The 72,089-nt window shown below is 44.4% G+C and overlaps 1 protein-coding gene and 2 long non-coding RNA genes across 3 annotated transcripts; 1 reads left to right on the forward strand and 2 right to left on the reverse strand.

The window, feature by feature from the left end:
• Positions 1-29,142: 29,142 nt before the first annotated feature.
• Positions 29,143-29,733, reverse strand: TNP1 (transition protein 1). Its single transcript, NM_174199.2, is given in 2 exon segments — positions 29,143-29,373; positions 29,594-29,733. Coding segments are annotated over 2 exon segments (168 nt in total). The 5' UTR covers position 29,733; the 3' UTR covers positions 29,143-29,344.
• An 8,714-nt stretch (positions 29,734-38,447) lies between these two features.
• Positions 38,448-40,118, reverse strand: LOC112443119 (uncharacterized). The gene is made up of 2 exons (XR_003031358.2): positions 40,030-40,118; positions 38,448-38,626 (listed from the first exon to the last, which is right to left on the reverse strand). It is a non-coding gene; the product is annotated as an uncharacterized lncRNA (long non-coding RNA).
• Positions 40,119-40,200: 82 nt separating this feature from the next.
• Positions 40,201-41,455, forward strand: LOC112443118 (uncharacterized). The gene is made up of 2 exons (XR_003031357.1): positions 40,201-40,544; positions 41,265-41,455. It is a non-coding gene; the product is annotated as an uncharacterized lncRNA (long non-coding RNA).
• The last annotated feature ends 30,634 nt before the right edge of the window (positions 41,456-72,089 follow it).

The raw sequence follows: 72,089 nt of genomic DNA on the forward strand, positions 1-72,089 counted from the left end.
TTAGTTAGGGTGGGAAAGGAAGACCTTGACATGGGCTGGGGCCTGAAGTTTGATAGTGATCAACCAGGTGGGACACGATGGTAGGTAAACATGGAGGAGAAAGAAGAGGGCCAGAGAAAGATGATAAGTCCTTCAGTTATCTATTACCATATAACAAACTACACCCAAACCTAATGATTTAAAACAAGAATGGACTGTCATCTTGAGCTCTGTGGATTGACTGGGCTTTGCTACATGTTTGTTCCTAATGCCTTTCCATTATCCCATCTGCCAAAATCCTACCATTCTTTTAAAATGACCCTTCAACACTTCTTAAAATTGGTGTGATTCTTTACTTCTGGAAATCTCCTGCTGCTGCTAAGTCGCTTCAGTCCTGTCCGACTCTGTGCGACCCCATGGACTGCAGCCCACCAAGCTTCTCCGTCCATGGGATTCTCCAGGCAAGAACACTGGAGTGGGTTGCCATTTCCTTCTCCAATGTGTGAAAGTGAAGTCGCTCGGTCGTGTCTGACTCTTAGTGACTCCATGGACTGCAGCCTACCAGGCTCCTCTGTCCATGGGATTTTCTGGGCAACAGTACTGGAGTGGGGTGCCATTGCCTTCTCCCTGGAAACCTCCTAGTGCTTGGTAATTGAAAGGTGCAGCTGCATCTCTATTTGTCTAACCTGGCTCCCCTTGTCGCTCAGTGGTAAAAAGTCTGCCTGCAATGCCGGAACAACAGGAGACTAGGATTCCATCCCAGGGGAAGATTCCCTGGAAGAGGGCGTGGCAACCCACTCCAGTATTCTTGCCTGGAGAATCCCAGTGAAGAGAGGAGCCTGGTAGGCTACAGCCCATGGGGTTGTGAGAGTCAGACATGACTGAAGCAACTTAGCACACACACACATTCTCAGGCCCACTTCCATTGACTCTAGGTCTTCAAGGACAGAAACATGACTCTCTTGCTTCTTCTGCCCTACAATCCCATGCCTGGGGCACAATGATTATTCAGCTGATGCCTGTTGAACTAAACAGTGCTTTCTCTGGGACCCCAGCCTAAAATTCTCTTCCCTTCCCATGGCAGATTCAGCTTTGTGCTCCCAGAAATCCTAGGTCCATGGCCTCAAGCTTCCTGGCAGGCTTTTCCTACAGGACTATGGCGCCGCTGTTCCCAGTTGTCCAGGCCTGCACAGCCCAGAGCCAGCTCCCGAGGAGATGGTGAGCTTCTGATTCTGCAGGGCCCCTGGCTCCTTTCTTCCAGCTGCCTTGCACTTGTTTTCCTTGGCAGAAGGACTCCCTCAGTCACCACTTCATCTTCCATTTATAGGCATATATGCATCTTTGTTATTCTTTTCACAAAATGACAGTGTTCTCAGTTTAGAAAAGGAGAGGAAGAGTTGAAGCCAGTACAAAGCAAAGAGAGGCGTTTGAGATAAAACCTCCAGGACTCCAGGGCGAACAGTATTGCTGTTCGTTTTGGAGAGAGGAAAACCCTCTTCCTGCTTCTCCTGCTCTCTCATCTCCATCTCAACCTGCACCATTAGCTCCTCAAGCTTCATTGATGGGTAAAAGGAAGGCCAAGGCATAAGGAGTAAATGGGGCAAAGACTCTTATTAACTAAACAAGAAAGTGGGCACGACTCTCTGGCTTGAGTCCATGCTTACAGAGTCTCTGAGTTCTTCTCACACCAAAGTATTCTGTGGTCAGGAGTCAGGCTCTGTGGGTTCTGGGTTTGCCCATTAGTCAAGCTACACCTGTATGCAAAAAGGAATAACAATGGCAAACATTTGCATAATGCTTCTTCTAGGCTAGCTACTATGATATTTTAAGCAGTTTTTTGAATAAGAACTCCCATAAACCTCTCTATCACCCTGTGAAGTAATACTACTTTACAGATGCAGGAACAGAGGTTAAGTCATTTAACCCAAGATTATATACCAGTGGTCCATAGCACAGGAGATCTGAGTCCAAGAAGGCTGGCTCCAGACCATGTCTTTACTCACTCACTCTACTGCTTTAATTGCTCATCAAATTAAGATGTTTAAATTACCTAACAGGCTCACTTAGCCCTTTGTACATACCCAAGTACACTGGCAACAACAGTGTGTCCGAAGGTTGTGGGTAGGAGCCTAGACAGGTATGAACCTGTTCCCAGCACCGGTAATTCAATTTGGATGAAATTCTGACTTTCCCACAGATTTATGATTTTTAGTCTAGTGTTTTGTGCCTTTTTGGATGGGTAGATTAGCACAGTGATTTTCTAATGTATCCAAGAGCAACTTACTTCTCTTGACTGAAACTCCTGGCCTGGGAGCTCACTAATAGCCAATTAACTCATTTCTTCTTCCCTTCATTTATTCATCAGACTTTGGTCCCATGTCTTGTGTGTGTAAGACATCATATGAGTTCAAGAAGGATGAGTGGAAAAAAAGGAAAACTAAATGAAATGGACTTTGTCTCTGCCTTCTAGCTGTGAATTTGTGGGCACATGTACACATCTACAAGTAAACCTGAGAACTCAACTGTATCTCTCTACACACTCTTTTGGGTCACTGAGTACTCTATTGTTGTTCAGTTGCTAAGTCATATCCAACTCTTTGTGACCCCCCAGACTGCAGTGCGCCAGACTTCCCTGTCCTTCACTATCTCCTGGAGTTTTCTCAAACTCATGTCCATTGAGTTGATGATATGTTGATGATGAGTTGATGATGTCCATCCAACCGTCTCATCCTCTATTGCCCCCTTCTCCTGCTGCCTTCAGTCTTTCCCAGCATCAGGGTCTTTTCCAATGAGTTGGCTCTTCGCATCAGGTGGCCAAAGTATTGGAGCTTCAGCTTCAGCATCAGTCCTTCCAATAAATATTCAGGGTTGATCTCCTTTAGAACTGATAGGTCTGAATAAAGACTCTATGAGGGATTAAATGTGGTTTATCTCACTGGTTTCTTGGAGTCTAAAATTCTTTGATAAACATGTTTTTATAAGGAAGCCCACTGGGGCATAGATGCTTTTACAGGCCAATGGATCTCCAAGTAATCCAAACTGGATAGCAGAGTGATGGTAGATTCCTGGCCAGGCTGTACATGATACTATGTGGTTGAGTTAGAACGCAGACTATATTAGTTTCCTAGGAATGCCATACAAATTACCAAAAATTGGATGGTTGAAGACAACAGAAATGTATTCTACAGTTCTGGAGGTCAGTAGTCTGAAATCAAGATGTCAGCAGTACTATCTCCTCTGTAGACTCTGAAGGAATCTGTTCTATGACTCTCTCCCAGCTGCCAGTGGCTGCCAGTAACCCTTGGTATTTATTGGCTTGTAGATACATCACTCCAATCTCTGCTTTTTTTCATCTTCACATGATCTTCTTCTTTCTGTGCTCAATTATAAGTACATCATCACTGACTTTAGAGTGTACAATAAATCTAATATGACTTCATTCTGAGAACCTTAATTATATCTACAAAGACCCTATCTGACCAAACCCACCTAGAGCCAGTTAACAAGGGTGCCTGTGCATAGAGTTCTAGGGATGGGGTGAGACGTGGGGGGGAAGGTTTAAGAGGGAGGGAACAAACATATTCTTCCTACGGCTGATTCATGTTGATGTATGGGAGAAAATGCCACAATATTGTAAAGCAGTTATCCTCCAACTAAAATAAAAAAACTTCCTGGGCCAAGAAGAGCAGAGATGAGTTTGCAGTAAAGACTAATCAGCACAAATTTTGATGTGGATTGACACCCAATTAGTGCATCTGTTATACATAAAGAGTCATGGAATCTTGGAAGTACACTAGCACTTAGAGATGATCTATTCTAACTTTTCATTTTACAGATGAGGAGTTGGGTTTCAAACAGGTTAGGGCCAACACTTTAACAAATATCCTATCAAAGAAGATATGCAGACAGCAAATCAACATATAAAAAGATGCTCCAAATTACATGTTATCAGGGAAATGCCAATCAGAACAACTGGTGAGATTAAACCCCATACCTATTACCACAGAAGGCCTAAAATCTAAAACATAGACAATACCAAACACTGGTGAGATATAGAGCAACAGGAACTCTCATTCCTTGCTGGTAGGAATGAAAAATGATACAGCCACTTTTGAAGACAGTTGGGCGGTTTCTTACAAAACTAAATATACTCTTACCATATGATTCAGCAATTGGGCACTTAGGTATAGTATTTACCCTAAAAAATGGAAAGCTTATATCCACACAAAATGTGGAAATTTATAGCAGCTTTATTCAAGTGCAAAATTTGAAAGTAATCAAGATGTCCTTCAGTTGGTGAGTAGATAAACTGTGGTACATTCAGACAGTGGAATACTATTCAGTGCTAAAAAGAAATGAGTTATCAAGCCATGACAAGGCTAGAAGAATCTTAAATGCATATCACTAAGTGAAAGAAGTCAATCTGAAAAGGCTACACACTTGATTCCAATTATATGATATTCTGGAAAAGACAAAATTATGGAGACAGTAAGAAGATTAGAGGTTGCCAGAGGCTGAGAAATGGATGAATAGACTGAACACAGAGGCCCTTAAGGGCAGTGAAAATACTCTTATGATGTTATAATGATGGATACATGTTATTTCGTACTTGTCCAAACTCACAGAATGCACAAGACCAAGAGTGAACCATAATGTAAACTGTGGACTTTGGGTGATTATCAGGTGCCAATGAAAGTTCATCAATCATAACAAGTGTACTGGCAGGGAATGTTGATAATGAAAATGCTTGTGGGAACAGAGATTACATAGGAAATCTCTGTACCATATTCTTAATTTTTTGGTAAACCTAAAACTTCTATAAAAGCAAGGCCTTAAAAAAAATGAAGGAAACCAACCAACCCACCCTAGGGCTCTGAACTTGAAGAACCACTTAGTATCTACACCAGATATGAACTTCTTGTCTTCCTGGCTTCCATTTCCCCTTTTCCCCAAAGACCTCCAATTTTATTTGAAAATTCAAGTGATTCAGGGGAAGCTACCTTTGCTGTTGGTTCAGCGGGAGCTTAGTCAAATAAGGTATCCCATCCCCTGCCGATAATGATCTCTTGTAGAGTGGCAAGTGGTTTAAGTCCATCAAGTCTGAGTGAATAGCAGGACTTCTGTTGTGAATACTGGGACATAGAGTGCCTGCACTCTTTATAGATGCCGAGGACAAAGTTCATGGTTTTAGGGGCTGCTAGAAGCCATCTTAATAGGAGGGGAATCAATGTTAAGGTGAAATTAAGTTAGGACAGAGAGCTAGAAAGAGAACAGGTTCTAAGTGAAGCTGGTGTACTTTCATTTTTTTTAATTAAATGAGCCAATAAATTCCTTTTAAGAGTCAAGCTATTTGAGTCAGATTTTTTTTTTTTTTTAACACAGAGTCAAAAGAGACAACAGGGAGGTATATTGCCTCCTCTGGCATGTACTCTTCTGAACGTGAATGAATCACTTAACCTCCTTGATTACTTTAATGGATGCAGGTGGAGTAAAAAAGAAGCAAAATACATTTGAAAAAAGTGAATTCTTTTCTATATTTCATTTTTCCCTTCTAGGCAACACAAATGTCACCACTATATTTGCCAGGGCCTGTTGGTTATTATATTGGATTGTGTGGGCAAGTGTTGCCAAAGACCAGAACAGGAGACAGCAGAGGAAGAGATTCTGTACTTCAACGACACCAGCAGCTCTTCTTTTCATGCTTAGTGACTTTAAGGAAGCAACTCTCAGTCCCTCATGCTTTCTCTTGGAGATGCAGAGCCCTCTAGGTTCTGGGGGGAGGTTTGAAGAAGAGGGTGTGAGGAGAAAGCTGTAGGGTGTGGGTAGGAGGAAGGACTTTAGTACCAGAGACATGTTAGGAGAGGTAGAAATCTCTGAGACTTCTTTCTATTTTGGGGGAAGATAAACTGAGGCTTAGAGGCAGATCCTGTCCCGCATCACCCAGACAATCCAGCAGCATTACTAAGACTTGAGCTCCAGAGTCTGAGGTCCCCAACCAGGCTTTTCCCTCCAGATGATCGCTTTGCCTCCTCCCAAGTCCTGAGAATTGCTTTCCCTGGAACCAAACCAGATGTTCTGGAGAAAGCACCATGTCAGCGTTCTAGGCAGATGGGCTGGGTCCTCTGAAATGCTATTTGCTGAATGCATTGTGCTAGGCTGATTAGGAGCCCAGGTGTTCTCTAAAGTCAGGTGACAGGTTTCTAGGGGCTCCTGGAGCTCCTTTCAGGAAGCATGGAAGCATATGTGATAGGTGGCTCATAAGAGTTGAAAAGGGGACTGAGGGCTGAGGTGTGGCTGTCAGCCGCAGTCAGTTAAGGGTCTAAAAAAATGATAGCCATAAGTGGTGCGTAGTGGCATTGTCCCCTCTGGCCTTCAGCTCCTGGAATTCCAGTGAGGGTCTTGGATAGCTACAGTGACTGGACCTCTTTGCCCCAGTAATATCTTTTCTCTTTCACTGCAGGACTGAAAAAGAGCAGAGAAGGCAGAGCCCTAAGGAAGATCTGGGGACCTGGAAAAAGATGGGGAATGACGGGGTGTAGAGTGATGGAGGTGGGGCATCGGGAAAGGTTTGGGAGATTGCACCAGGAATAGTCATAGACTCATAAGGTTGGAGAGGTGGAAAGGATTTACAGAGCTCTTCTTTCCCACACACCTCATTTCATGGGTGAGGAGCTGATTGTTTCTCAGAGAAGATACAGTATTTGACCGTGGTTTCACTGTGCATGTGGTGAGCCATGCAGTCCTGTCTGACTCTTTGTGACCCTTTGGACTGTAGCCCACCAGTTTCCTCTGTCCATGGGATTTTTCAGGCAAGAATACTGATGTTTACCGTAAGCTACTGGTAGAGCTGAGACTAGGACTCAGACCTATTTATTTCCAGAATGTATTAGTTATCTATTGTTGTATAAGCAATTACCCCAAAACTTACTGGCTTAGAGTCATTAATAAATATTATTTCATAGTTTCTATGGGTCAGGAAAATGAATGTCTTAACTGAGTCCTCAGGTTCAGAGTCCTTCATAATGCTTCAATCAAGGTATTAGTGAGGGTTGCATTCTCATCTCAGGTCTCAGTTGGGAGGATCTGCTTCCAAACTCACTGAATAAGTTCACTTGTTATGATGCTGTTTTTCATAAGCTGTTGAACTAAGAACTTCAGTTCTCCATTAACTATTGGCCAGAGGCCTCCCTAAATTCCTTGTCATATATCATTCTCCATATAGCAGCTCACAACAAAGCTGCTGTATTCTTTCATCAGTGTCAATAAGTAAGAGAGCAAGAGAGGGTAAGCAACACCCTGGCCAAAGTCTTTTTCCAATCTAATCTTGGAGATGTCAGATCATCATTTTTGCTGCACCCAGTCATTGAAGTGAGTTACTGTGTATGGCCCACACTCCTGAATATCAAGGGGCAGAAATCCTTAAGACACATCTTAGAAGTTATCTATTCCATACTGAATACTTTTCACTATTATTTACTGTTTCCTTCAGCAATCTGGCAGAAATCTCTGTGAAGGGAGAAACTTAGGAGACTAGGGTTCTATTCCATAGCTATTCTACTCTGCTTTTGAGTTGGATAAAATACCTCTCTCCTCTAGGAAGGGGGAAGAGCTGGAGGCAGAAAAAAGACAATTTAAACACCAGAAAGAAGGTATCATGGTAATAGCTACTAAATTCTTACTTATTTATTCCTAATACAAAATTTTCTTTCTTCAATTGTTTGGTGGAGATAATATGACAGAAAAAACAAGAGATTTAATTTAAATCTGAAAACCTGAGACTGATTATGACTTATAACCCCAGACAAGTCACATTCCCTCGTGGATCTTCAATCTACTCACCTAATCAGCAGGATAACAGTACCAACTGTACAGAATTAATGAATATAAATGTAATACCCTTCAAAGTCAACAAGTTGCTTTTTTATAGAGTTACTAACAAAAAAAATGGGCTTATTAAAAAGTAGGGAAGGTTTGGAAGGGAAAAGTTTGTGGATCTCTTCTCCTGGTATAACCTAAAATATGAAAGAATGTGTATAGATAGCCAGTGTGAAAATTCCAGAAACAGAAGTTAAGTGTAGATCTATCGGGGGGAAGAGCAGCCAGTGAGGGTGTATTAGCTTGCTAAGGCTGACATAACAAAATGCCACAGACTGTGTAGCTTTAACAATACAAATTTATTTTCTCACAGTTCTAGAGGCTGCTTCTGCTGGTGCTAAGTCGCTTCAGTTGTGTCCAACTCTGTGCGACCCCATAGATGGCAGCCCACCAGGCTTCCCTGTCCCTGGGATTCTCCAGGCAAGAACACTGGAGTGGGTTGCCATTTCCTTCTCCAATGTGTGAAAGTAAAAAGTGAAAGTGAAGTAATTCAGTCGTGTCAGTTCTAGAGGCTGGAAGTCCAAAAGTAAGGTGGCAACCAGTTTAGGTTCTTTTGAGGCATCTCTGGTTTGCAGCTGGCTACCCTCTTACAGGCACTTCACATGCTTGTCCTTCTGTGTGTTCACATCTTAAGTGATCAAATTTCCTCTTCTTATAAGGATACTAGTCAAACTGGATTGAGGCCCACCCTAAAGGCCTCATTTAAACTTAATTATGTCTTTAAAGACCTCATCTCCAAATACAGTCACATTCTAAAATACTGGGGGTTAGTGCTTCAACATATGAATTTGGGGTGGGGCACAATTCAACCCATAATAGAAGGAATGCCTAAAAATATTGAGACAATGAATTTATAAGAACTAGGACGAGATCAGCAGGGTAGTCAGATACAAAATAAATATATGAAAATCTAGAGCTTTATTAAATATCAATGATGGCCTATTGAAAAAGTACAGTGGAAAAAGACACCACTCAAAACAGTTGTTTATCTTCAGTCCAAGCGTGCTTTTGTACAAAACAGAAAGGAAGGGTGTCTCATGACCCAAGGCTTCATTTGGTCACCTGGGCATGGAAAGAGCACAGCTTACAGCCAGAGTCTCATGAAAGATCTTATAAAAATATTCCAAGCCTCTTGTCTTTAGACTTCCAACCACAGGAGCTCAACTCCAGAGCATACTGCTGCTGGGTGAGAAATAAGAGCTGTTCCTCTGGTCCTCATTCCTTTGTCAACTAAGCCACATGTTCTCAAAAATCTCCTAGTTCAATCAACTCTGCTCCAACCCAGGGATATGTTAACACAGGAAATATTACCCACCTTTTGCAAAAAAAAAACAAACCTCTTTTTCTCCTGGCAACCACATCTTGAGATCAGAAGCCAGTCCTAATTTTCCATTTATATCATTAAAATCCTTATTCAGGTGATTTCCTTAGAACAAAGAAACTCTCTATACTAAAGGACTGTTGATGTTTCCATTTTGTGCCAGATAGAAATTGCTTGCAGCTTGAAGGAATTTTTTTTAAAGAAAGTTAATTACAGAAGTAATATGTAATAAAATTCAAACAATATAGATAAATCAAGAGTCTTTTTTGTTCACCAATTAACTTCATTCTTCTTTCCAGGGATGATCACTGTCAACAGCTTGCTGCAAATATTTAAAAAAACATACAAAATTGTGTGTGTATGTGTGTGTACATATGTGTATTTGTAAACATATATATATGTGTTGACATACATACAGCCCTTAATTTTTACACAGAAAAAATTTCTATCCTTTTACATTTAAAAGGCATCTTATATGCATTCTTTTGCTACTTGCTTTTTTCTTCACCTAATAATATGCCTAGAAGATTGCTCCATATCAGTATATATATGTATGTGTAGATTTATACACATATACTTAAGTACCTACCTTTTAATTGCTATAGAATATATCATGGTGTAGACATGATTTACTTTATTTGGCTAGTCCCCTAGGGTGTGATGTAAGAGGAGAGACTCATATTAGACTTCACAGCAAGCCCACTTTTATGAGTTAAGTCACTGTAACAAGACTGTGAGTCTTGTTAATTTTAAATGCTGCTGTGACTATTATGGAAATACTCTTGTGTAGAGATGTAAAGATTTCTCTAGAACAGAGGCCTAACATTAAAATTTCTGGGTCCAAGAATTTGTCCATTTGCATTTTTAATAAATCAGCTCTTAAATTTTTTGTTTCCATTTCTACACTCTGGGGTTCAAAAATCTTCAGGCCTGAATGTCTGCATGGGCAGTTCAGAGACAGCCCCTTGTTCCTCTCACAGTGTATGGGTGCCTACACGAATTCTAGATTGCATTGTTAATTTTTTATTTTTTTAAAACTTTTAATTTTGTATTGGAATATAGCTGATTAACAACACTATGATAATAAAGAAACTCAGCTATACATATACATGTATCCATTCTTCCCCAAACTCCCCTCTCACCCAGACTGCCACATAACATTAAGCAGAGTTCCTTGTGCTATACAGTAGGTCCTTTTTGGTTATTCATTTTAAATATGGTAGTGTGTAGATATCAATTTTGAACTCCTTAGCTGGCATCATTTAGTTTGTCACAATTTTCTTCTTCAGACTAGACCTTAGAACCAAGACCTGGGTGCTCACTCATGCTTTCAGTCTAAAGTCTTCCTTAGAGATGCACTGGCCTCATGATACTGCCCTCTGTTTTCTGATTAGAGCTCAGAGCTCAGTTTAGTTCAGTTCAGTTCAGTTGTTCAGTTGTTGAGCCCAAAGAGCTGCTCAGCCCAACTCTTTGCAACCCCGTGACTGCAGCACTCCAGGTCTCCCTGTCCATCACCAATTCCTGGCGTTTACCCAAACTCATGTCCATTGAGTCGGTGATGCCATCCAACCATCTCATCCTCTGTCATCCCCCTTTCCTCCCACCTTCAATCTTTCCCAGCATCAGGGTCTTTTCAAATAAATAAGTTCTTCACATCAGGTGGCCAAAGGATTGGAGTTTCAGCTTCAGCATCAGTTCTTCCAATGAATATTCAGGACTGATCTCCTTTAGGATGGACAGGTTGGATCTCCTTGCAGGCCAAGGGACTCTCAAGAGTCTTCTCCAACATCACAGTTCAAAAGCATCGATTCTTTGGCGCTCAGCTTTCTTCACAGTCCAACTCTCACATCCATACATGACTACTGGAAAAACCATAGCCTTGACTAGACAGACCTTTGTTGGCAAAGTAATGTCTCTGCTTTTGAATATGCTACCTAGGTTGGTCATAACTTTCCTTCCAAGGAGTAAGTGTTTTTTAATTTCATGGCTGCAATCACCATCTGCAGAGATTTTGGAGCCCCCCAAAATAAAGTCTGACACTGTTTCCCCATCTATTTCCTATGAAGCGATGGGACCGGAGGCCATGACCTTAGTGTTCTGAATGTTGAGCTTTAAGCCAACTTTTTCACTCTCCTCTTTCACTTTCATCAAGAGGCTCTTTAGTTCCTCTTCACTTTCTGCCATAAGGGTGGTGTCATCTGCATATCTGAGGTTATTGATATTTCTCCCTGCAATCTTGATTCCAGCTGGTGCTTCTTCCAGCCCAGTGTTTCTCCTGATGTACTCTGCATGTAAGTTAAATAAGCAGGGTGACAATATACAGCCTTGACGTACTCCTTTTCCTATTTGGAACCAGTCTGTTGTTCCATGTCCAGGTCTAACTGTTGCTTCCTGACCTGCATACAGATTTCTCAAGAGGCAGGTCAGGTGGTCTGATATTCCCATCTCTTTCAGAATTTTCCACAGTTTGTTGTCAAAGGCTTTGGCATAGTCAATAAAGTAGAAATATATGTTTTTCTGGAACTCTCTTGCTTTTTCAATGATCCAATGCATGTTGGCAATTTGATGCCAGTTCCTCTACCTTTTCTAAATCCAGCTTGAACATCTGGAAGTTCACAGTTCACATGCTGTTGAAGCCTAGCTCAGAGAATTTTGAGCATGACTTTACTAGCGTGTGAGATGAGTGCAATTATGCAGTAGTTTGAGCATTCTTTGGCATTGCCTTTCTTAGGGATTGGAATGAAAACTGACCTTTTCCAGTCCTGTGGCCACTGCTGCATTTTCCAAATTTGTTGGCGTATTGAGTGCAGCACTTTAACAGCATCATCTTTTAGAATTTGAAATAGCTCAACTGGAATTCCATCACCTCCACTAGCTTTGTTCATAGTGATGCTTCCTAAGGCCCACTTGACTTCGAATTCCAGGATGTCTGGCTCTAGGTGAGTTATTCTATCATGATTATCTGGGTCATGAAGATCTTTTTTTTATAGTTCTTCTGTGTATTTTTGCCCCCTCTTCTTAATATCTTCTGCTTCTATTAGGTCCATACAATTTTTGTCCTTTATTGAGCCCATCTTTGCATGAAATGTTCCCTTGGTATCTCTAATAATCTTGAAGAGATCTCTAGTCTTTCCCATTCTATTGTTTTCCTCTATTTCTTTGCACTGATCGCTGAGGAAGGTTTCTTATCTCCTCTTGCTATTCTTTGGAACTCTGCATTCAAATGGGTATATCTTTCCTTTCTCTGTTTTTCACTTCTCTTCTTTTCATAGCTATTGGTAAGGCTTCCTCGGACAGCCATTTTGCTTTTTTGCATTTTTTTTTTTTTCTTGGGGATGGTCTTGATCTTGTCTCTTGTACAATGTCTGAACCTCCGTCCATAGTTCATCAGGCACTGTCTATCATTCAGTTCAGTTCAGTTCAGCTCAGTCACTCAGTCGTGTCTGACTCTTTGCAACCCCATGAATCACAGCACACTAGGCCTCCCTGTCCCTCACCAACTCCCAGAGTTCACTCAGACTCATGTCCATCGAGTCAGTGATGCCATCCAGCCATCTCATCCTCTGGCGTCCCCTTCTCCTCCTGCCCCCAATCCCTCCCAGCATCAGAGTCTTTTCCAATGAGTCAACTCTTCCCATGAGGTGGCCAAAGTACTGGAGTTTCAGCTTTAGCATCATTCCTTCCAAAGAAATCCCAGGGCTGATCTCCTTCAGAATGGACTGGTTGGATCTCCTTGCAGTCCAAGGGACTCTCAAGAGTCTTGTCCAACACCAGAGTTCAAAAGCATCAATTCTTGGGTGCTCAGCTTTCTTCACAGTCCAACTCTCATATCCGTACATGACCATTGGAAAAACCATAGCCTTGACTAGACGGACCTTTGTTGGCAAATTAATGTCTCTGCATTTCAATATGCTATCTAGGTCTAATCCCAAATCTAAGCAGAGTTGGGTATGGCATTATCTCTCTTTGAGGAGATTTCCATTAACCCCACCACTGAGTGCCAGAACTTACACAGGACTGGGGAATAGAGTCTTGGAGGGCACAAACAGAGCCTTGTGCACCAGGACCAAGGAGAAAGGAGCAGTGATCCCACAAGAGACTGACCCAGACTTGCCCGGAAGTGTCCAGGATTCTCTGGTGGAGGCATGGAATGTTGGTGGCCTGCTGCAGGGTTGGGGGCACTGAGTGTAGCAGTACATGCATGGGATGTTTTGAAGGAGGTCGCCATTATCTTCATTACCTCCACCATAGTTTGACTTCCCTGGTGGCTCAGACGGTAAAGCATCTGTCTACAATGTGGGAGACCCGGATTCAATCGCTGGGTGGGAAGATCCCCTGGAGAAGGAAATGGCAATCCACTCCAGTACTATTGCCCCGGGTAAATAGCAGGGAGGGAACACAGCTCTACCCATCAACAGAAAATTGGATTAAAGATTTACTGAGCATGGCCCCAACCCATCAGAACAAGAGGCAGTTTTCCCCTCAATCAGTCTCTCCCATCAGGAAGCTGCCATAAGCTTCTTATCCTTCTTCATCAGAGGGAAGACAGAGTGAAAACCACAATCACAGAAAACTAACCAATCTGATCACATGGACCACAGCTTGTCTAACTCAATGAAACTATGAGCCACGCCTTGTAGAGCCACACAAGACAGATGGGTCATGGTGGAGAGATCTGACAGAATGTGGTCCACTGGAGAAGGGAATGGAAACCACTTCAGTATTCTTGCCTAGAGAACCCCATGAACAATATGAAAAGGCAAAAAGATAGGACACTGAAAGATGAACTCCCCCGGTAGGTAGGTGCCCAATATGCTACTGGAGATCAGTGGAGAAATAACTCCAGAAAGAATGAAAAGATGGAGCCAAAGCAAAAACAATATCCAGTTGTGGATGTTACTGGTGATAGAAGCAAAGTCTGATGCTGTAAAAAGCAATATTGCATAGGAACCTGGAATGTCAGGTCCATGAATCAAAGCAAATTAGAAGTGGTCAAACAGGAGATGGCAAGTGTGAATGTCGACATTTTAGGAATCAGTGAACTAAAATTGACTGGAATGGGTGAATTTAACTCAGATGACCTTTATATCTACTAATGTGGGCAAGAATCCCTCAGAAGAAATGGAGTAGCCATCATAGTCAACAAAAGAGTCCAAAATGCAGTACTTGGATGCAACCTCAAAAACGACAGAATGATCTCTGTTCATTTCCAAGGCAAACCATTCAATATCACAGTAATCCAAGTCTATGCCCTGACCAGGAATGCTGAAGAAGCTGAAGTTGAGTGGTTTTGTGAAGACTTACAAGACCTTCTAGAATTAACACCCCCAAAAGGTGTCCTTTTCATTAAAGGGGGCTGGAATGCAAAAGTAGGAAGTCAAGAAACACCTGGAGTAAGAGGCAAATTTGGCCTTGGAGTACAGAATGAAGCAGGGCAAAGGCTAATAGAGTTCTGCCAAGAGAACGCACTGGTCATAGCAAACACTCTCTTCCAACAACACAAGAGAAGACTCTACACATGGACATCACCACATGGTCAACACTGAAATCAGATTGATTACATTCTTTGCAGCCAAAGATGGAGAAGCTCTATACAGTCAGCAAAAACAAGACCAGGAGCTGATTGTGGCTCAGATCATGAACTCCTTACTGCAACATTCAGACTTAAATTGAAGAAAGTAGGGAAAAACACTAGATCATTCAGGTATGACCTAAATCAAAGTTCAGTACACTGTCTATATTTTGAAGTTGATTTATAGGCACATAGCTTGGTACAACTGAAACAAATCAGAATGAATGTAAGCTTTATATTTCATTTCTAGCTCTGCCACCTCTGTTAGACCTGAGCCTCAAGGATGCCAAGTTCTTCCCAGTGGTGATGTAGGTGTGACTCATCCCAAACGCAGGTCCAAGCTTTTCTCCTGCCTGCCACTTGGCCACTGAAGGCTGGTAGCTGTAGTTGACTCTTTCAGTTCCACTAGCAAAATCTTCTACATTTAGGTCTTCCCCAGATCTATGTTCTAGAGCAAGTACCTTAAGTTTGCTTCCTGCTTGGATTAGTGTTATTCCGAAATTTGAAAGACATTGCTTCCCTGACTCCATCCTTTTCTGAGAATCTGCTTATTTTGCTCTAATAGTGTCACCTTACCAGAAGTAATCCCTCTTCTGGTCTGATCAGTTTTCTCAAATATGAATCAACAGTTACAAGGTGTCTGCATTTATAATAAGAGCTTCTCTAGCTTCCATGAAAAATTTAGCATATAATTGAGAAAGAATGTATAACTAATAAATGTACGTATTTAATGGACATGAATTTGAGCAAACTCTGGGGGATAGCAAAGGTCAGGGAAGCCTGGTGTGCTGTGGCCCATGAGGTCACAAAGAGTAGGACACAACTAAGCGAATAAGCAACAACAACAAAAGCTATTTATTGAAAAGTACAGATATCACTTTGCTGACAAAGGTCCATATAGTCAAAGCTATGGTATTTCCAATAGTCACATACGGTTGTGAGAGTTGGACTGTAAAGCAGGCTGAGCACTGAAGAACTGATGCTTTTGAATTATGGTGCTAGATAAGACTCTTGAGAGTCCCTTGGACTGCAAAGAGGTCAAATCATTCAGTCCTAAAGGAGATCAACCCTGAATATTCATTGGAAGGGTTGATGCTAAAGCTGAAGCTCCAATACTTTGGCCACTTGATGTGAAAAACTGACTCATTGGAAAAGACCCTGATGCTGGGAAAGATTGAGGACAAGAGAAAAAGGGGGCGACAGTGGATTAGATGATTGGATGGCACCACTGACTCAATGGACATGAGCTTGAGCGAACTCAGGGAGCTAGTGAAAGACAGGGAAGCCTGGCACGCTGCAGTCCATGGGGTCACAAAGAGTCAGACATGGCTTAGAGACTGAACAGTAAAATTTACCAAACATTTCTTATGTAATTCAGATAGATGTTGAGGATACTATGGTTGGTGAGAAAGAAATAAGCAAACCAAAACCATGATCTCCAACCTCGTGAAGCTTGCAATCAGAGAATCATACAAGAATTGAATCACAAGGGAATTCCCTGGTAGTCCAATAGTTAAGACTCTGCACTTCCACTGGCTTCAATCCCTGGTTGGGGAACTAAGATCCCATAAGCTGCATAGTGTAGTCAAAAAAAAAAAAAAAAAAACCCAAAAAACCCAGAATCACAAATTTGAACAGTGATGTTAAAGAGCACACATGTGTGTTAAGAGCATGAAAGTGGATCTGACTAATCCAGGGGTGGGAAAGTAGTGGTAAGGCCAGCTGCCCTAACAGCATCCCTTCCTCATAGTTCTTTTTCTGAGTTTAGTTGGAACCAGGGAGTCTAGAGTTTTCAAACTCTGGTTCAGTGCCATTTTCTACTCCATCATGTCAACCTCACCCTCATTTTTTTATCTAAATGTAAGAGGCTGGTCTAGAAGAACTCTGAAGTTCCCTCTAACTGCCATGTCCTTAATGGTCCTCTTTCTTACGGAGACATATGTGGTCACTTGTTATCAGCATTACCTCCATCCACCTCCATCCATTCAATACAGACTTGTTGAGCAACTATTATGTGCCAGGCACTGTACCAGGGCTAGAAACACAGCAGAGTACAAACATTATACTGTCTGCCCTTGTGGGAGTGGCCAGACCTGGAATACCAGTTTGGGTTAATATAGTCCTCCTCTTGTTTCTTTGGCCAAATGGATACATTTAGAATTTAATACTGTGAACTAAACAAAATTGGGAACTCCTGATGTTTCCTGAAGGGCCCAGGGCACTAGTTTATATTTTTCCAATACGTACCATGGTCTTGGTGATTCCCTACCTCTTTGGTGTTGATGCCCTGTGTACTTAAAGGCTTGTAAGCTGAAGGGCACAAATGGTACTAGAAATACTCATTCAATAAAAGGATGTCCATAGGGCAATGGCCTTGTACTCCCAAGACCTTTGTAGAACTTTGGTTGCTGTCCTGGATGGATGTGGGAATCATACAGTTTTGGGTGCAGAGTAGACATTCAATAACCTCCCACTGATGTAGTGTGAAGAATATTGTCCCAATCTGAGAGGTCTTGTAGTGAGCAACACAGTGAGACAGACCTGATGATGGGTCTGTCTTTGGGGAAATTGCATTCTGTTAGGACCATGAGGCCATATCCCAGTAATTATAACATTATTGTATTCAGGGAGGACTTCTTTTTATTTTAAATTAATAAAATAAAATTTTAATTTATTAATCTTTTAATTTAAATAAATATATTTATTTTTAATTGAAGATAATTGCTTCTCAATACTGTGTTTTTTCTGCCAAACATTAACATGAATCAGCCATAGATAAGCCTTTTCCCTTCCCTCTTAAACCTCCCTCCCAACTCCCTCCCCATCCCACCCCTCTGGGTTTTTACAGAGCCCCTGTTTGAGTTTCCCGAGTCATACAGCAAATTCCCACTGGGTATCTGTTTTACTTATGGCAGTGTAAATATTTCCATGGTGCTCTCTCCATACCTCACTCTCTCCTTCCAGCCTCAGTGTCCACCGCCTGTCCTCTGTGCCTGCGTCTCCATTGTTGCCCTGCAAGTAGGTTCATCAGTACTGTCTTTCTAGATTCCATATATATGCATTAATATACGATATTTGCTTTTTTTCTTTCTGACTTACTTCACTCTGTATAATAGGTTCTAGGATTATCCACTTCATTAGGACTAACTGAAATGTGTTCCTTTATATGGCTGAGTAATATTTCATTGTATATATGTACCACAGCTTCTTTATCCATTCATCTGTCAATGGATAGATAGATTGCATCCATAGATTGCTTCCAATCTAGATAGATTGCTTTCATGTCCTAGCTATTGTAAACAGTGCTGCAAAGAACACTGGCCTACATGTATCTTTTTCAATTTTGGTTTCCTCAGGGTATATGCCTAACAGTGGGATTGCTGGCTCATATGGTGTTAGGGAGGACTTCTTGATGGGCAAACACACTGAGCTGGAAACTCAGAGCTAATATAGCCCATTCATTTCTGGCTGGATGATTAGGAAAGATTCTTGGGACCATGTGTTAAAATATAAGAGGAATATTAGAAAATGTTATAGAAACAAAAGAGGTCTCTTTCCAGAGGGGAGTTTCCTCCGGGTCTCTGACCTCATTATCTTGCAGTTGAAACCATGAAAAGTCAAGTTAACTCAGGAGGAGGAGGAGCTCTGTCATCTCTGGAGTCTTGGGGTCTTATTTTCTATCTGTTCTGCAGGATGAGGGCAGTCTGTGCCATGGGCAGCAAAATGAAGAAGAGGGCCCCAGGGTGGTCCTGTGAGGGTGTTTTGACATTTTGAGAGTCTTTTAGTTGGAGAAACTGAGGCATGGAAGATGAGACTTCATTAAGCCCAAATAGCTTTAAAAATGAATTTTTAATTAAACGTTAAGCTAACAGAAATAAGAAAAAACATCTTTCTTTTTCCAAGTCTCTGCTCTTTGTCCACACCTGTCCCCTCTCCCAGGGTGCCTCCACCAGCCCTTGCAACACACCAGGCTGGGCACCAGGCCAGTCTTTCTTAGATGAAATCCAGGCTGCCAGGTCACCCCGCCCACCACTGTCCCCCCAGCCGGAGGCCCCACCCTGGCCTCTCCGGGGAGATACAAAGGGCTTCTGTGACTCAGGCTGGAGTTCACAATCCTCTTCTTTCTTTCTAACAACGCAGACTGAGGCCGTGGGGCGCATCTCGTGGTGGTAACCCTGCCTCACTCACTCTGTCACGAACAGCACGGAGCCGTTCACTCCTCGGTCCCTGGGGCCACCCCTCTAGATCTCCATGCTTATTCACTCCTGTATAGACACTTTTGCAGGAATTTCAGGGATCCCTGTTTGTTTACAGCTGAAGATGAGGGAAGCTGGGTCAGGGCTGGTTTGGAGGGGAACCAGTATGTATAAAATATTTATGAAACACCTGCACTGGGTATGGTGTGAGCTGTCTATTTTTATTTTTTATTTTTAATTTAAATTTATTTATTTTAATTGGAGGCTAATTACTTTATGATATTGTATTGGTTTTGCCATACATCAACATGAATCCACCATGGGTGTACACGTGTTCCCCATCCTCACGGAGGTCTTTGAAGGAGGTGTTCTTACTCTAGTTTTTATGAATGACAGAGGCTCAGAGAAGTCAGGAAACTTGTTCAGGATCATGCTATTGTTCAGTAGTTGTTTCAAGATTTGCGTCTAAAACTGGCTGATGCCAAAAGCCTTTGGTTTTTCTAATTCTTTGCTTAGGATTTGAATTAACTGGCCTTGCTTTTACTGGATCAAAAGAGTTGAGAAATGTTGCCTCCTGCTCCTTCCCATCTCCCATCCCCAAGCACCCTAGTGTGCTCATATCAAAATCCCCCTTCACCTTGGACACTGGTGTGGTCTGGTTTTGGAGACACGGGCATTGTGGGGGCATCAGAGGACAGAGTTCTGGTCCAGCCTCTGTCACTAGTTGGGCCACTTTTTCCAGTCTCTAGACCTTAATTCCTCTACTTATAAAAGGCCACAGTTTAGTGGTTAAGCACACAGACACAGAACAGACATCTGGTTTGAATTTCAGCTCTGCTGCTCATCAGCTGCGTGACTTTGAACAAATAGCTTGATTTTTCTGTGTTTCACTTTCTCACACCTGAAACAAAGGTCATAATAGTATCTATTGTATGGGATTGGGCTGAGAGTGAAAGAAGCTCTTAAAGAGTATCCAGCATAAACATTTTACAAGTACTGCTACGACTATTATTATTCTTAGATGTACAAATTTCCAGAACAACACAGAATTTAAAGCTGAGTGCCGCCACCTTGAAATTTTCTTCTCTCCTTTTTGACTTGTGTGTGTGTGATGTGTGTGTGTGTGTGTGTGTGTGTGTGTGATAGAAAACTGGAAAAGCTGAAGATAGAGGGTGGGCTTTATTCATCTCTCTGCAGTGCTGGCTTAGCACAGGGCCTGGCTTAGTAGGTATGGCTCTAAAGGAACAGAGCAGGAAGTATAGGGAATGAAGAGTTCCTGAGCTGTGAAAATCCAGCGGAGCCTTGGCCAGCTCTGTCCAATAGAAATATAATGCAAATCACATTTGTGGTTTTCAATTTTCCAGTAACTACACTTAAGCAAATAAGAAACGTGCAGAATCAATTTTAGTTGTTTTTTAAAATCTAATATGTCTAAGGAACTATTTCAACAACCAATGTGAAAAAATATTAGTGAGATGTCTTATATTCCTTTTTTGTTTTTAAAAATAATTTTATTTATTTTTGGCTGTGCTGAGTCTTCATTGCTGCTCTGGTTTTCTCTAGTTGCTGCAAGCAGGGGCTAGTTGCGATGTGCAGGCTTCTCATTGCGGTGGCTTCTCTTGTGGAGCACAGGCCCTAGGGCACTCAGGCTTCAGTAGCTGGGGCACATGGACTCATTATCTGTGGTTCCTGGGCTGTAGAGCACAGGCTCAGTAGTTGAGGTGCATGGGCTTAATTGCTGTGCGGCATGTGGGATCTTCTTGGATCAACCCGTGTCTCCTGCCCACTGAGCCACCAGGGAAGCCCCTTACATTCTTCTTTTGTTCATATTAAGTCTTTGAATCCAAATATGTATGTTACAATGAGAACACATCTCAATTCGAATTAGCCATATCTCGAGTGCTCAGTAGCTTCATGTGGCCAGTAAGTAGCTCCTATAGTGAACAGCCTAGACCCCAGTCCTGGAGAGCTTCTCTCTGCTAAACCAGCCAGAACATATTTTTGCTTCCTAGATGTCTGGAGTGGAAGGAGGGTAAGAGGAAAGTCATTCTTCCTAGGTGCCAGGCAGGGGATGAGAGTCCTCCTGAGGCCAGGGCCTCCTCTTCGCATCCCAAATCAGCATCATTGTACTCTTTCATGGAGATCACAGTCTCCCTCTGGTCCTTTCCCTAGAATCTACGACTCCCGGGCATGTTTATTTCTCCTGAGCCATGAGTATAAAATCTGCACACCAGAGAATGGGTCTGGCCATCCCCTCTGTGGCAGCCCTGCATATGGCCCTGTGACTCTGTCCTTGCCCTCCCTTTTGCTGTTAATTCTTTCAATGTGATGAAAATATTCTATGTGGGGAAAAAAATGGGGTGCTGAATGATGCCAATTTATGGTTCTGGCAGTGAAAGTAAAATGTATGTGATGGGTTCAAAGCAAATTCTTCATACTAAGATGGCAATTTTACAGGAAAAACTGCATCACTTAAGGGTGTTCACACATTTCAGGATTCAAGAGAGTGGCTGTTGTGTGTGCAGGATGCTGAGCTTTTACCCTGTGAGTGAGTTTCCTAGAACTGCCAGCATCACAGGGAAGTTGTTTCTTGCCTTCTATAGTGGACACTGCTGTGCCTGGCTGCTTGGCATACCTCTTTCTTTGGTAACGGTCCCTCAGTTTTCCTTCTAGGATCAACCGTGCCCCACTGTAACACAAGCTTGACCATCATTTTCTCTCTCCTGGCATGCTGACTTTTTAGGGCAGTGATGCAAGAATGGAAAACAATTGGAGCCGTTTCAAAGTAGAACAGGCGCCTTTGAGTTGTGCCTCCTTCCAGTATGGCTCTCATCTTGGGGTCTACTTGTCCGCTTTTTCCTTTTATTCTCCGAGCAATTTCACAGCCTTCCAATAGATTCCATTTCCCTCTCTTTTAAGTTGCTGGTATCTGTTTCTGTTGTTGGTTGCCAAATGTACACCTTGAGCCACAGGTGGGCTAAAATCTGGCCCAAGATCTGCAGCCAAGGGGAGCAAACAGAAAAGGAAAAAGGGAGAGGAGAGATTGAGTGGTCAGACCAGAGATTTTGTTTCGAGCCTCCAGGGATGGCAGTGGTGGGATCACTGTTCACAGAACATTTTCTCACCTCTTATTCCTTTCTTTTCATATCCTGGGCAAGTATAGTTCCCATGTTCTGAAGTGGTGCAGACTAACCGCAGTTCAGAGGGGCAGAGAAAGCCCTCTATTCACATCCTATGGTGCTGCTGCCTTCTGTTCCTAAAAGAGAAGTCAGAGAGATGGGCACTGTTGGGCTACATTTCTTTAATCTAGTCCTTTAGAATCTGAGGACTTTTTCTTTTCTCTTTTTAAAAAAAGATTGTAAGGCATCTTCACACAACCCAATCAAAAAGTGGGTAGAAGACCTAAGCAAATATATCTCAAAGGAGACATACAGATGGCTCATAAACACTTGAAAAGGTGCTCCATTTTGCTCTTTAATAGAGAAATGCAAATTAAAACTACAATGGGATCACCTCACACCAGTCAGAATGGCCATCATCAAAAAAAAATCTACAAACAATAAATGCTGGAGGCGGTGTGGAGAGAACGGAACTCTCTAGTATTGTTGGTAGGAATGTAAATTGATACAGCCACAATGGAAGGCAATATGGAGATTCCTTTAAAATGTAGGAATAAAACTACCATATGGCCCAACAATCCCACTATTGGGCATACACCCTGAGAAAAACATAATTGAAAGAGACACGTGTACCCCAATGTTCATTTCAGCACTATTTACAATAGCTAGAACATGGAAGCAACCTAGATGTCCACTGACGGATAAATGGATAAAGAAGTTGTGGTGCATGTATACAAAGGAATATTACTCAGTCATAAGAAGGAACATATCTGAGTCAGTTCTAATGAGTTGGATGAACCTAGAGCCTATTATACAGAGTGAAGTAAGTCAAAAAGAGAAAAACAAATCTTGTGTATTAATGCATGTGTATGGAATCTAGAAAGATGGCACTGATGAACCTATTTGCAGGGCAGAAATGGAAACACAGAACAGACTTATGGACATGGATGGGTGCGGGGAGGAAGGAGAGGGTGAGACTAATGAAGAGAGTAGCATGGAAGCATACGTTACCAAATGTAGAATAGATAGCCGGTAGGAGTTTGCTATATGACTCAGGTAGCTTGGCAGTCCATGACAACCTAGAAGGGTGGGATGGGCTGGGAGGCGGGAGGGAGGCTCAAGAAGGAGGGGACATACGTATACCTATGGCTGATTCACGCTGATGTATGACAGAAGCCAACAAATATTGTAAAGCAATTATCCTTCAATTAAAAACAAGGAATTAAAAAGAAAAAAGAATTGCAAGACATCTTAGAGAGAACTCCAGAGAGGGACAATGAATTACTGTGGAAGCTTGGGCATAGCTGACCTGGATCTACTCTTTGAGCTATTTAATGGAAGGTTCTAGATCTCTTCATTACTCTCAGTGTGGTCCCTGGACCATCAGTGTTAGAGCTACCTTGGAGCATCTTAGAAATGCAGAATTTCAGGCCCACCCTGGACCTACTGAATTGGAATCTACATTTCATCAGATTGATTCCAGGTGTTTCTGTGCATGTGAAAGTTTCAGAAGCATTTCATATCCCTCATGTGATATTGTTCGTCCGTGTTGCTGAAGGAAACAGGAAGTTGATAAATCAAGGTCCAGATTCTAGTCCTGCTGAGATGCTCTCCCTCCTTCAGAGCTCCTATGGTTTCCCTTGTGGCTCAGCTCATAAAGAATCCACCTGCAGTGCAGGAGACCCTGGTTTGATTCCTGGGTCAGGAAGATCTGCTGAAGGGATAGGCTACCCACTCTAGTATTATTGGGTTTCCCTTATATCTCAGCTGGTAGAGAATTTGCTTGCAATGTGGGAGACCTGGGTTTGATCTCTGGGTTGGGAAGATCCCCTGGAGAAGGGAAAGGCTACCCACTCCAGTATTCTGGCCTGGAGAATTCCATGGACTTTATAGTCCATGGAGTCACAAAAAGCCAGACACGACTAAGTAACTTTCACTTTCACTTTTGGGAATGGTCCCTGTAAATTGTGAAATTCAAGCTCTTTATATGTCTTTTCGATAAAAACCACTGCATGTTAGACCTAAGACTTTATAACTGGTTAATTACAGAGATACTTGCTTGCTGCTAATGGAAAAAATAAACACGATCCTAATCAGTGAATTTATTAATCCATCCTCAGTCCCTTTCATTGACATCCATGCTCAGATTTTAGTTTTCACAACATATTGTATTAGGAGTTGGATTCATTGATTTATTTCCCAAGAAACGAGGGCTGGTGTATTCTGATGGGATCCTTCTGCCCCTGACTTGGGGATGTCTTGGCTCCTGCTCGCAGGAGTTCACAGTCTCACTGGAGAGATAAGATCATCCTCAATGCCTTTATTTTATGGGAGAGCAAAATAAGCCACAGGGAGATGTAGCACTTCCTGATCTCAAGGCCTGACCTGTGCAAAGGGATGGGAGAGATTGGAGGCTCTAGGTCATGATGGGAACCCAGAGCTCTCTGGAGAGTGAGGGATACCTGGGAATCCACAGGTGTGCCAGGAAGCAGGGTCATGAGTTGGGCCAGATGACACAATGAAAGGGAGAGAGGTGTGGGTGGCCAACTCAGTTCAGGGTCTATAGCTTACAGTATTTTATATTCTGACAAGCCCCCTCTATGGTTAATATTATGTCTGATGTTTTATAAATGGGGTAGATGGAAAATCTACCTAAGATCACCTAGCTGGTAGAATTATTGTCCATTTGCTTTAGCCTACCCTCTAGCTGCCCAGAGAGGCCCGGGCAGGCTTGGTCCCTGAGATCAGGCTTGGTTTCAGCATGGTAAAGCTGGGCCTGAGGAAGAAATGAGATGGCCCCAGCAGCAGGAGCAGAAGGGTGCAAAAGCTTGAAATAAGGCAGGATTGAGAGATGGATCAAGATCACAATGTGGGACGTGTTAGTGCTGACAGAACCCAGACTGTCGGGGTTTAGTCCTGAACTTTCCCCCAGGGCTGTGCTTCACGGAGAGAATTGTTACTTTACCACTTCTGGGACCCTGAGCTGAGGGCCGGCATGGTTGCTGGGCTCAAGTCAGGGAGAAGCCTCATGCTGGGACTGATGGATGGTTGGAGAGGGAGGGCAGCTTGGGGGCCCGGAAGTGAAGAGAGGTTCTCTTGAAGCTCAATAACCAGCTTCCTCACACATCAGCCTGTGAGGTGGACAGGCTTGGTGACCAGGACCTGGTGCTCCTAGAGGTTTGGTTCTTTCCCTGGGAGGGCCTGGTGCGTGAAGGCTCAGATTGTAGAGCCAGGCTGTGCTGTCCTCTGGTCTCAAAAGATAGACCTCTGGATGACCCTGACAGCTGAGCCCCAGGCCTTGTTGTCTGACTTGCACCGACTACCCCCGGGGCGCACAGAGTCCCCTTCCAGCTGCAGCTGCTGGGCCTTCATTTCCTCACACAGCCCTGAGCAGTTCTCCAGAACTTCCTGTTTGCCTGCAGTGCACAGACCCAGCCGGCCCCAGCTGGGGTGATGCGGCCAGGCCCGAGGTGAGAGGTGGGAGTCAGCCTTGTTCTCCCCTAGCTGCTTTGGGCTCTCTCCACCCACACATACATCCTCAGGGACCACTCCCACAAGACCCCGACACCAGTGGAGCTGAGGCCCCAAATCCAAGTTAGCTCACCAGAAGGTCAGGTGACCCACAGGGCTTGTGGTCAAAATCTTTAATTAAAAAAAAATTTTTTTTTTAATTTTTGACTTTCCAAAAAGGCCGAGTTAAGTGATGAGCTAAGGACGTGGCGTTCCAGAGAAAACTGGAGAGAGGAACAAATTCCCGTTGGTGAGGGAGATGGAGAAAAAGCACACAGAGGGTGAGGTCTTGGAGTGTCACAAGCCCCTGTGCCCTTCCCCTCTGGGCACCTGCCTAGTGGGGGCTGGGCCAGCAAGAGCTGTCAACAGGGAGCCAGAATGAACGTTCCTGGAGGGCAGCGACTAAGTCAACACCAGAGCTGGAAAATGTCCAGCCTGTGGGCCTGGAAAATGTTCTTACTGCAAAACAGAGTTTTCCGGGTGACTGCCAATCCTTCCACACCTGTCTAAGAGGGCAAAAAGAAGTCACCAGGCAAGGGTCTAGCTGCCCTAACCAGCCTCGAGCTGTTGAGTTCTGCGTGCCTGTCCTAATCACCAGTTAACGTTGTCTTAGAACATTTTGTGTGGGAATAATACTGTCCTGCCAATGACATGAGCACATGCTTTAAAAAAAAAAAAAAATTTTTTTTTAATCTGTTTTTTGGCTAGGCTGGTCTTCGTTGTTGCTTGCAGGCTTTCTCTAGTTGTGGCAAGCGGGGACTACTCTCTACTTGGGGGGTGTGGACTTTGCGCTGTGGTGGCTTCTCTTGTGAACTCTAGAGCTGAACTCATGGACTCTAGAGCACTTGAGCTTCAGGCTTCAGTAGATGCGGCTCATGGGCTCAGTGGTTGACGTACGTGGGTCTTGTTGCCCTGTGGCATGTGGAATCTTCCCAGACCAGGGGTCGAACCTGTGTCCCCTGCATTGGCAGGCAGATTCTTAACCACTGAACCACAAGGGAAATCCTGAACACATGTTTTTTGAGTCGAGGGCACAAGATACTTGAGCAACTTGGTTTGAGGATATCTCTACTGGTCACTTCTAAAGGGCCTTTATGACAAGAAATGAGAGAAGACAGATGGGATGTTAAGGTGACAGGCTATTAGAAGTCTAATGAAGAGATTTTGCGTCCCAGGCTGTGCCAGCTCTCATTGTTGGTTTTTCAGAGCTATTCCTCAGCATCCTCTGCCCCTTGATGGCCTGCATCACATGGGGTCCTTAACCTGCTTCCTTTTGGTTGAGAAAGAGAAACATTATGGTACTGCTGAGATCAGCAGTGGCTGTGCCCTCCCCAGTACTGTCTTTACCCAGAGGCCCATCCGCCACCTCCTTGACCAAATACACAGCTTTGAATCTCACAGGGCTCCTGCAACACTGTTCCATCCCTTTGCCTCTGCAGAGCCATCATTGCCAGGCTCTAGAGGTCTCGTCTCTGTGAATCCTCTTCATTTGAGTTCCTTCCAGGATCTGCTTTCCTGGTGGGATCCTGATGGACCTGGGAATAATATTTCCATGGGTAACATGTGAAATAATATTCCTGTATAAGAAATAATAAGTTTCCTGAGGGAAGCACATTTCACACTGCTTTGTTGTTCTATTGACTCTTCCCTAGGTTGTCTTTGCATCAGAAAGATGGCAGAGAAAAGGCAAAGCAGGGATCACGGAGCGAGGGCTGAGCTGTGCATGAAAGCATTTGAAGGCTCCCAGGACACAGTCTGAGCAGGGAGTGGCAGGGGCAAAAGGTGGGGAGAAGAAGGTGGGAAGGCATACAGGTTATCAGAAAGCCAGCGGAAGAGACAAAGACGTGCAGTCCAGACCGTGTTACATGAGGTCCCACAAACAGCCTCCTGACTTCAGGGTCTGCCTCGGCACAGAGGAATTCCTGGCCTGAGGTCACCCTTTCCTGAGCAGCCTGCTAGGCAGGCGGGGATATAAAGGCTTCGCTATTTCGGCCCCATGTGGGAATTCTAACTGGCTGCACTCCCTGATGGCTGATGAATGAGAAGAATTTATTGCCAGAGCAGCAAAAGCTTGACATTAAAATAACTGGATTTTGTGTGTTTGCAAGGAGCTTTTGGCTTTCTTTACATGGAGGCAGAGGAGCTCCCAAAGGACCCAAGAGAATGTGAGAACTGCTCGTTTCTGATCAGGGATTTCAGTTGAGCTTTGTGGGGTCACGCTGTGGACAAACATCTATTTGGGAATCATCTGAGTCTGAGTCTGGTTCGAAAAACAGGGACAAAGGAATATTTAAGAGGTAAAACTGTAGAAGAGGAGGGTTGTGAAGGGAGTATTTTTTCTACTCCCTCTTTATAAAAATGGAAACTGAAAACATTTGGAGGGAAACACAAGTTTAATGAGTTTTGACGAGTCTGGGTGCCTGATGCTGACTTAGCTCAGGAGCAGTGTGAGCATTCTCTAGGGAGAGGAGGACAGGCAGGGCAACCTGGAGCAGCTTTACTCTAGCCCTGACCTGCGTTTTTCTCATCCTTTCCTGCTACACGGCTAGAATCTGGCCCACAGGTGCAGCACTTATTCCCACCCCACATCCCAGTACCTACACCTCCTTGTGACTCTAACTCAATGGCCTCATTGAAAATGTGTGGAGTTCTGCAGAGAAAGAGGCTCCGTTTTCTCTCCTTTGTCCCCTGGCCTGGTCCCTCATCTCACAACGCCCCGCCCCTCGCCCCTATCCACGTAGGAAACTTCATGAATGACCTCATGCTCCTCTCATTCCTTCCGGCTTACATCCTTTCCTGGTTGCTTCCCCAGAATCCAAGTGGGTGGCTTGGTTCTGTGGGTGGCTTGGTTTAATGAGTCTCAGTTCCTCTCTGTGCTGCCCTGGTACTGCCTCTGAGGCAACAGGAAGCACTCATTAAGAAAAATATTGCCCCCTCCTGAGTGGTGGATGCTGAGAGGAGGTGTCAGATCCCTGCCCGGGGACAAACCCAAAGTCAAGATAAAGTGAGGGTGACAGCAAAGGACAGTTCTTCCTTGCGAGTAAGGTCCACCCAGACTGAGTTTCATTTATGACATCAGAGTCACACCATCTGTCTTGAATTTAATCTTCCTTGCCATACTGCCTCTGATCTTATCCATCTGAAATCCAACCTAGCCCATCTCAGACCCACGTTGTCAACTCTGCCTAGAAGGTGTCCCCATCTTTAAATACCTGCTGATCATGCCCACACAATCAGATTAGAAGCACTGAGGGAGATATGGTTTGAGTTTAGGAGATCACGGTTTTAAGCCTCTTGACAAAACCAGCTTGCCAGCTTTGGCTCATAACTGGCACTCTGATGAGGAAGACAGTTCATTGAGACCACTAATCACCTATATAGTAATGGTGCATGGTCAGAGTGCACACAGATGAGAGAGTTGTTAAATAAAACTTACACTGATATTATCCAAATCACATTTAATGGTTTATTTAATAGTTTCATAGGTTTCATACCTGCTAATTATTCCCCCTAAGCCTGCCCAGCTCAGGAACCCAGTTTCCAACCAAAAGATCAAACGACACTGAAATTCAGCTTTCAAAATTTTTATTGAGATGTTAGGGAGAAACAGCCAACATATACATGCCTCATTTCGTCATGATTGGCATTTTATCCACATGATAAGTTCTTCTCTGGCTTTGGTCTAACTTCAGGTCTCCTTGGCAGTCCCCCTTCTGTTTGGTTGCTGCCTGGTGTCGTTCAAAGTCCACCAGGGCAGAGCCCGCTGCTGGAGTCACAAGTGGGAGCGCAAATTGCGATTGGCTGTAGGGAAGGGACAAGTATGCAACAGGAACACCAGTTAGAATATTCACTGAAGATTCATGAACCCCATTCATCCTCTTCCTGCCCAGATGGGAACCTGGTTGAGAACGAAATTCTCAGGCTGAGGTTTCAGGGTCCTATGAGAGCTAACTTCAAGAAGAAAGGCCCTCAGGACAACAAGGTCCCTGTTTAACTCCTCTCCCACTCATCCCTAACTCACCATCGTCACAGCGTTTTCTACTCTTCAGGCTGCTCTTCCGATATTTTCTTTTGCTGCCACTTCTTTTGACTCCCTTGTGAGGAGTTCTGTTCTTGCCCCTCCTCATGCCCTGACTCTTTAATTTGCGGCTGGTCGACATTGTACTTTCTGCCAAGATGAGGGGCTTTGCAGGACCCAGGGGCCAGAGTCTGGCTATTTAAGGCCTTAGCCATTATGACTGTGAAGAGGGCGGGGCTTAGCAGATGGGCAGGGCTCCATTGTGATGTCACTAGGCTTTGTTACAGTTGGGTAATATATATGAAATTAGGTGATCCCTCCAATGCAGCTCAAGGCTACCCTCAATGTTGTAGTCTTTTTTTTTTTTTTTAATGATAAATGAGGTTTTCCAGATAGGTGTTACTGAGTACCTAAATTCCAATCCTATGTTGGGCACCTGGAGAGTACAAGAGGCATCAAAAAAGCTATCTCCTGCCTGTAGGGAATTTAATAGTTGGTGTGTATATGCATCATATTTAAGTCTCTCTTATGGCATTGGGAATTGACAATGTCTATAAGGACTTGACTCTAGCAAATCCAATTCAATATGACTAAAACATAAATATTCTTTCTCTTTCATCTAAATCAAATTTTCTCAACCCAAGCACTGCTGACACTGTTGGCTAAATACGTGGGACTATCATTGCTAAAAAAACAAAATTTCACTGAGTAAATTTGAAGATCTAATTAGCTTTGTTAAATGATTCATGAATCAGGCAGCCATCTCACCTGGTGGACAGAGAGATGCTCCAAGGGCTACACCACGTGGAAGGCTTTTATAGTAGGGGGAGGTGGACAAGGAAAGGAAGTCATCAGTAAGGCAATAATGAGGGTTCATTGGAGGAAAGTGAAAGTTCAGGTGATGAAGTCTTCTCATTGGCTAAGCTGAGGCCCTTTTCATTGGCCGGGCTTGTTGCTGGGCGATGGAAGTCTTCCATCCTCCTGCTGGGGTAGTAGAGTAGTTGCACTTCCTGATGGGGTTAGTACCTGATGTCTTCCTGTTGGGGTCAGTAACTAATATCTTCCTTTTGGGGGTATTTGACCATAAGTGATAGGGGGTGAGAGCTCCCTCTATGGGCCTTTCAACTCCAATCTTAGTTGAGGTTTTCTTTTACTAATTTTCACATTGTCTTGTGTGCTGTATAACCTTTGGCAGCATTCCCAGCCTGTACCAATTAGATGCCAGTAGAGCCCCTATAGCTGTGACAACCAAAAATGTTTCCAAACTGCCTGGGGTAGAGGGCCAAAAATCACTGCTGATTGAGAACTGTTGACTTAACCATTAAACAAAATTCAATGCACAAATACGAGCATGGGCAGCAATGGAGAAACAGACATAGAGAATAGACTTATGGACATGGGGAGAGGGGAGGAGAGGGTGAGATATATGGAAAGAGTAACATGGAAACTTATATTACCATATGTAAACTAGATAGCCAATGGGAATTTGCTGTATGGCTCACGAAACTCAAACAGGAGCTCTGTATCAACCTAGAGGGGTGGGATGGGGAGGGAGATAGGAGGGAGGTCCAAAAGGGAGGGGATATATATATACCTATGGCTTATTCATGTTGAGGTTTGACAGAAAACAACAAAATTCTGTAAAGCAATTATCCTTCAATTAAAAATAATTAAAAAAGAAGAAACATTCAATGCACAAATATTTATTGATCATGTTGTATGTGCCATGCACTTCAGTTCAGTTCAGTCGCTCAGTCGTGTCTGACTCTTTGTGATCCCATGAACTGCAGCATGCCAGGCCTCCCTGTCCATCACCAACTCCCAGAATTCACTCAAACTCACGTCCATCGAGTTGGTGATGCCATCCAGCCATCTCATCCTCTGTCGTCCCCTTCTCCTCCTGCCCCCAATCCCTCCCAGCATCAGAGTCTTTTCCAATGAGTCAACTCTTCGCATGAGGTGGCCAAAGTACTGGAGTTTCAGCTTTAGCATCATTCCTTCCAAAGAAATCCCAGGGCTGATCTCCTTCAGAATAGACTGGTTGGATCTCCTTGCAGTCCAAGGGACTCTCAAGAGTCTTCTCCAACACCACAGTTCAAAAGCATCAAGTCTTTGGCGCTCAGCTTCTGTGAAAATAGTAGTGGGTAAAAACAGACCTAGACTCCATGTTCACAGAACTTTCAGCCTAGTGGGAGAGAAAGCTATTCATCAGACATCTACACTAATCAGTGAATGACTGCTTCTCAACATGGTGTAAACTGAGGTTGGAGAGAGGAGCAGATACCAGACAAGCTCAAGTACTTTGGGAAGCCATGGAAAAATGTTTAAGAGAATGATGTGATAAGATTAGATTGGGGGATGGATTGATGGGGAAGTGAATAAAAGGAAGGGCCATTACCAACAGTGGGAATTCAGGACAGAAATATTTGAAAATGAAAAGCTATTTTAAGCCTGGCCCAGTGAGTATTGATTGGAGACAAAGACTTGGTGATGGATTGGATTTGGTTGGTGACAGCAGGGGGTGTCAAAGGTGTGGATTTTTTTTTTTTTCTTCTTCTATGTGATGCAGCTGTCCAGATGTTAGAGTTACACCCTGGGATAAAGGCCAAGCAAGAGGGCAGTGAAGATCATGATTTTGGTCTAAGACATTTTGGGTTTGAGGTGTCTTTGAGAGTTCCAGATAGAGATACTGAATGATTGTTGGGTATATGGGTCTAGAGCTCAGAGTAAAATCTGAGCAGCAGATATCCACTATCCCCAACTTCCCTGATAATGGACTCATCATTCAACCTTTTCTTTTTTCTCTTTATACTTTATATTAAGTCCTTTTGAAAAAACTCTCAGTAGAGCTTGATAACCATACATTCTGTCCCTCCTTCTCTCTCCCTTGCTATCAGCTTCATTTAAGAACCAAGCACTTTTGCACGTAGGAGGTTTTTAGCAAATGCTGATTGAATGGAAGATAAAATGAAGTTCAAGGGCCACTCTTTGTATTTCTAATGTCTGTAGATAAGATGGCAAGTAATGTTTTAAAACACAGCTTCCTTGAACAGCCATTATAAGTGACATCTTCCGCTTTTGCTGTTTCTAGACAGTTCTCTCTGGAGACCTTCTGTTGGACACTTTTATTCACTCAAAGGAGTGAATAGAGCTCTACGAAACAGGCTGTTACCTTGCCTCCTTGTATCTTGGGAACCTTTCTGTCTACTCCAGCTTAGCTGATCTTCCTACAAACAAGCTCCATGAAAGTAGGAATCTGAAAATTATGTTCAATGCTATATATTTCCAGGGCATTGAACAGTCCAGCCACAGGGTTGGAGCCCAATAAGGATTTGTGGAATCTTGGCTGAATTAAAAATCTTATTGTCCTGACTGTCTGATTCCCCCCTCCCGTCCCCATTTTGTCCCATGTTCTCCAAGGAAGACTTCCCTGACTCCAAATTTTCATTGTCTTTTGAAATTTGTTCATAGTCTATGGTCCTATCATGTCCTCAGTCTAGAAAACCAACTCTAATTGTTTGAAACCTTGTTTTGTGCCCACATTGTTGCATCATGTATGAGAGTATGACCTCAACAGAAGCCAATGTGTCTTGTTTCTAGTCGGGACTGTGCCACAGACATCACTTCTCCGGACTTCAGCTATTTTGTATATCAGCTGGTTGGATTAAATGGCCTCTGAGCTGAGCTGATTTTTGTGGTAGGCTCCTAGTAGTTTGTTGTTATTGTTGTTCAGTTGCTAGGTCATGTCTGACTCTGTGACCCAATGGACTGCACATGCCAGTCTCATCTCCTCTGTCCTCCACTATCTCCCAGAGTTTGCTCTAATTCATGTCCATTGGGTCAGTGATGCTGTCTAAACATCTCATCCTCTGCCGCCCCCTTCTCCTTTTGCCTTCCATCTTCCAGCATCAGGGTCTTTTCCAATGAGTCGGCTCTTCTCATCAGGTGGCCAAAATATTGGAGTTTCAACTTCAGCATCAGTCCTTCCAATGAATAGTCAGGGTTGACTTCCTTTAGCATTGACTGGTTTGATCTCCTTGTGGTCCAAAGGACTCCCCAGAGTCTTCTCCAGCACCACAGGTAGTTAGGAACTACATTTTTTATTTGACTGCATTTGCCACAGGGACTGACATGGTCCATAGTTTGTAGTCAAAAACACTTGTTCATTCCAGCAATTTTTGTATTATGAGCATGGACAGTGAAACATTAAGTGACTTTGTATGCCAAGTGGAAACATTTCTAGAGAAGGAAGGGAAAAAGGACTCTGTCCTGTTAACAGGTGCTCAGGTGCTCCGTGCTGGCCTCTCAGGCCTGGCTCTGCTGGTGAACATGTTTGCAGAAGAACCTGGCCTCTTTAGTTTAGGAAGCAGTTTCTGGATGGTCCTGGAGACTGGATAATATTTCTCTCCTCCAATCTTTCTCATCCCCTAAAGATCCAGTCTGCCAAAGAGAAGCTGAGATCACAGAGAAGAAAGCAGCCAGACTTAAGAATGGATGAAAAAAACAGAGAAGTCCCCTTTGCATACAGCTAAGGACACATTCTGGTTTCAGACACCCATGCTGAGAAACTCAGCAGCAGAAAGTCCAGTGTCAGCGGAGACAATAAACAAGCCAGAGAGTGGTGTGGCTTTGGGGTGTTTGGGTTGGCCTCTGTGTCAGATCTCCAAGCAGGGGTGAGCTCTGGGTCCTGCTATCTATCTCTGCTTCTCTTTCTGTTTCTTCCCCAGTGTTGTGTGGGCCAATGCAATTGAGGTAGAGCACAGTGAGTTTGCCCCTGACTCTTAGTGGACCCGGAGATGGCCTTTATTGAGAGCCATTTATTAATCCAGTCTGCTGTCTTCTCATCTCCTGCTCTTTACTTTTCATTTCTCCTTCTGTATGAAGAAACTGAGGCACCGAATGACTACATGTTGTTGTTCTTGCTCAGTTGCCCAGTTGTGTCTGATTCTTTGTGACCCCATGGACTGAAGCATGCCAGGCCTCCCTGTCCCTCATCATCTCTCAGAGTTTGCCCAAGTTCATGTTCTTTGCATTGGTGATGCCATCTAGCCATCTCATCCTCTGATGCCCTCTTTTCCTTTTGCCCTCGATCTTTCTCAGCATCAGGGACTTTTCCAATGAGTCGTCTGTGCACATCACATGACCAAAGTACTACATGAGCTACTTCAAATAACCTAGCACAGGAGCAGCAGAGATACCCTCAATAAACCTATTTCCTCCATATCTCAGTTTCCTACTGGGTCTTAGTTTTTGTTTCTCTTGATAGAAGGAAACAGATATTTCCTGATAGCTATAGGAATGTGGAGAGAGAACTGAATTCCTTGCCTTTTTAGAGGAGCTATCAGTTCCTCCTATTTTGGACCTGAGTGTTATCTTGCCCAGAACAGGTGGATAGGCAAATGGTGTCTTTATCTCCTAGAACATAGAACAGGGAAGCCTGGCGTGCTGCAGTCCACCAGGTCACAAAGTCAGACATGACTGAGCGACTGAACTGACTGATCTCCTAGAAAGATGGCAAATTGGCCCTGCGGGGAGGGTCTTAGAGGCTGGCACTCCTGCTGGCCCCTTTCTCAGGTTAGGAAGGGGCAGGCTTTGGTTATCACTGTTTTGGAAATCAGACTTCTACTTGGCTCCCTTCTCATCTCTTCAATTCAAACTCACTCCATTATTTTTCCTGGGAGTTCAATGGATGCCTTCCCAGGGCTGGAACTTCTTAGCAGCCCAGGAACTGGGGCTCATTAGAGGGAACACGAAAAAGTTGTGACAATCCTTACACATGTTGATGACTCAGTCTGAACTCCTATCTGAAACTTAATCTCTGCAGATGTTGACCTCAGCTGGGAAGTAAGGACCTTCTACCCTGTTTGCAAGCACTCCCTGTCTTCTCTGTTTTTGCTGCTCTTGCTAGTGCTGTTCAAGCAGGCAAAGGGGGCTCATGGTAGGCTGGAGTCAGGGAAAGCTGATGCCAGAGGGGTCTTACCAAGGAGCTGAGTTCTCTGAGCCCAGAACTTGTATCTCCACTAGGAAATGCAGAGAAACCAGAGCCCAAGGCCAAGGTGTGGTTTTCAGAGAAAAAGGAAAGAGAGACCTCAATTCCATTTACCTCTTCCCATCCAGTATGCAGATGACACCACCCTTATGGCAGAAAGTGAAGAGGAACTAAAAAGCCTCTTGATGAAAGTGAAAGAGGAGAGTGAAAAAGTTGGCTTAAAGCTCAACATTCAGAAAACGAAGATCATGGCCGCCGGTCCCATCACTTCATGAGAAATAGATGGGGAAACAGTGGAAACAGTGTCAGACTTTATTTTTGGGGGCTCCAAAATCATGGCAGATGGTGATTGCAGCCATGAAATTAAAAGACACTTATTCCTTGGAAGGAAAGTTATGACCAACCTAGATAGCATATTCAAAAGCAGAGACATTACTTTGCCAACAAAGGGCCGTCTAGTCAAGCCATGGTTTTTCCAGTGGTCATGTATGGATGTGAGAGTTGGACTGTGAAGAAAGCTGAGCACTGAAGAATTGATGCTTTTGAACTGTGGTGTTGGAGAAAACTCTTGAGAGTCCCTTGGACTGCAAGGAGATCCCACCAGTCTATCCTAAAGGAGATCAGTCCTGGGTGTTCATTGGAAGGACTCATGCTGAAGCTGAAACTCCAGTACTTTGGCCACCTCATGTGAAGAGTTGATTCATTTGAAAAGATCCTGATGCTGGGAGGGATTGGGGGCAGGAGGAGAAGGGGACGGCAGAGGATGAGATGGCTGGATGGCACCACTGACTCGATGGACATGAGTTTGCATAAACTCCGGGAGTTGGTGATGGACAGGGAGGCCTGGCATGCTGTGATTCATAGGGTCGCAAAGAGTCAGACACGACTGAGCGACTGAACTGAACGGATTCAGTATGGGAAACAAGGGGGTGTTTTGGCTCTGAGGATGGTATGCATTCTGCCTGAAGATCCGTCAGAACTTTTCCCCCCATTTTTTCTTCAGGCTCCTCTCTCATCCTTTCTGACTGCATCCCAAACTCTTTTCCCATAAGAAATTTCTGTTTTCAGGAATAGAGAAATTGGGCAGCTAAAAGATGGGAAGCATTTTAGAAGAGCAGTGATCCTAGGGGTTCAACTGGAGCCACCTTCCCCTGCCCCCGCTTTGGTAAACAAAGAAGCTTATTTAAGGGCAGGACCTGGGCAGTTCAAGAGATAAGGCTAGACTCAGATTGCTGATTTTCAAGCCGATGACTACCCACTGCTCCATACTGCCTTCTCCACTTGCCTTAGAAATAGATTTGATCTTGACTTTCTGCTCCCTTGGCCTTTTCCCTCCTGCCTGTGCTGATACAATAGAACCACAATGAAGGATTCTAATCTGAAAGTAGGGGAGAACTGGGAAAAAGTAGTGAGTTCTTCTTAGAGGCAAGGTGTGAATTTGGAATTCCTCTGGACAAATTAAAAATTCTTGTTTGGAGAGAACACTGTTAGTTTTTGTTGTTCTTGTTATTTTTGGACTTATGAAAAATTATTTGACAATTTTTTATTTCTTTTGCAACCACCAAGCCTATGGTCACATGGTTCAGTACTATACAAAGAAAATCCAAACTTTATGATTAAGAAGGCTCCAAATAATGTTTTCACATTAATTACTTCCTTACCCACACTGACTTTAATCCCTGGCTATAAGAGTGAAGAAGTTGCCCCTTCCCTGAATATACTGGGAATAGAGTGCCCAACACCCATAAAACAAAAATAAAGCTGCACCCTAGGGTTTAGAACGGATGTGATATGGTGTGCAAATGTCATGCATGTTAAATCATTTGGCCTCTTATGGTCCTTAGGAGCGAATGAATTTTAATCCACTTAACAACTGGAGTAAGGAATTTTGAGTTGCAAGGGTTTCTACAGAACAGTTGCATAATAAATAGGTCTGGGGATGAAGGGTAGCTTGGCCAAAGTTACAAATTATAGGCAAAGTTGGATCTCAAGCCCAGATCTCCTAATCCCCAGTCCAGGCTTCTTGCCACTGTTCCATGAGACACACTGTAGAGAGATTTCAGGCCTCTTTTTTCCTGTATTTTTTCTCTATTTGAATTTTCCCTTCATATTCTGGGAGCCATGTGCCAGAGACTCTTGCCCTCTTGCAATCATTCTACCGGCCAATGCTGTCACTGAGTTTGAGGACATTTGGCCCTGTGAAAGGGGGGAAGAGCTGTCACCAAAAGGGGACCAGAAAGATAGGCTCAAGTTGCCACACTGAGGGTCAATGCCTTCATAATTGATGACTTCAAAGCATTATGACCATCATGGTGCTGAAGGGTAAATTGACCAGAGGAGGCACTCAATATTTCTGAATTATTTTTGAACACAAATGCCTACTATAACTCTACTGATCAAGGTTGGGCCAAGAGAGACCCTCACCATCCAGTCATATCTCTTGAACTTGATTTGCTAAAACTCTACTTCTTATTCTCAGAAGTGATCAATTGAGGGTGAAGAAGATGAGATGGGTTGGAAGCCTAAGTTCATTTTGCCTCTTGAGGCTCTTAAAAAATGGAATTGACAAGTATTTCTTGGCAGTATTATTGCCTATTTGCTTTACTCACTGTTACCTTGGGCAGAATTCTCATATTTGGAGAGCTAGATTTAGTTATATTTATACCAGAGAAAAGGAAAAAAGTAGCTCCCTTGCTATTCCCTAGAATACTAGAATTCTTAGGTCCAAAGCACAAAGTCTTAGCAACACTTTGCCCTCCACACACCCTATGCTAGGACAGCAGGGAAGAATTGCCTAGTGAAATCTTTAAAATGAAGCCTTCTTTTTCAGTAAGGACCAAAGAAAGAGCCAGATTTGGCAAGTGTTGCAGTGATCGTGTTTTATTGGTCAGTAAATTCCAAATGCTGAACATCCTTATTAGGATATGTGGAAGGTCATACTGCTGAGATGCCCTAGAGTTCTGCTGAGGACAGTGTCTCCACACAGAAGTATTTGTTTCCTCAGTAGACCACTGCTCTCCAATAGTGATGATGGTACTTTCTTCATGCTGCAAGGAAGCAAAAATAAGACTAAAGTCATAAAGGGTCCCTGGTTAGGGTGTGAGAGTCTCAGAATTTCTTCAGGTGGGCACACAAGGCCAATTTTCCATATTTTCCTTTATGATTTTGTTACCCCTTTAATTATGGTTTGGCCTGGCTTACTTTCGGGTCAGTCAAGTCTTCCCAGAACTAGCTATATATGGGGCCCAGTATAAGATGAGTATGTTGAACTTTTGTTAAAAAAATAGCATCAAGGTGGTGATAGCAAAGCGTAAACCAAACCTGAGATCCCATGGACAAAAGATTGTTTGTGACTGCACAGGTCCTGTTCTCTTGAAGCCCACCTTGTGCTTCCTGATTTAAGGTACTTCTTATGGTAAAATCCCAGATAACACATTGAACTATCCCTATCTCATTTATCTTTATAGTCCAGGAGAGCTGGTTGAATGTTTTATTCATAAGAGGGGCTTGATGAACTTATAAATGGCCTGCTTCTCACTGAGGCCATGACAGGTACCCCAGAATGAATGGAGTCTCTTGGGTAATGGCTCCATCATCACCTCCTGAGTCTATTTATGCAAACTCTTACCCTAAGAAAGGGTACCTAAACTATTTAGTCTTCCTAAAGCGAGGCTCATCATGTCACTCTTCTGTTGAGAATGTGTGGGAAACGTCTTTCTGTCTACAAGGTCTGGTTCCTTTTTAAGTTTTCATATCAGCCCTCCCAATCCCAACTTCATTTTTTAACTGTGTCTTTTATTCTTTCCTTCAGGCAACCTCTGCTTGTTCTGGTCAAATTGGGTTATTTCAAAAGTATAAAAAGTATAGATGTTTATGGGAAATTCAATGTCTTGCACTGTTTTTTTTTCTAGCATTTTAATCTATTAAATTCCTAGAGAACTTTAAAAACTTAAAATAAAGCTCCTCTAATTATATGATTACTTCTTCAGTAAACTCCCATTATTCATCTTTTGAATACATTTTGGTATCATTTACCAGATTAGGTCTAGAATTTTTTACTTCTATGCATTTCTTCTCAGACATTGAACTTCTTGAGGTTGGAGTTGTATCTCTGTGAGTTTCTGGAGAATGGGGCAGGGATAGTAGATGAAAAAGATGAATTGGACCAAGGCCTTGAATTCCACATTCTTGGGAATTTGAGTGGGGTCTAGGAAAGGGCTGGAGGGAGAGATGACATAGGTCCTGAGAGCAGCTTTTGTGAGTGTAGGATATGCTCACCATTTTGATTTGTGGTGATATGTTACAACTTACCAAATTGAACATTTGAAATATATACAGCTTTGTTGTATGTCAATTATAATTTAATAGATTCATTACAAATTCCATATCATTGAGGTCCTCACTTAAGAGTTGTTTCTAGAAATGAGAAGATGGAACTTAGAATGCATACCTAAATGTGCCAGCGAATGGAGGCTTTGATGATGCTAGACTTGTGTCTACAAGGCAGGGAGAATTTTAGTTGGTTTGTATCATTCAGGGTGGTTCCTGTGGTCTATACTGATGCACAACCAGCTGGTTCTAGCAGTCCTAATAAGTACTTTCTTGATTTTATCCAGGTGTCTCAGTATTTTCCCAAATCCAACCAAGCTCTCTTGTTAAGTCTCAGTCATTGTGACAATCATCAATCACAGGTCCTTTTACCAAGAGGGCCCATGTCATGGCCACATGTCTCCATATATAAAAGGGAGTGATGAGTGGGCTGCTTTGGACAAATAGAGATGGAGTGAGGGAGGGGGAGCTGACCGAGGCTGCCGTTTCAACAAGAAACCCACTACTGGCCAGAGTTGGGAAATGTAAGAGGATGGTGAAATCCCATAGATGTAAGTGTTCAGGATGCCATCAAAAGGACTTACCACAGAGACAGAAAGCAATGAAGTTATGTCAGGAAAGAACCAAGAAGCCAAGGTACTGATGACATTTTCTGATTCAGAAAGGGAACTCTCAGATAATGAGAATTATCATCCTAGCTTGACAGGTGTTCCAAAATGTTAAGTCCTTATCAAAGCAGAGCTCTCCATTCATCTCCCCCAAACTCGTCAATCCTTCCCTAGCATTCTTCTCTCCTCCACCCAACACACACTCCTCCCCCTGTCTCCCTCCAACCTTGATTCCTCAGCAGCCCTGCAAAGGACCAGACTTTATGTGCTCATTGCTCTTTTTCTTGATGCTGTAGAGCCTCTGCCTAATCTTGCCCATTACCTCTAGGCCTACTGTTGAAGGTAGGGTTCTCCAACTGTTAGAAACCTTATGTTTGATGGAATCTCTGGCAAACTGACTGGGGAGGTCCTAAATGAATGGTATAGCTGAGTATGCTGCTACTGCTAAGTCAATTCAGTTGTGTCCGACTCTGTGTGACCCCATAGACGGCAGCCCACCAGGCTCCCCTGTCCCTGGGATTCTCCAGGCAAGAACACTGGAGTGGGTTGCCATTTCCTTCTCTAATGCATGAAAGTGAAAAGTGAAAGTGAAGTCACTCAGTCGTGTCCAACTCCTAGCCACCCCATGGACTGCAGCCTACCAGACTCCTCCATCCATGGGATTTTCCAGGCAAGAGTACTGGAGTGGGGTGCCATTGCCTTCTCCGACCTGAGTATAATTTATAAATTTTCTCATTCTCTCTCTTAGTCAGCTACATATGCCATTGCCCTGGTTGAAGAAGATGATTGAACCTGTGTCTTTCAATGTCGTGTTTTCTTTCAAGGCCGGCAAAAAGAAAAACCTCTCTCACTTCAAGCCCAAGACCACCATCATCATCACTGACTCCTCCTCTCTGCCCCAGGGTCTCTAAATAAACTTTCTCTCCTTTCACTGACAAACGGTGTTTTGTTTAGCTGGAGAGTGACCTGTGGCAATCTGGAAAAGTGCCCCCCACCTTTTTTAATGTTATAGAGCAAGTGGAATGTGATGAATAGAGGCATAACCAAGTGAGTCAGGAGGAAAGATGTAGTTTTCTCCTTTGTTCCGGTTTAAGAGATTTGCTAATGAAATGTGTGCTTGGGTTGTGGTTTGGGACAGGTTGTGATGGTTTCTGGCTGTGAAAAGAGCCTACTTGTTGTTTGATGGACCTTCTAAACTGGCTGGGCTGGAGGGTACAACAACCAGAAAGCTTGTAACCAGATCAACATTAAGCTCACACTTCTAGTTTCACTTGTTGGTAATTAGTTACGAAGATACCCATTTTTCTAGAAACAGACCCATATCATGCAAACATGAAACACACTGTAAACACAGGGAAGGGCAAAACCATGACACGGTCTTAGAATGGCATATGTGTTTTGGAACTTTTTAAAAGTATACTTATTTTTTATTTTTATTTGTGTGATTTCTTCACAATGTTGTGCTAGTTTCTGCTGTACAAGGAAGTGAATCAGCTGTATGTATACAAACTCTCCCCCTCCCCCTCCCTCCCCTCCGGATCACCCCAGAGCACCCAGCTGAGCTCCCCATGCTGTGCAGCAGCTTCCCAGGAGCTGTCGGCTTTACACGTGGCAGTGTATATATGGGCTTCCCAGGCGGTACTAGTGGTAAAGAACCCGCCTGCCAATGCAGGAGATGCAACAGACCTGTGTTCGATCCCTGGGTCAGGAAGATCCCCTGGAGGAGGGCATGGCAACCCACTCCAGTGTTCTTGTGTGGAAAATCCCATGGACAGAGGAGCATGGTCGGCTATGGTCCATAGGGTTTCAAAGAGTCGACACAACTGAAGTGACTTGGCATGCACTCTGTATATACGTCAATCCTAATCTCCCAGTGAATCTCACCCTCCCCTTTCCCACTGTGTCACACATCTGTTCTCTGTCTGCGTGTCTATTCCTGCCTTGCAAACTACCTCATCTATACCATCTTTCTAGATTCTTTACATTTGCATTAATATATAACATATGTTTTTCTCTTTCTGACTTACTTTACTCGGGAACATTTTAATGGACAACATTCTTAAGCTTCTTCCAATAGTGTACTTTAGATGCCATAAAGTTTGGGGGCTCTTTGGAATCAAGTAATTCTGATAGCTGGGTAGAATAACCCTTGTGTAAATGAACCTGAACCTTGTATACTAGGTCATCTCCTTCCTCCTTACTCATCACTATTAACCTGCAAAATTTCTGGGAAACATACCTTGCCTCCCCCTAAGGATCATGAATTCAATCTTAAAAAAATCACAGACCAGAAGGCTTTAGTTAATCGATAAGGTTGAGACCTTGAAACTTAATTCTTCTACCTCTGAAATGTGAAAGATGCAGAAACTGGAAAAGGAGATGGGGACTGCTGACTTAAGCCCCAAGGTTTTGTCCTGTTTCCTAAGTGTGAATGAGTTTTGTGTTCCCAATGGAACAAGGGTTTCGTTGATGTCTGTTTTTCCTCTGAGGTGATCACATTTGGTCCTAGTGTGGGGTGGGGAGAGACAGTGATTTAAAGATATTATGGCTGGTGTCCTTAGGTCCCATGGCATCTTCCAATATGTTATGGTTATGCCATTAGACACAAGTATATCTTGCAGTGCTATGCTGTTGTAATATTTTGTAGTTTTGTCACTTGATGTAAGCGTATCTGTAGGAATATACTGGAGGATCTCTCGTGGTAGTATGTTGTAGTAAAATGCTATACCTAGTGATAGTATGTCGCAGTAACATGGTTTGTTTTCACTGGTGTCGCCTGGAGGAGAAGGCAAAAGCCCAGGAGGTCAGTAGCCTGCTCTGCTTCATTCGGGTGTCAGTTGGTTGCACTTGTTCTTCAGTCACGGAGCTGTGTCTCACTCTTTGTGATCCCATGGACTGCAACACGCCAGGCTTTCCAGGTCTTCACCATCTCCCAGACTTTGTTCAAATTCATGTCAACGATGCACTACACTCACCATTTTGGCCAGATTTACACAGAACTGACCCTGTTCACATGTACACATCCTCCAAGAACTTACAGTCTAGAATCAAAGTCACAGTGCAGGGAGACCTGCCTACCTGGTCCCCAGAGTTTGACAGTTGGCATGTGCAGTGTCTAAGGTATCTGATAATTCTTGATTAAAATCCTGCACAAAGCAAAAAATAGTGACAACTGACACCTCACTACAGCTTTTCTGAGTCATGGCTGGTCATAGGGCTACCAGTGAGGGGCTACTTGTAGGGCCAGCTAGGATGTATTTTAGTCTTTGCAGCTAAAAGGAGCCTTTACTAGTGAATGGCTACGGCCACATTCTAATGGGATTTTATAAAAATGTTTAGAGCTTGTGTGAACCTTGATTTTGCTGATCTCAATTGTACTATTGAAATAACCAGTCTTAATTTTACAGTTGAAACAGTCTGAATGATCAACTTGACATAAACAATCACAGAGAGACAGAGGTAATAGAGTGTCCTTTCACTCCATTAGGTACCATCCGGGGGAGATTTTCTGGCTCTTCCAGGACCTTCCTTTTTTGGGTCGTAAGCTTCAACCATATTCTTTCTTTTCTGAAGCAGTTCACCAGTTCTTATGGTACCTGGTTCCTTCTGTTCATAGGCCTGTGCCTCTTTTTGGATATCTTTATGCACAGGGCCATCTTTCTACTTGTCTTGGTGGTAATCTTAGAGTTATTGTAAAGGGTCATTTTGGGAGAGGTAAGAATAGGGAAGTGGGTACAGAACCAACTAGTCCTGAACTAGATATTAAGTCAGTGAAAAGAGGAAGGGAGCTAAGTGCCTCTTCATAGGGTCAGGGCCTTGTGTGACACAATGTGGTCATAATAAGTCCAGCATTATCCTTTATGTCCTACTGGCAGATGTGAAACTGGTTCCAAAAGTTCATGGGCTTAAGAATTTGAGTGCAGACCTATTTGCTCTTTTATGATTCATTCTCTAAGAGTCTTCCTCCATTCTTCCTATGTATTATGTCTTGGGGGTGACTTAATTTTATTTATTTGTATTTGTTTATTTTTAAAGTTAATTTTATTGGAGTATAGTTGCTTCCCTGGTGGCTCAGATGGTAAAAAATCTGCCTGCAATGCAGGAGACCCAGGTTTGATCCCTGGGTCAGAAATATCCCCTGGAGAAGTCGGGCTGCAGTTCATGGTGTTGTAAAGAGCTGGACACGCTGAGTGACTAACACTTTCACAGTAGCTTTACAATGTTGTTAGTTTTTGCTGTATAGCAAAGCCAATCAGTTGTATGTATACCTATATCCTCTCTGTTTTAGATTCCCTTCCCATTTAAGTCAGGGGGTGACTTGATTTTACTTACCCTCTGATAGAGCCCAGAGTTAGAGACCTGAGTATAGGTTTTATTCTGGGAAGCAGATCTGCGAAAACAGGAGGGAGAAGATAGAGTGTGTGGGACAGAGGAGGAAGAGTAAAGAGTGAGGTGCTGTTCCTTTAATTAACTGTCAAGTGGTTTTACATTTTTGTTTATTTAGAGCTTTGTAAACAATTAGACTATATATGAATTTAATAATGAAAACTTGAAAACTGTAAAAGAAAAAAAAGAGTGAGCTAGTGAGGTGATTACTGTTTCACAGGCAACAGGGGTTCAATCCCCCCGGAGGCCGTCTGAAGAGCAGTGTGAAATGCCCTCAGAATTGTCCCTCCTGGTCCTGTGAGGCTGGGACATTCTTCTGTTGACTTCCATCCCCTACTAGTTAAAGGTCCTGGGAGTGTTAACTGCCCCCTTACCAGGCTGCCTAGCATCTTTGGTTGTGGAAATACTTACTTCCTGTTATTTCATTCTCTGGTTTTGAGGGTCTCAGACAAAAATGAGATAGAAAGTGCTTCATTTTAACATTTAACCTTTCTGATTGTGTGTTATGTACGTGTGTGTGTGTGTTTATAAATGTGTGTGTGTGTATGTTAGTTGCTCAGTCATGTCCAACTCTTTTCAACTCCATGGACTGGAACCCACTAGGTTCCTCTGTCCATGGGATTCTCTGGGCAAGAATACTGGAGTAGGTTGCCACGACTTCTTCTTCCAGGGAATTTTCGCAACCCAGAGATTGAACCCACATCTCCTGCATTGCAGGCAGATTCTTTACTCACTGAGCCACCTGGGAAACCCACGTCTATATACGTTTGCATTTTGTTGCTGTTCAGTTGCCAAGTCATGTCCGACTTTTGCAACCCCATGGACTGCAGCATGCCAGGCTTCCCTGTCCCTCACCGTCTACTGCAGTTTGCCCAAGTTCATGTCCACTGAATCAGCGACACCATCTAATCATCTCATCCTCTAGTTGCCTCCTTCTCCTACATGTCTGCATAATGTTCCATTATTTGGATTTGCCTAGTCTATTTAACTAACATTCTATATTTAGTGCATTTATAATTTCATTTTATCTATTAATAAAAATGTATGCAAAATCAACTTATTTATCCAATATTTGTTAGTACTTTTTATGTTTTCTTAGGATACATCTACAGAAGTGAAATTGCAGCATCAAGAAGGATGGCATCTTTAAGAATTAATAATTTTTTCCAAATTGTTTTCTAGAGAGGTTTGATTGACCTATATCCCATCAGCAGTGTGAAAGAGCATGTAGCATGAACGTTGACAATGACCTGGAGCAGGTGACTAAGAGAGGCTGTAAAATCTTATTACTTAGAGAACCTTTAGCATAGTGGAGGCTTCTGTTTATTTAGGATAGGTTAAGGGCAATTCTACTTGAATAGAAAAGCAATGGGTGGCATTCATCCTGGATTCCGTGTCTCCCTATTCTGAAAATGCTTCTTTACACAGGCACACCTTGGAGATATTGTAGGTTCAGTTCCAGACCACTGCAATAAAGCAAATACCACAATAAAGCAAGTCATATGAATTTTTTTGGTTGCCAGTGCATATGAAAGTTAAGCTTATATTGTCTTGTAGTCTACTAAGTGTTCCATAGCTTTATGTCTAAAAATGTATATGCTTTAATTAAACAAAACTTTATTGCTAAAAAATGCTAACCATCTTCTGAGCCATCAGTGAGTCATAGTGGTTACATCAAAGATCACTGATCACAGATCACCATAACAAATGCAATAATAATGAAAAAAGTTTACAACATTGCAAGAATTACTAAAATGCAGAGACAGGAAGTGAGGAAAGCTATTGTGAAAATGGTGCCAATAGACTTGTTCGATGTAGGGTTGCCACAAACTTTAAATTTCTTAAAAAGAAATTCAATCTCTGCAGAGCACAATAAAGTGAAATGCAATAAAATGAGGTGTATGACTATAGTTGAAAAAAGCACATACGCACGCATGTGCACATTTGTGCACACAAGACACACAGAAGAGATTCTTAGAAAAGCAATATCTAACTGAGTTTTCAAAGGTTCTGAATTGATTGTCCCTTGTTTATTCTTATTTTCTGTTTATCTATGTAGTTAATGAATTACCAGGTGTCCTGTGTTCGAATTTCTGTGACTATGTGTGAAAGGGTAAACCAGCTGTTAGGATTCTTGAAATTTCGCTTATTACCAAATGCTTTAAAGAAAGTCTGACCAAAAAAAGGCTTGAGTTATGAATCAACAGAATTGGAAAGGATTTAATGTTCCTTCATCTTTTCTGTTTCCTAAGAATGAAACTAGTAATCAAAAAAAGGGATAAAAAGAAATAGAGCTCAATATAAAGAAGGAAAATTGAAGATCAAATTCATAAAAATTTCAGTTCAGCCATGGGATTAATGAGCACGAATCATATATTTTTTAAATTAGAACTTCAGTTCAGGTTCAGTCGCTCAGTCATGTCCAACTCTTTGCAACCCCATGAATCACAGCAGGCCAGGCCTCCCTGTCCATCACCAACTCCCGGAGTTTACCCAAACTCATGTCCATCAAGTCTGTGATGCCATCCAGCCATCTCATCCTCTGTCAACCCCTTCTCCTCCTGCCCCCAATCCCTCCCAGCATCAGGGTCTTTTCCAATGAGTCAACTATTCACATGAGGTGGCCAAAGAATTGGAGTTTCAGCTTCAACATGAGTCCTTCCAATGTACACCCAGGACTGATCTTAGGTGAAGGTAAATTGCAGCCACATCAATATTTTCCAGTGCTACTCTGTCTTTCTTTTTGACCTCCTTGCCTTGCTTATATTTTAGGCTCAGAGCACATTCATATCTGTCACCAACAAAAAAAAATGGGCCTGGGTATCATTAGAAACAAGAAGAATAGAACTTAAGAATTCTTAACCCCCAGATGAACTCTGACCTCTCCATCTCCTCTGATTCCCACCAGATCTTAAAAAGATAATTTGATATTTTCATGGAAGAATTAGGCAAACTTCTGATTTACCATCCTTGTTGGGCTCCATTAGTGTCTAAGAGAGGCCATTCCTCTAGATCACCAGGGAGAGCTCTTTTGCTGCCTGGTCCCAGCATCAGAACTGTTTCAAATCAAGTGTGGATGTAGTCATACATATCCAAACCATTAGGACATCAGTTACTTAGGATACCCTAGTCACAGGTTGCAGCATGTCTGAAATTGGGACAATCCTGGAGTTTCCAGAAATATGGTGGGCAGTGCCCTTGGTGGGAAATGTACTATCTAGGGAACTGGGTTCGGTTTCTGGGCTGGGAAGATCCACTGGAGAGAAAAGAATGGTAATCCACTCCAGTATTCTTGCCTGGAGAATTCCATGGACAGAGCCTGTTGGGCTACAGGCCATGGGTTGCAAAGAGTCGGACACGACTGAGTGACTAACACTCAAATCTATATTCTGGTACCTCCCCAAACTTCCTAGTAACCATAGTTTGTCTCTGCATTTTGTTTCATGATGAAATCTACAGAAAAAATTAACGAGAAATGAAGCCTCCTTCAAAGTAATAAAAACAGTGCATCTTGGGGAGAAGAGATGCAGACAAAAACATCTCCGCCTCGGTATAGCTTACATTGCATGTCTCTGAATTCTTGGATTGCTTTATTCATTGATATTTTCCACAGGTCTAGACCTGCATCTGAAACAGAAGATGCTCAAAAAGTACCTATTGGCTGAAAGAAGCAATCCAGTTCCAGGGCTCGTCCTGACACTTTCTGATCGCTTGATCCTTCTGGGATGGTGTCCTCATCTTCTAATGGGTGCTCGTGAGTGGGTGGAAAAGTGAGGTTGTACTTACTAATCCCTGGATCCCTCTCTATGTGGGATGTTCTATAGTTTCCATATTCTGGGACCTGGTTAGTTAAACATCTTAAGTAGAGATCTTCTTTACTGTCTCAGGATAAACTAACCTAGGTATGAAACAGAGACAGTGTTGCTTCTGAGCACAGTTGGGCATGTTGAATCCAAACAAAAGATCTCTCCCTGTTTTGGCTCTTTCCTCTGTTCATGTCAAGTTGCCCCTGGAACTCATATATACTGCAGATAATGCGGTTCTAAAGTTTCTGTAGGTGAATGAATTTCATCCCTCTCTGCGAGGCAGTCCCCAGTTTGGCTCGGCCAGGGCTCCTTCCTGTTCACTCTGTTCGTCTATGCACTTCCTTCCCCTTTTGGCATCACTTGGTGATGCTTTTTCTCGTATTCCAGCTGTAGTTTTTTCCAGCACCTACAGAACCAGGCCCATCGTTTCTCTTCAGAAATACCCTCATCAGTTGGCTGGCACCCTTTCTCAGGGTGTGGGTCCCAGCTCCATGGGTCCCCTCTTCCACTGAGCTGAATTCCCACCCCGTGGGTTCTTCCTTCAAGCTGTTAAGGTTTTTTTTCTTTAAATTTTTAATTGGAAGATAATTGCTTTACAATGTTGTGTTGGCGGCTGTTGTATAACAACATGAATCAGCTCTGTGTATACATGTATCTGCTGCCACTGGAAACTTCCTCCCATTCTCCCTCCATCCCACCCCTCTAGGTCATCACAGAACACTGGCTATTGTAAATACTGCTGCAATGAACATTGGGGTACACGTGTCTTTTTAAATTATGGTTTTCTCAGGGTTTGTAACCAGTAGTGGGGTTGCTCAGTTATGTGGTAGTTTCATTCCTAGTTTCTTAAGGAATCTCTGTGCTGTTCTCCATAAGCTTTTAAGTTGAAATAATTTTAATTCCCACTTTTGTTCCCCCAGACTAAGACTGTTAGATGCTTCTTGTAACTGCTTCCTCCTCTTAATATGTATTCCCTTTGGCCTTTCTGTCCTTAGTATTGAGTTAATAATTTTTTATATTAAATTCTCTATTTTAAAATAGCTGATGTGGTTTCTGTCACCAGAGGCTAGATTCTTGCTCCAGATCGGAGGAGCTAGAGGTCACCCTGTGAGTGATCCCAGGCAAGTCATGCTCTCTGCTCGCGTGCACACGACGGCTCCAGGGGGCTAAAGCTAGGCCTCCATGGGAGAGTCGCCTGTAGGGGACTCTGGGAAAGAAAAAGCACATCAGAGCTAGAGGAGCATACACAGAACCAGTACTATGGATCTGAGAGGATCCACATGGTGTCCTGGTAGTTTCTGCAGTGTGGACATGGGAAAAAGTCAGCTTATAATACGCAGAGGCTCAGGGGCCAGATGGATGATTTATGCAATGGGTGCTCTGGGAGCTCAGGGGAGGGGAACATCAGTCAAGACAAGGAGAATCAGAGATGTTGCTTGGAGAGGTGGACATACAGAGGTGGACAGGGCTTTCAGGCTGGAAAACTGGTGACAATGGTCAAGGACAGCCTAGGGGCACAGACTCTACTTTAGAGAGCGCTTATATATGAGTCCAAGGAGCTTTCTTGAGGCTTTGCTTCTATGTTTTGGCATCATTTTCCCATGTCATCCTCAAAGTCAGGTACCTATGACTCAGCCACTGTGTACCCCACCTAGCAGGTCCCAGGAACAAGTTGGGGTTGAAACATAGATTTGCTTGTTCTAAAAAAGGACTGCTTTTTCCCTGGTCTAGCTTTAGATCATTCTGGGATGGCATCTTGTCTGTGGGCACCTCCTGGAAAAGACCTTCAACTGGTTTAGGGAAATCTGCTTTTGATGATAGAATGTTGGATGGTAGGAGGAGTTTCAATGTGTGATCTGCAGCATAGTGTTTTGTCCAACTCTTTGCAACTGCAAGGACTGTAGCCCTCCAGGATCCTCTGTCCATGGGATTCTCCAGGCAAGAATACTGGAGTGGCTTGCCATTCCCTTCTCCAGGGCATCTTCCAGACCCAGGGATCAAATCCGGGTTTCCTGCACTGCAGGCTGATTCCTTACTATCTGAGCTACCAGGGAAGCCCTTGATCTGCAGCATAGGCTCCTTCAAATTTCCACTCCACGTTGTCTTGACTTCCTTAGCCAAACAACTAAGCACTTGGACACACCTGATCTGAACTATTATTTCATATCTCTTCCAAACCCAGTTGGGGATAGTATACACCATCTCCATACATAACGGATTTCCAGGATGGTCTCAAGCGCAAATATGGTTGGTGAGGGAAGTGTGGCTACAGTGATCTTGAACCATACTGTCAAAAGGCATGGGTCCTTCTCTCAGGAAGCCTGTGGTTTAGTGCGTGAAGCTGCCTTGTCTGATAACTTGGTGCTTTTGCTGCCAACACATGTGGCTACCATAGAGGCACCATCACAGGGGTGATCTTTCCTCTGTTTTTAGTGAAGGAAAAAGGAATGGAAAAAGGCAAATGAGGTGTGCATGGTGGTGGGGGGCAGCTTGGGAAAGTGGGAGTTGTTCAGCTCCCTGAGGGTGGTCATTGGGAGGGTGGGGATGCTTCCTTGGGGGAAAGGAGGCTTGGAGAAACAGCCTTCATTCTATCACCATCATCTTCTTCAGCTCCTCCTGATTTCATGTCTTATGGGAGAGATAGCAGGAGGCAGGCTGCAGAACCACTTGGGCAAAGGAAAGCCCCCATGGGTGCTCCCAACTCCCAGCCCTGCTGGGCATGGATGGGGCTCAGGACTAGGACCCACAATTGACCTTGATTGGGTGGCCATGGGATGTGGAAGCATAAAGAGGGTGGGGGCATGGGGAGGCAGGAAAAGTTCCAAAGAAGAAAAAGAAGAACATAAAGAGGGAGACAGAAAAAGATGAGCCAAGGAACAAATACAGGACTGCACGGGGGAGAGGCCAAGGGTGGGAGACACAGAGGAAAGTGAGAAGGGAATGCAGGAGGTGATGCCAGGACCTGCTCTCTGTCTCCTGGGGCAAAGGAGGCTGAGGTTGGCACAGCAGGGACTCTTCAACCATGAGACTTCCCAGGCCCGGGGTGGTCATGGAAGGAGGCTTGGGGAGGGAAAGGCAGGGAGCTTCACCCTAGGCTGCCTCTGGAGCCTGGAATCCCTCTAGGCTGGGGAGAGAGGTGCTCTGAACCTCTTCCCACCTTTGGATCAGCCACCTGCCAGCCCTGCATGCCTGCAGGCAGAACTGTCTCTCCTTCCCACATGCCTACTTGCAAGCCAGCTGTCTGCCTTTCTTTCCCCTCCCTTCTAGCTCCCCCCTTTCTAATTCTCAGAACTCATTCCCACTGGGTTCCAGGAAATGGCTGGTGCAACTTTGTAACCAAACCTTCTGAATCTCTTTGTGTACGGTTTACTCTCCTTTACCCCTCTGTGGTGTCCTTCACGCTGGGTCTGGTTACAGAGGGGCTGACCAAGCCAGGCTGGCCTGGGACTCTCCAGGGATAATGGAGCCTCTGGGAGCTCTTTCTGCCTGGTGCCTGCGGGCCAGCCGTCCTGAGGGAGATGGGACTGTGAACGGTCCTGCCTGCAGCACCAGAGCTCACACCTATCTCCCCCGTGTGATGGCAATGACGATGATGGCAATGACGATGGTGATGATGGTGATTACGGTCTGCTCTTCCTCCGGGACCAGCTCCCCACACCTGGCTTGTCCTACCCTTCCTCCTTTCTCTCTACCCTGAGTCCCGACATAGCCCGCATCTCCAGGCTGACCCTTTCCTGGGGGTTGCAAGGCTCTGGAATAGACAGAGGTCATGTTTTCACCTTCCTCGGAGAAATCTTTGGTGTCTAACTTGGCTGATGGCTGCAGTTTCCTTTTTCTGTGTCTTCATTATCTAGATCTTGTGTGAATGAGTTGAAGAAGACAGAATGTTTCTCAGGCCTTGAACTCATTCATTACCCTTCATGCAACATTGGAGGGGTTCTTCCTCCCTCCCTCTACCCCAGCACCTCTAATGTGAGCACATACAGTCAGATGGAAGTCAGGTGACAACCCTACAGGCCACTTTGCTGTGGTGGAAAGTGGAGTTCAAGTCCAGGAGCCTGGGCACTCTTCTGAACTCCACTAAGAATCAGCTGTGCAGTGCGGGGTAAGACGCTTCTCCAGGGATCACAGCTTTGTGTACCTGCAGCTCTGGGAGAGTGTGCCTGGGGTTGGCTTCACAACTTACTGGTGACAGTCTGGTGAGAGAAAGCATGTGTATCTGGCAGGGTTCCTCCTGAACAGGAGGGATTAGCACCAAGCAACTTTTGCTTGTAGACGCACAGACCCGAATCCAGCCCAGGCAGGGGTCTGTCATCATCCTGCCCATCTCTTCCCAGGGCGTGCTGAGGTTCAGAATTACTACTCAAATTCTCTGAGTTCCTTTCCAGATTTCATGGAAGAGAAACAAAGGGAACAGCATCAGAGAGAGAGAGGAGAATATGGGTTGATGGAGAGAGGAGTAAGGAGTCCTTTGCTCTGTGGCAGTCACTTAAAAGCATGAACAGGGATGGGGTATGGGGTGTCCCGGGCTTCCCAGGCAGTGCAGAGGTAAAGAATCTGCCTGTCAATGCAGGAGATGCAGGATACACGGGTTTGATCCCTGGGTCAGGAAGATCCCCTAGAATAGAAAATGGCAACCCACTCCAGTATTCTTGCCTGGAAGAGTCCATGGACAGAGGAGCCTGGCGGGCTACAGTCCATGGGGTTGCAGAGTCTGACATGACTGAAGAACTGAGCATGCATGCACACATGTTGGGTATCTGGCTGTAAGGTCATTGCTCACAGGGACAGCTGTGAACTTGTGCAAGGCCTTGGTGTGAGAGCCAGAAATCTTATTGGTGAATCAGAGGGCAGGAATTAGGTTGCCAGGTGTCCTTTCTGGGTTTCAGGTTGAGGTTGGTCCTGGGGTAGCAGGTAGCTTCTGATATAGCTTCAGTGATTAACAGCAGCTGAGGCAACATCAGCATCACTATGGGTAGACAAGGTTCTATTCTAACAGAGCATCAAGCAGGGGAGAGGTCCCAGGTGAAAGGTAGCAAGCTGATTTTTAAAATGGATTGACCATCTTTATCAGGAGATCAGCCCTGGGTGTTCTTTGGAAGGAATGATGCTAAAGCTGAAACTCCAGTACTTTGGCCACCTCATGCGAAGAGTTGACTTATTGGAAAAGACTCTGATGCTGGGAGGGATTGGGGACAGGAGGAGAAGGGGACAACAGAGGATGAGATGGCTGGATGGCGTCACCGACTTGATGGACATGAGTTTGAGTGAACTCCGGGAGATGGTGATGGACAGGGAGGCCTGGCGTGCTGCGATTCATGGGGTCGCAGAGAGTCGGACACGACTGAGTGACTGATCTGATCTGATCATGAGGACAAACATTCTGCTCAGATCCTAAGTCCTGGGAAGACAGCAAAGGGAAGGGCATAGAGAAGTGGAAAGTGGGGGGAGAGCTGACAAGGAGTAAAATTTTCAGACAGGCACTTTGGGGTTTGAAGTGAGTGCATGAAAGGTGTGGGAGCTGGTTGTTCAAGAGGAAGTCCTGGTCTATTGAGTACGATTCCAGTTCAATGGAGAGAACAGAGTGGCCCTGGCAAATATGCAGGGGAAGCTGGGTATGCCCTGTTTCAGGGACTTGGGGAGCTTTCAGGACGTGGGGAGGGGCTTGCTTAAACACTACTTTGTCCAACATCCTCACTCCATAGTTGCAGAAGGGGAGGCCCAGGGAGGTCCCACATCTCATCGACAACACCTTTGTGCCGAGGCGGCCTTCACTCCAGGGACAGGGATGGTAGTCCCTCCCTTGTCAGGGGCTTTCCTGGGTGTGCCCTCTCTGATGATCTTTGCTTCCTAGGAGCAGAGAGGGAGATGGATCTGAAGGATGCCTGAAGGTAGGGCCTGGGGTGGGGCTGGGCCTATAGCAGCTTTTCTCAGAGTGGTCCTCAGACCAGCAGCATCAACATCACCTGGAAACTTGGTGTGCGTGTGTGCTAAGCTAAGATTAGTTGTCTCCAACTCTTTGTGACACTGTGGACCATACATAGCTCATCTGGCTCCTCTGTCCATGGGATTCTCCAGGCAAGAAAACTGGAGTGGGTTGCCATGCCCTCAAATTCTCAGTGCCTCCCTGGCCTACTGAGTCAGAATCTCTGGAGAATGCAGCTCCAGGTGGCTGATATGCCTGAGGGATGGAGAGTGGCTGGCTTAAAGCATTCTGGTGGGGCGCTAAGGGAGGCCCAGTGCCCCACACTGACCGGAAACCACTTGAGACCCCCAGCCATGCCAAAAGGAAGCTCTTGAGAGAACTCTCTCTGTTCCTCTTTGCCCTCCCCAGCATCCACAATGCTCCTCAGGTCTGCTTTCCCCAGGCACATCCCACAGTCACCCCTCTGGGCCCACAGCCTTATCTGCAGGTCCCAGATAAAGACTGGGTTGACCTAATCAGTCCGGCTCGACTGGCTGGCTCCAGGGAGGTCTGCCTGTGGTGCCACCGCCAGAAATGGAGTGGCTCACGTGCCCGACCCCCTCCCTCCACTCCATGGGCCCCCCCTGGCCACCACCATCTCTCCTCCAGGAAACGCCAGGCCTTGGCAGGTGGAGCCTCCCTCCTTCCCAATCAGCCGCAGCAACTTTATTCCCAAGAAAGATAAGGGACGACTCTCTCTGGCTTCTGTGAAAAGCACAGTGGCAAAAGCTTCAGTGTCAAGGGCGGGCTGTCGGATGGCTGGCTGTTGGGGGAAAGAAAGAGGAGTGGAATGGAAAAGATCTCAGCCTGCCACACAAGAGAACAATCCGTCATTGTATCTTTCAACAGTATTGCAAGACAACTGACACTTTGAATGGCTAAATTCTCCGCCTTCACTTCTAATATAGTCTGGATTTGGACTATATTGGAAGCCACATCTTTGCTCATTATTATGCCCGCTTAAGTCAATTAATAGGGTAGGGTCTCCCCACATTGTGAAAAACTGGAATCCGGCTCAGAGACATCTGTTGACTTTCTCCTGGCATGAGTAAGCCCTTGGCTTACTCGGGTCCCCGAGCCCCACTCCTGGTATTGTGACAGGCACCAGGGCTAAGGCCCATAAAGCTCCATCTGTAAGGGAGGTCGGCCGATAGGCCAGATGTATGTCTCCCAGATGTTCTTCCCAGGCTCAGCCTGTGTGGCATGACGGCTTTACTAAGGGATTTTTAATCCTGGGGAAAATGGTTGTCATTCAGGGTTGGCTCAAAAATGGGCAAAGTCTGCTGTGAGTCAAACCAAGAAGTAAGGCCAAAAAAAAAAAAAAGCAAAGAAGGGTTTCCATGAGACCCTGGGCAGCAATCTGGGGGCAAGGTGGTGTTGTGGCCAGGAACAAGGGAGGGCAGGGTCTCTCAGGGTCATGTAGAGGCGGATGGAGAGCTTGTCCCATTGGTGGGGATGGGGGTGGGGGTCTTTCATCTGCTGCTGACCGAAATTTCCTCTCTCTGGGTCAGTGTTCCCTTCCCTCTGCCTTCTTGCTCTAGACCTGGCAGATGGATAGACCCTGGAATACCTGGGGAAGGAATATCTGGTCAACTGTCAAATTCATGGTGAAGGCAGAGGATGGATGGTGGAAGATGAGTTTAGGAGGGGGCTGTCTGGATGTCTGGAGAGACCAGAGGCAAAACCTGGAGCCTATGAGTTTGAGTAGGCTCTTGGAATTAATGATGGACAGGGAAGCCTGGCATGCTGCAGTCCACGAGGTCACAAAGAGTTGGACACTACTGAACCACTGAACTTAACTGGAACCCTGGGTGTGTTGGAAATACATTTTTCTTTCTGGGTCAGCCGAGTCTTCTTGTGCAGTCTCAATATGGCACAGCAGGGTCTTCTATGGTTCAGGCAGGGAGACATTTGAAGCCCCATCCCCTCAGCTCCTCCATTGCCTCTCTCAGTGACTTCTAAGCCACCTTGGAGGATCCTGGGGGTGCCATGAAACCCAGTTAAGGCACCACTGCATGCTTGTGTGTGCTAAGTTGCTTCAGTCCTGTCTGACTCTTTGTAACTCTATGGACCATAGCCCACCAGGCTCCTTTGTCCGTGGGATTCTCCAGGCAAGAACACTGGAGTGGGTTGCCATGTTCTCCTCCAGGGGATCTTCCCCACCCAGGGATCGAACCCATGTCTCTTAAGTCTTCTGCACTGGCAGGTTGGTTCTTTACCACTAGTGCCACCTGGGAAGCCCCAGGAACCACTGGAGAAGCCTAAGTCATTTGGCAAATCATTAAGCAAACTGGGTATTTCTAAGACTCAGTATGAGCTCTCAGGTGGCTTTAACTGCTTCCTCAGGAGTCCAGCCAAGTATGAGTGGTTCGGAGGCCTTTCAGTTCGCCGATCTGGGCCTGTTGCACCACAGCACAGGGGTAGGCCCTGCTACTAGAAAGACAGGGGTAGGAGCATCTACCTAGGGCAGGTGCCACCAGTGGCTGGGGGCTCCATTTCCCTTGGAGGCCAGGGTTGTGTGGGGAAGTGGTAAGGACAGTGTAGAGAAGCAGGCGCTAAGACAGAAAGAGTGGCTACTTCTCCGGATCAGCTTTTCCTCTCCTTTTACATTTCCTTGCTTGGTTCTCCACAACCCAGATGGTGAACGTCAGACCCAGGCTCTTCACACAAGGATCCACTCTCCCCCTCTTCCATCCATGATGCAAGTTGGGAAACACTTCATCCCTTAAGTCTCTCCCAGCACCCAAGAGCCAGGGGCCTGAGAACCCCTTCAGGAAGGACACTCTTCCTTGCAGAACCTCACCTGTCAGTCTCCTAGGGTTCAAATTCTGTGTCAGGTTCTTCCTTCCATTGAAGTCAAATCTGTTTATTCAAAGCATCCTCCACCACAGGAGGCTCTTTTGTGCTGTGTAGTGGGTCTCTTGCCTAATGGAATCCATTCTCTGCAAGAGCAGGGACTTTGTTCAGCTGAGAACAGTGCTTAGTGTACATGGAATAATTAGTGATTGTTGACTGGGAGGATCACAGTGGTCTGGGTGTCAGGGAAGGCAGCTGTCTATACTGTGCCTTTAGCTGTGCTGTGCCTCCTGCGGGGAACACCCTCCCTGTCTTTTGCTCTCCCCATTCCATGCTGATCGCTTCTCTCTCATCTCTGACTCACCCTGGCGATAGAATCTTCCGGGCTACCCACCACCTGCCACCATCCGTCTTTGGCCACAATTCCTTAGGACACCTGTTCTGCTTTATCAGACCCTGCTTACTTGGCTTTCCTCTGTGGGTAAATTAAGGAGAGCAGGTTCAATTCAGGGAGCAGCCTGAAGACTTAACTGTGATGATGTGGGCCAGTCTGGGATGGCTACTGAAGGTAGAGTTGATCATAGGCTCTGTGCGTGGGGACCCACTGTCCAGGGTGAGGTCAGGTCCTACTATGTCCTCAGAGCCACTTGTTAAATTTTCAGGGATTTTCCTGGTGTTTCAACACAACCTTTTGCTAAACCATTGTTGAACTGCAGCCATAGGCTTACCACAGATACAAGAGTTTGGCAAAAATCTGTTGTTATTGTTCAGCCGCTAAGTCATGTCTGACTCTGCGACCCCATGGACTGCAGCATGCCAGGCTTCCCTATCCTTCACTGTCTCCCAGAGTTTGCTCAAACTCATGTCCATTGAGTCAGTGATGCCATCCAACCATCTTGTCCTTTGTTGTCCCTCTTCTCTAATCCTGCCCTGCATCTTTCCCCAGCATCAGGGTCTTTTCCAATGAGTCAGCCCTTTGTATCAATTGAGCAAAGTATTGGAGCTTCAGCATCAGCCCTTCCAATGAATATTCAGGGTTGATTTCCTTTAGGATTGATGGCAACAATCTAGGGATGCATTCTTTGAGACTCTTTTGGGTAGATGGAATTTACAATAAAGAGTATTGTGTATTTTACTAATTATTTGTAAATTGTGTGCTTTGTATCAGCAAAATTTATTTTATTCATGTTTTCTAGAGAGCCTATTTGTTAAGCCTTTGCCAGCACCCCATATCAAGACTGTTCCGTGTTCAAGTGTTTTGTTAGAGGAGAATCAAGTGCTGTGAAATCAAGGGGAAGAGAAGTTTGCTTGGTCCTGTGGGGTTGGAAAACTCTAAAATGAATGTTGGGAACTGGTACTAAGAAGCCCTCAGCTCTGCTCACAGTCACAGACCTTGTGCGTTCATGCTAAGTCACTTCAGTTGTGTCCATCTCTTTGCAAGTCTATGGACTGTAGCCCACCAGGCTCCTCTGTCCATGGGATTCTCCAGACAAGAGTACTAGAGTGGGCTGCCATGCCCTTCTCCAGGGGTGTCTTCCTGACCCAGGGGTCGAAATTACATTTCTTACATCTTTTGCATCGGCAGGTGGGTTCTTTACCACTAACACCACCTGGGAAAACCTCACCAGTGGAGAAATGAGGTCTAGATGCCCGTTTTCCAGTACTTGTTCCTCTAGCATGCCGGCCTCTTGTGAGCTTTCCCAGCTCTTTCCTGGTTCTCAGGGGCTGCACAGATGTCCTCAGCCTCCCCTGGCCTTTCCCAGGCTGGGGACGGGGGGAAGGTGGGGAAGGGGCCTCCCTTGGAGGCATTCTGAGGCACATCTGCCATGCTGTGCTCCCGGCCGTCCAGACATCCTTCAGTCACGCTCTGACAGATGCATCCAAATAAATCAGTGCACAGCAGGAAAGGGCTCAGAGAGTTCCAAGTCTAGTGAAACCAGATCTGGTCTGGAGGGACAGACAGGAGCCACATCTGAGGGCGCCAGGAGGGCCAGGCCCTGGGCCAGACCTGGGTGCTGGTGCTCAGATGGGAGCCGGAGAGGCCCCTCCCCAGTAGGGATCTTTCTGAGCCTTCTCCTGGCCCCAAGGGGCCGCTTGTCCTCTCCCCGCTCAATTGGACTTTTGATCTGTGAATTGGATGGGCCCCATGTGTGAGAGCATACAGCTGGCCAGCCAGTGCTCGCCCAGGTTCTCAGACCTGTGGGTCCAGGTTAGTCTCTGGGTCCATGAGGATGCATGCCTGGCCTGGGATGCTCACCAGTCAGGTTCACCTAACCCTAATCCCAACCTCTTGACTGGTCAGAGGGATTGGAAGCCTGCTGTTTTCCAGTCACCAGAGTTGGGTGAGAAGACCTGCTGTGTCCAAGGATGTACCTGTAGATGCTGTGGGTTCTAAGCAGACATGACAGACGAGCACTGGTCTATTTTCATGGTGCAAAGAATCACAAATTTTCCCTCCCCAGGAATTTCCTTCCGGGCCATCACATCCTTTTTTCCCCCCCAGGTCATGCACATAAGGGCTTCCGTAACCTCCTTTACTGACGGGTCCCAGCACCTCCAGTCCATGTGTGGACACCCGGAGGGCAGTGAATGAGCCTCTTTCTGTGGTCTGTCTTTCAAAACTCTTTAGCCCTGGCACATTCCTTCTGATTGTAAGCTAAAGAGAGTGGTGCCTAGGTAGCTTGCCCCGGTTCATGGGAGCTTGACTTCCTAGATTCAGAGGAAAACGAAGCCTTATTTTTCCTCCACTTGGAAACTGTCACTTGTGCTGGTGGGGCAGCGACAGCAGAGGAGCGGCGTGTCATTTGGGCTCATGGGCATCTCAGAAGGGGCAGCTGAATCCTGGATCCAGAAGACAGGGTCCAGGGTCCTGGAGTCCAAAGTGATGGCTAGAGCGGTCCCAGACAGTCAGCTTGGGAACACTTGTTCCAGGGCAGCACCAGCTCGCTGTCTGTCTTCTTATTGACGTATGGAATCCAGGCCGCTAATTTCTAGCCAGGAGCCCCAGGAAGCAGACCTGTGTTGTTTCTCACACCCTAGCCAGCCTGCAGGGAACTGATGGCCGCCAGAGAGAGGCCAGGAGCCAGCAGGTGAAGGGTGCCCCCGACGGAGGCTTACCTCACCCGCCTGGCATCAGGGCTGACTCAGAGGACAGGGTCTCGTATCACTGCCCGCTCCCGTGCTCCCCTTGGCAGTTCCCTCTCCGCAGTCAGAGCAGGCCAGCTCTTCTGCGCTTCCATAACAGGGCCTGACTGCGCCTGGCGTGCCCGCGCTGACAAAGTCCAAAAATAAATGCAATCGACCAATAAAGATTTGAAATGCGACTAGTGGGGAGATGAAAAATGGGCAAGTCTGATGGCCGTGGGTCCTGCAAGGCCAGCAAGGGATAAGAACCATGCAAAGACCACAGGGGGCTCCTTCTTCCCTTACCCAGTGTCTCTCACTCCAGCGGTCCCCAACCTTTCTTGGCACCAGGAACCAGGGAGATAAGTTTTCCACAGACCCAGGAGGGGGATGGTTTCAGGATGATCCAAGCACATCACATTTGTTGTGCACTTTATCCTGGTGGCTCAGATGATAAAGAGCCTGCAGTGCGGGAGACCTGGGTTTGATCCTTGGGTCAGGAGGAACCCCTGGAGAAGCGGATGGCTTCCCACTCCAGGTTCTTGCCTGGGGAATCCCATGGACAGAGGGGCCTAGTGGGCTATAGTCCATGGGGTTGCAAAGAGACGGATGTGACTGAGCAACTAACACTTATTTCTATTATGATTATATGGTGATATATCATGACATAATCATACAACTTACCATAATGCAGAATCAGACAATCAGGCATTAGATTCTCATAAGGAGCATGCAGCCTAGATTCTTTGCATGCACAGTTCGTAGTAGGTTGTAGGGTTTGAGCTCCTATGAGAATCTAATGCTGCTGATCTGACAGGAGGCAGAGCTCAGGCAGTAACGTGAATGAGGGAAGTGGCTATAAATACAGATGAAGGTTTGCTCATTAGCCCACCGCTCACCTCCTGTTGTGCAGCCCAGTTCCTAACAGGCCACGACTGGTACCAATCTGTGGCCCAGGGATTGGGCACCCCTGCCCTGCACAACAGCTTCCTTCCATCACTTCCTATTATTGTTGTTGTTTAGTCGCTAAGTTGTATCCAACTCTTTGCGACCCCATGGACTATAGCCTGCCAGGCTCCTCTGTCCATGGGATTTTCCAGGCAAGAATACTGCAGCGGGTTGCCATTTTCTCCTCCAGGGGATCTTCCCGAGCCAGGGATAGAACCTGTGCCTCCTGCTTGGCAGGTGAATTCTTTACCACTGAGCCACCTGGGAAACGCCTATCACTTCTTGTAAATAACAATAAATCCACAGCCAGGTGGGCACGTATTCCTATGTGGTTTTCTGATAAAAGCCTACTGAAAGCTGTGCGGAGAGTCATCAGAGAGTATGGGAGGGGTTTGTCATCTCCATTTTTATACTGAGAAGCTAAGAGGAGGTTCAGTGACAGGCCCAGCTTGTAAAAGACAGGGCTGATTCTAGGAGAGAATATTCTGATTCCTAACTGGTAGCTCCTTCCTCTGCAGCAGATTTTCTCCCCACCACTCCTCTGTCTGGTGTCCTGTGCTCTATCAAGCACCTGCTGCTTTAGGTTAATGCCTGTTAGACCTAACAAGGACTTCCCAGGTGGTGCTAGTGGTAAAGCACCTGCCTGCCAATGCGGGTCAGGCATAGGAGACACAGGTTCGATCCCTGGTTTAGAAAGATCTCCTGGAGGAGGGCATGGCAACCCACTCCAGTATTCTTGCCTGGAGAATCCCATGGACGGAGAAGCCTGGTAGGCTACAGTCCACAGGGTCACAAAGAGCTGGACACAACTGAAGTGACTTAGCACACACACAGACCTGATAAATCAAACTATGACAAAACTTCATCAGATATATGCAATGTGGATGGTCAGAAAGGAGATATTTTTGAGTGGGTTACATGGTAGCTTTTAATGTAGAATTGCCAGATTTAGCAAATAAAAATATGGATACCTAGTTCAATGTGAACTTCAGATAAACAATGACATTTTTAGTCTAAATATGTCCTAAATAATTGCTCAAGACTCACCTTATACTAAAAATCTGATATTTAGATTGAACTAGGTATTCTGTGTTTTATCTGGCAAGCCTATTTTAATGGTCCCTAAAACCGTGGGAACATCATTTTCATTATTGCCAGACAAGCTCTACATTAGAATATAATGATTTGTTAGTCGAGGAGGATGTCTTAGAAAAAAGTTAAGTTTCTGGGTGGGTTTGAAATTAGCTTTGTGGAATTAACTAGGTGATAGGCAGGGATGGGTTGAACTAAAACTCCTAGAATCTGTCCAGTTTATGCAGCCTTCACGTTTCCAGCCATTGGTTTTCATAGCCACAGAGCTCTTGGAGGCTGTGTGTGTTACTGTTTCATTTCGTTGTGTTTTCCACTCTTATTTCACCTTTGTGTTTCAGTTTGTTTCATTTCCATTGACCTGTCTTCAAGTTCACTAATTCTTTCCTTTACTGTTTCGAGACAATGGGTGAGTTGGCTATGGGTTTCAGCAGCAAGAATCAACTCTCCAGAAATGGACAAGGTTGTAGCTGTAAGTGACTGACCATAAGAAAGAACTTTCTGTGATGGAGAATGTGGAGTCCTGGAAGGGAAGGTTGAAGGAATCTGATCCCCAGCACAGCTTATGTGGCATCCTGTGGGGAGGGCGTGAGGCTCCAGTCTTGTCAAGTCTTTCCTAACACAAGCATTGCGTCTGCTGTGGTTTAAAGGTACAGGGAGAGGTTTTCCTGATGTTTTTCCTAAGGTGCCAAGGCTAATTCCACATGGAAACTGGGCAAAGGCTTGAGCCCAATAAAGGGAAAGTGGGAAATGAAAAAACGTCAGGGAGAGAGTCAAGGTGAGAAGATTTCCACCCTTAAGAAAAGGCCAGCTAAATTTGCAGGCTTGAGGTCTCTAAGCCCATAGCCTTGTAGTGGGTGTTGTACTGGGTCAGGGAACCTTGCAAGGTGAGAACATGCTGGACAGTTCCTGGAGATAACTATACACATTCTAAAGATCATGAACACCTGGTTTGGGACTCTAGTAGATATGCTTTGCCCACATTTGTGAGTGCCTGTGATTATTGGGGTAACACCCTGTGGTGGTAACTCTGGGAACTATAATGTTTAATAGGGCTCAGTCCCAGCTTTATGGAGCGTTTACTTAAGAAATGCCTGGAATGCTTCCCTTAAGATCTTAGGTTTTTAAAATTTTTTTCCTGTTTGACTTTCAGCTTAAATATCAATGACTTCAACATACCTTTCCTACAAGTCTAATCTAATGTTCCCCTTCCCTCATTTCACATTCCTGTAATCAACAAGATCTAATATTTTCCTGTTTATTTATTGCCTTATTTACTCATTGGCTATCTTTCCCTTCTAGAATATAAGCTCAGTAAGGATCTGTAACAGGTTTCCTCCTCCCATTCCCTGCTGTATTTCCCTTGTCTGACAAATAATAGGTATTCAATACAGTTTATTTAATGAATGAAGAAAAGGAAAATTCTTTGGTCATAGTTTTTGCTGCTATATGGTGAATTAGTATTGGACCTAAAGAGGATTCCAGAACTCCTTTTAACATTCAGCTGTGTTTTTGTCCAGTTTCTTGTTTAACAGCCTAATAAGCATTATGTAAAAACAGAAGGCAGAATAGTCTCAGAGTGTGAGATTTTAGAAGACCGTGTCTGTGTCACTCTTTTCTTACAGTGATGAACTAATGGACAGAAGGAATTAATGGATGTTTTGCTGACTGATTGATTAATTAAAGTTTAAGCTCGGGGAGGCTCTGACACTGTGCGGCATTCCTTTGTGAGCTGCTATTCCTCTCCTCCAGTTGTTCTGAAGATCCACTCTGTGCAGTAGATGAGTGCTTAGGTCCTAGAAACCTTGAAGAACAAAGAACATGGATTCACACAATCCATATACAAAGGAATATATTTATCTGATTGAAAAACTACAACTTCATATTTAAATAAGGCAATTTATAGCAGTGCCTCATGAAGCCTATCTCCTACAGGAAATGACTATGATTTTAGATACCCAAACACATAATAAAATCCAGCAATGGGTTGTCAGTTCTGTTAAGTCTGTCTCTGAGTGCCTGGCTGAGCTGCCTGAGGAGGCAGAGTCCTTTGCAGCTTTAAGGTCAAAGGTCCTGTGTCAACAGGTGCTAGGGTCACAACAGAATTTGACCTCAGATCTTGCTAAGCTAAACAGACCTGACTTTCTGCTCAAAAGTAACAGGACAAAGGAGTGTGGTGGGGGAAGCAGGAGACAGGAGACAGAGAGTGATAGAGACACAAAGAGAGGCAGAGAGAAGGAGAGACAGGGACAGAGATAGGCGGACAGACAGACATAGAGATAATTGGTTAATTCGTTCAGTTATTTTTTTTCTATCACATTTATTAACCTCTTACAAGGGCTAGACATGTTACTAAGCCTTGCTAGTCTTGGCAAGATGAAACAGATAAGGTCTCTGACCCTGCACGATGGTGCTGAAAAGGGAAAGGACACAGGTGTTGGAGTTGGTTTGGAGGAAGACAACTGGCTTGGATTGAGATATATTGGTCTTGAGAGGCCAGCAGGACATTGAATTGGAAGATTCCAGTCATCATGTTGCCTCTGTACGCATGCATGCTGCCGCTTCAGTTGTGTCCAACTCTTTGTGACCCCATGGACTATAGACTGCCAGGCTCCTTTGTCCATGGGATTCTCCAGGCAAGAAAACTGGAGTAGGTTGCCATGCCCTTCTCCAGGGAATCTTCCCAACCCAGGAATTGAACCCGTGTCTCTTAGGTCTCCTGCACTGCAGGTGGGTTCTTTACCACTAGTGCCACCTGAGAAGCCCAATTTTGCCTCTAGACCCACAATTCAACTGCCTAGACCCACAAATCCTAGCTGGGATATCCATAATTTCTTGGTGGACATTTTGAATTCAACACACCCAAAGCTGAATTTCACCCCCCACACATACTTCTCCTACATGTTCCCTGCCCTTTGAACAACACTGCCACCAGCCCAAGCTGGAAGCCCAGGAGCCCCTCTGATTAATCCACCTCCCTCATTCTCTATTTCCCACTTCCCCGATCTGAACTCCTGTCAATTTCAACTCCAAAATATCGCTTGAATCCTCCTCTTCCCTCTCTCTGATTTAAGTCCCAGCTTGGGCTTCCACCAATCCCATCTGGCCTCCTACAACCGACCTTCCTCTCACTGGTCTACCTCACCCCCTCTGGCTCCTTCTCTCACTCTCTCTTCATCAAACAGCAGCTAGAGTGACATTTCAAAGCGCCAGTCCATTTCACCCGTGCCCTGGGTAACATGTCTCGGTGGCAAACCCTCTTGCTCTCAGGAAGATGACAAATGTCTGACACAGCTTCAAAGCGTAACCCATCAAGGCTCATGGTATCCTTAATCTATAGTAACTAATCAGAGGCCAGACAAGAAATCCAGGCAAGGCTTTACTGTGGCCCCTGCTGCAGCAGTGGGGAGCAAACAAACAGTATGTTCCCTTGGTCCTCCCTGAGTGGGGGCAAGTTGGTTTCTTATTGGGGTGAGGGCAGGGGGCTGTCAGAGGTTGGACCAGAGGGGTGACTCTGGTGGTTTGCTACCCCTTTGGTTGTGTTGTGTGCAGGGGGCATGTGCAATATTCTGGTATTTCTCCTGACCCCCTGCTTTTGCTCCCAGCTCTTCAGAAGTGGCAGTTGGGCTTTTTGGGCTTTTTGTATTTTGCTGTCCATAATTTACCCCAACTATGTATCCCAGACATTTTTAGTCCTTTTTAGTTTCTTTGTATTTTGTTGCTCAAGGGAGACCTTTGTCCAGGGGCAGTCACTGCAGAAAAGTGTCTCAGGCCTCAGGTCCCAGCCTGTCTCACAAGGAACACCATGTCTGACCCTCAAGGCTTGTCCCCTGTCTTCATTTGTTCTGTTTCAACCACATGGACTTTCTTCAGCCTTGTGCTTGCCTTTCTTCTTCTGCAGAGCTTTTGCATGTGCTGTAGGCAGAATAATGACTCCCCAAAGATGCACGTCTATTAATTCCCAGAATCTGTGAATGTGTTGTACTCCATGGCAGAAAGAGGCAATAAAGTTCTAGGTGGAATGAAGATAGTTAATGAGCTGATCTTAACACAGGGAGATCATCATGGATTATCTGCATGGGCCCAATATAATCTTAAGAGTCCTCAAAGGTGGAAGAGAGGGCTAGAAGAAGGTTGGAGTGACTTGGTAGGAGAAGGACTCAACCCATCCTAGCAGACTTTGAAGACTGAAGGAAGCCACATGCTGGAGAATCTAGGGAGTTTCCAGAAGCTAGATGAGTCAAGGAGCCTTCAGAAAGAATTGCAGCTCTGCTGACATTTTGATTTGTGCTCAGTGGGATTCGTATCTCTCTTCTAAATTACAGAAGTATATGATAATAAAAATGTGTTGTTTTAAGCCACTGTTTGCAGTGATCTGTTATGGAAGCCATAGGAAACTCATATACATGCTGTCCCTTTGCCTGGAATGCACTTCTTCCACTTTGTTCTCTATTTAACTCTTCAGATTTTAGCCAAGTGCCATTTCCTCAAGATCCCCTGTCTAGGTGACAGCTGCTTTTATAAGAGGTACTCTAAGCTTTGTCTTCCTCTCCTTTTTAATCACTCATTATAATTGCAGTTGTGTGTCTTTATATGAGACGTAGCACATTATGCTGGTTAAAAGCTCAGATGGACATAGGGATTGACATGTACGTGGTGCTATATTTAAAATAGATAACCAACAAGGACCTACTGTACACTACAGGAAACTCTGCTCAATTTTCTGTAATAAGCTAAATAACAAAATAATTTGAAAAAGAATAGAAAAAAAATAAAACAAAATGCCAAAGAGTAAATACCAGAGGAGTCCCTTGCAAGATCTTCATGTATTTACTTCTCTCTGTTTACAGATTTCTACATCAAGCTTCTAATGTTCTAAAACTTTCACGTTCAAGCCATTTTATGTTATCAGTCTCATAAAACAAATTTAAAGCAGCCCTGAAAGGGAGACGTTAAATAAATGAAGAATATTACAGCTAGAGTCTGGCTACTTATCTTGTCATTGCTGAATTTTTGAGACACCAGTTACTGGTCAGTTAACGGATATCTTTATTGATAAGAACAATTAACATGATTTAGGGATTAAAAAAAAGCACAGATGGACCCTTGAGCTTAATGTCCTGAATTTGAATCCTGCTTCCGTCTTTTATCTGTGTGACCTTGTACCAGTCATTTAACCTTTCTATGCATGCCTCCGTTATCTCACTGATAAAGCAGAAATGATGATGATATCTCTTTCATAGCACTGTTGTGAGAGCTAAGTAAGTTCATAAAGTGCCTAGAGCAGCGTCTGTGCTACAGTAAGATATTGTGGGTACACACTCTCTATGTTGACCTTTCCCTGCAAAATGGTATCTTCTTTCAGGACAGGGATGGAGGCCATTCCTGCTTGCCATTTTTGTTTGACACCTGCAAGGGTTTTGGCATATTAAAATAGGTGCTCAGTATATAAAATATATATATATATATATATATATATGTGTGTGTGTGTGTGTGTGTGTGTGTGTGTGTGCGTGCGTGTGTGTGTGTGTGTGTGCGCATGCACGTGCATAATGAATGAATACATGAAAGAAAGAATTGGTGCAGAATTTGAGTTTGGGAGAGGATGGGTCTGAAAAAACATATCAGAAATGACTGTTTTCCTGAACTGGTGACACTAAAGGCAGGATTTTTCAAGATTGGCACAAACTGACATCTTTATTTGGATAATTCTTTGGTGTGAGAGCTGCTCTGTGCATGGTAGTATGTTTACCAGCATCCCTAGGCTCAATCCAAAATGGATGGGTCATAGTGGAGAGTTCTGACAAAACGCGGTCCACTGGAGAAGGGAATGGCAAACCACTTCAGCATTCTTGCCTTGAGAACCCCATGAGCAGTATGAAAAGGCAAAAAGATATGACACTGAGAGACAAATTCCCCAGGATGGCACGTGCCCAATATGCTACTGGAGAAGAGCAGAGATATAGCTCCAGAAGGAATGAAAAGGCTGAGCCAAAGCAGAAACAATGCCCAGTTTTAGATGTGTCTGGTGGTGAAAGTAAAGTCTGATGCTATAAACAACAATATTGCAAAGGAACCTGGAATGTTAGGTCCATGAATCAAGGCAAATTGGAAGTGGTCAAACAGGAGATGCCTAGAGTGAATATCAACATTTTAGGGAATCAGTGAACTAAAAGGGACAGGAATGGGAGAATTTAATTCAGATGACCATTATATCTACTACAGTGGGCAAGAATCCCTGAGAAGAAATGGAATAGCCCACATAGTCAACTCAAGAGTCTGAAATGCAGTACTTGAGTGCAATCTCAAAAACAACAGAATGATCTTGGTTCATTTACAAGGCAAATCAATCACTATCACAGTAATCCAAGTCTATGCCCCGACGAGTAATGCTGAAGAAGCTGAAGTTGAACGGTTCTGTGAAGACCTACAAGACCTTCTAGAACTAAAACAAACAAACAAAAGAAGATGTGCTTTTCATCATAGGGGACTGGAATGCAAAAGTAGGAAGTCAAGAGATACCTGGAGTAACAGGCAAGTTTGGCCTTGGAGTAAAGAATGAAGCATGGCATAGGCCAAGAGGGTTTTGCCAAGAGAATTCACTGGTCATAGAAAACACCCTCTTCCAAAAAAACAAGAGATGACTCTACACATGGACATCACCAGATGGTCAATACTGAAATCAAACTGATTGTATTTTTTGCAGCCAAAGAAGGAGAATCTCCATACAGTCAGCAAAAACAAGACCGAGAGCAGACTGTGGCTCAGATTATGAACTCCTTATTGCCAAATTCAGACTTAAAATGAAGAAAGTGGGGAAAACCACTAGACTATTCAGGTATGACCTAAATCAAATCCCTTATGATTATACAGTGGAAGTGACAAATAGATTCAAGGGATTAGATCCGATAGACAGAATGCCTGAATAACTATGCATAGAGGTTTGTAACACTGTACAGGAGGCAGAGATCAAAACCATTCTCAAGAAAAAGAAATGCAAAAAGGTAAAATGGTTGTCTGAGGAGGCCTTATAAATAACTGAGAAAAAGAAGAGAAGCTAAAGGCAAAGGAGAAAAGGAAAGATATATCCATCTGAGTTCCAATGCAGAATTCCAAAGAATAGCAAGGAGAGATAAGAAATCCTTTCTAAGTGAACAATGCAAAGAAATAGAGGAAAATGATAGAACGGGAAAGACTAGAGGGCTTCTCTCCTAACTCAGTCGGTAAAGAATCTGCCTGCAATGCTGGAGGCCCAGGTTCAATTCCTAGGTCGGGAAGATACTCTGGAGTAGGAAAAGATACTCCAGTATTCTGGAGAATACCATGGACAGAGGAGCTTGGCAGGCTACAGTCCATGGGATCACAAGAGTCGGATACAGTGTAGCAGCTAAATCACCACCACCAGATATCTCTTCAAGAAAATTAGAGATATCAAGGAAACATTTAATGCAAAGATGGGCACAATAAATGACAGAAACAGTATGGACCTAACAGAAGCAGAAGATATTAAGAAAAGATGGCAAGAATACACAGAAATATACAAAAAAATCTTAATGACCTGAATAACCACGATGGTGTGATCACTCAGCTGGGACCAGACATCCTGGAGTACAAAGTCAAGTGGGCCTTAGCAAGCATCACTACGAACAAAACTAGTGGAGGTGATGGAATGCCAGCTGAGCTATTTCAAATCCTAAAAGATGATGCTGTGAAAGTGCTGCACTCAATATGCCAGCAAATTTGGAAAACTCAGCAGTGGCCACAGGACTGGAAAAGGTCAGTTTTTATTCTAATCCTAAAAAAAACAATGCCAAAGAATGTTCAAACTACCTCACAACTGCACTCATTTCATATGCTAGCAAAGTAATGCTCAAAATTTTACAAGCAAGGCTTCAACAGTACATGAACAGGGAATTTCCAGATGTACAAGCTGGATTTAGAAATGGCAGATGAACCAGAGATCAAATTGCCAACATCCTTTGTATTGCAGGGAAAGCAAGAGAGTTCCAGAAAAAGTACCTACTACTGCTTCATTGACTATGCTAATACATTTGACTGTGTGAATCACAACAAACTATGGAAAATTCTGAAAGAGATGGGAATACCACACTACCTTACTTACCTGCCTCCTGAGAAATCTGTGTACAGGTCAAGAAGCAACAGTTAGAACTGGACATAGGACAACAGACTTGTTCCAAATTGGGAAAGCAGTATGTCAAGGCTGTATAGTGTCATCCTGCTTATTTAACTTACATGCAGAGTACATCATGCAAAATGCCAGGCTGGATGAAGCACAAGCTGGAATCAAGATTGCCAGGAGAAATATCAATAACCTCAGATATGCAGATGACACCACACTTATGGCAAAAAGCAAAGAGGAACTAAAGAGTTTTTTGTTGGAGGTGAAAGGGGAGAGTGAAAAAGCTGGTTTAAAGCTCATCGTTCAGAAAACTAAAATCATGGCATCTGGTCCCATCACTTCATAGCAAACAGATGGGAAAAAATGGAAACAGTGACAGACTTTATTTTCTTGGGCTCCAAAATCACTGCAGACAGCAACTGCAGCCATGAAATTAAAGTGAAAGTGAAAGTCACTCAGTCATATCCGAGTCTTTGTGATCCCATGGAATTTAGTACAGTCCATGGAATTCTCCAGGCCAGAATACTGGAGTGGGCAGCCTTTCCCTTCTCCAATTAAAAGATGCCTGCTGTTTGGAAGAAAAGCTATGACAAACCTAGACAGCATATGAAAAAGCAAGACATTACTTTGCTGACAAAGGTAGTCAAAGAGGTAGTTTGATTACTTTGTAGTCAAAGCTATGGTTTTTCCAGCAGTCATGTATGGACGTGAGTTCAGTTCAGTTCAGTCGTGTCTGTTTGCAACTCCATGGACTGCAACACACCAGGCCTCCCTGTCCATCACCAACTCCTGGAGTTTACTCAAACTCATGTCCATTGAGTCAGTGATGTGATCCAACCATCTCATCCTCTGTCATCCCCTTCTCCCGCCTTCAATCTTTCCCAGCATCAGGGTCTTTTCAAATGAGTCAGCTCTTCACGTCAGGTGCCCAAAGTATTGGAGTTTCAGCTTCAACATCAGTCCTACCAATGAATATCCAGGACTGGTTCCTTTTGGATGGACTGGTTGGGTGTCCTTGCAGTCCAGGGGACTCTGAAGAGTCTTCTCCAACACCACAGTTCAAAAGCATCAATTCTTTGGTGCTCAGCTTTCTTTAAAGTCCAACTCTCACATCCATACAATACTACTGGGAAAACCATAGCCTTGACAAGACAGACTTTTGTTGGCAAAGTAATGTCTCTACTTTTTAATATGCTGTCTAGGTTGGTCATAACTTTCCTTCCAAGGAGTAAGCGTCTTTTAATTTCATGGTTTCAGTCACCATCTGCAGTGATTTTGGAGCTCCCAAAAATAAAGTCAGCCACTGTTGCCACTGTTTCC

The sequence above is a fragment of the Bos taurus genome, chromosome 2 (assembly GCF_002263795.3).
Source record: "Bos taurus isolate L1 Dominette 01449 registration number 42190680 breed Hereford chromosome 2, ARS-UCD2.0, whole genome shotgun sequence".
In the NCBI taxonomy this organism is placed as follows: Eukaryota; Metazoa; Chordata; class Mammalia; order Artiodactyla; family Bovidae; genus Bos; species Bos taurus.